This window comes from Rhinolophus sinicus, linkage group LG02, assembly GCF_036562045.2.
Source record: "Rhinolophus sinicus isolate RSC01 linkage group LG02, ASM3656204v1, whole genome shotgun sequence".
NCBI classification, from domain to species: Eukaryota; Metazoa; Chordata; class Mammalia; order Chiroptera; family Rhinolophidae; genus Rhinolophus; species Rhinolophus sinicus.
Window position 1 is genome coordinate 84,960,166 of NC_133752.1, and position 61,627 is coordinate 85,021,792.

Sequence of the window (61,627 nt, forward strand, 5' to 3'; positions counted from 1 at the left end):
ACATGCTTAAGAAAGAGAGGGGTTCACTGCCTCCCAATGCTAATAGACTCTTGAAGGTTGCAGGGCTTTATATAGGAATGGGGGCCAAGTGGAGAACACCCTGTTTTGACCTGTGTTTAGGGAAGATGGTGCTGGCAGCTTCATCAGTGAGATAAGTGATTTACTCAGTATTTCAGTCATAAAGATGCTCACTGAGGTCAGGAAAGCAAATCATGTTAGTACACTTTAAATATACTACGATTTCATTTGCTAATTACACCTCAATGAAGCTAAATAATAGTAATAATAAAGCTTTGTGAAATCCAAAGCTTGACTGCAGTCACTACATCTCAACCGCAATACCTCTCAAGCCCTGCTCTGAGAATGGGAGAATGCAGTGGCTCTAAACTTATTGCTTCTCAGCTCAAACCTAAAGCTGGATTTCCCATGAAAAGAGCTAATAAATCCGCTTTGGGTTTGCAATACAACCTCCAAGACCCACCTTAAATATCATCCTTTTAAAAACATATGTTTTATTAAGATAGAAATCATATACCATACAATTCACATGACTACCAGAAAGTATATAATTCCATGGCTTTTAGTGTATTCACAGAATTGTGCAACCCTCACCGCAATCAATTTTGGAACACTTTACTGTGTAAAGGAAATCTTGCACCCCTTAGGCATCACCCCACCCCAATCTCCTCATCTCCCCTATACTAGGCAACTAACACTCTTTCTGTCTCTAAAGAATCACACAATACTTTTATTTCTGGCTTCTTTCACTTAGCATAATGTTTTCAAGATGCATCCATAATGTAACATGTATCACAACTTTATTCTTGTTTATGGCTAAATAATAGTCCATTGTGTGGATAGACCACATTTTATAATATTTATCTATTCAACAGTTGATGGAATTTTTATTTTTTTATTTTTTTTTACTTTGGGGCTCTTATAAATAATGCTGCTATGAACATTTGAAACACCATTTCCTTTTGAGGTCTTTTTTACCCTTTCACCAATTGTAATTTTCCATTACGTAAGCTCCATGTGCTTGGCCCTTCTCCTGTGATGCTTAGCATCTCCTAACTTACACCACAGTCAGCCACGGTCTCTTCTCAAGCCACTGCTAGAGACTCAGCCCCATGAGAGACTATGTCTTCCTCCTCTTGTCTCTGAGCCACTTAGCTCGGCAGCTGGAGCCTTTGTGAGGTGTCGTAGGTGGACAGAGTAGTCTCTACAATGTCACAAACCTTTGTCCTTGAGACAAGAAAGTTGAAATGTCTGTGGGAAAAACCAAAGCAGGCCTTGTTGCAAGTTACCTATTATTTTTTTCAAGTTCTTTCCACATCAAGAAAAAGAGAGTCATTCAAATTGATATCATTGCCATCTGATGCAAAATAACAATATTAAAAGAATGGGCAATATGGTTTTATCTGGATGTCTAACAAAATGGGTCAAAATGCCATGGAATCAAAAGTAGTTGTTCTATTATTAATGGCACAGTCTATAACCCTCAGAAAAATACCATTTTCAGGCTTAGTTAGAATTTTAATGAAGACCTTTTAATGTTTGGGATCTAAAGGAAATCCTCTTTTTTATATGATGTGATTGACATGTCTGAAGTTGTGAATTATGAATTTTTAACACGGACACTTCTATCCTGGCCTCTGATGAACACTCCAGAATACCCCTAGATTCAGAAAAATATGTTTTACGGACATCAGATTTTTCTTTAGCCTTCCCTCAAACTCCCAGTGCCACTTGCCCTAAAATGACTGCTCATGCGTCTGTCTGCCCTGGCCCCTTCAAAGGGGCTGAGAAATTGAGTCACAATAAGACAAAACCGAAGCTCAAGTCAATGTGTGTCCACCTTGGGAGGTGGCCTTTTTGTGGGGTCAGGATCTCTTGTCATTAGGAAGGCCCTCCACGACAGTCTCAAGTGTCCTCTCTTGCCAGTAGCCATCTTGTTTCCCTCCTTCCTTTATATTGTGTTTTCATCTTAAAATAATCTTCTTCCTTCCCTACCCCAAAGTGTAGTGGACAGGGGACCGGGAAGTAGGTCTCAGGTGAGAGGGCTTGAATTTGGGTCTGCCATTTTCCAGCCATGTGATCCCGAGCTAGTTGTTAAACCTCCCTGGATTTTGAAAACTTAAGCTGCAAAATGGGATAACGTGCCTCATTCAATCATAGTTAAACTCATGCTGGGGACAGCGCCAGGCACAAAAGTGGCAGGCAAGCTGTGCATCCCTCTTCTCTGTATTTCTAAGAGACAGGTAATCACCCTGTCATCTGAATTTCTAGGAGACATTCAGTTTATACCCTTTTGCATTATGACAATTTTCTGTGGGCAGTAACCCCTTCTGTTCTGACTTCTCCATCTCCTCCAGCTCCCAGCAGAGAAAGGCCTGAGCACCCTGAAGATTTATAGGGACCCTGTGTAGACCAGGTAACAGAGGACTTCTCTGTCTCAGGGAGGGGGATCACCACTTCATGTTACCAAACGTGGAGAGTATTCAGACGTAATGACCAAAGCCACCACATGAATCAATTATTTTAGCAGGACTCTAGCGTATACACATTCTCTCCCACCCTCCTTTTTTAGCTAGAAGGGGGGAAATTCCCTAATCCATCTGTGTGCCATTTTCTGCTGCTTTTAGGAGAATGAAAATGATGAACACATTGCGGTTCCCATGGAATAAATAGTTCTCATAAAGGCAGAGTAAGTAAGGTGATTTGCAATATGGATTTTTTCCCTCCAAGTTATTAGAATATGTTCAGTCAGCACATTTGGTCTCTGTCTCCAGCAATATATCACTCACCTCCAGCACTGTCTCAGGTTGTGGATGGGGCCTTACCTTTGTCTTGGCAGGTTGGGCTGAGGGAAGCAGGACACGGAGAGCAGGTTCTGGATGTGTGTGGTTGGAGAGATGCTAACTGGCTTACTGCTCTCTTGAGGACACAACTGGCTGAGAGCCGGGAAGGGGAAGGCGTATCAGTGGCTGCTGTGCCTCCCTCCAGCCTGTAGGTCACGTCTGTGCTGCTGCCACAGGGCTCTATGGGGCCCTGACAGTGCTTTGCACACAGTAGGTGTGAATTGTCCAACCTCTTTCTGCTCAGCAGGCCTGCCTGAGAGGGACAACAATGGCTGTGTGAGAATGCTCACAGGACTTGGTCAGGCCTCCAGAGTCGCCTGCCCACCATAGCCAGCTGGGCATCTAATGATGGAGGCGAGGTGGACAAGGAGTCAGACACAGCTTGCAAATTCTCAAACAAGAAAACTGATATACAATAATCCTGGTTGGCTCTAAAATAAGCCCTTGTACAACTAAGTCAGGCATCTGTAAGATATAAAGAGCTCAGGCACTACGAGTGGTGAGTGAAGCCATGGGTGCTGGCTCTCTCTGGGCTGATCACCCATCCACTCCGTCTCTCCCATCTCTCTGAGTTTGGGCCCTGATCACATGTGTTCAGTCACTTAGCCCTGCCTGCCTTCTAGCATTACTATATTCTGTGATAAAATTTTGGTTCCACTGGCCAGAGTGCCATGGAGTTTCCCTCGCTTCACTGAAACGATACAATGGTACATACTCAGCATCATGCATCATGTTGGAAAAACCAACAGTGACTTGAAGCGTTCAGGTTTGAGGTATCCTGTTTAATAAATGAGTCAGGAAGCTCACCTTGTACCTCCATGGCCTGTGTAGGTCTTGCTATAACCCTGTCCTCAGGATCCCAGTACACGAGGGCACCCTATAAGCAAGAATATTTTAGTGTCTTCGGATGAGGTACCAGAAGTGCCCCACCGGGGCCGGCCTGGTGGCTCAGGTGGTTAGAGCGCCGTGCTCCTAATGCAGTGAGTTGCACCCTCTATAGCTAACTAAGACTGTGAATAACGGCTCTCCCTGGAGCTGGGCTGCCATGAGCAGCTGGAGGTCGGCGTGAGCTGCTGTGAGCAGCCAACCGACAACTGGTGACTGACTGCCTGTGTGTGTGTGTGTGTGTGTGTGTGTGTGTGTGTGTGTGTGTGTGTGTCGGGGGTGTGTGCAAAGCTCATAATACCAGCATGGGCCAGGGAGCTGTGTCCTACACAACTGGACTGAAAATCAAAATCAACAGCTTGAACAGGAGTAGGGGTCAGGGGGAAGGCGGAAGAAAGGGAGGGAAAAAAGAAGTGCCCCCTCCCCTTGTACTGCATACTCCACTGTCACAACTACTTGGTCAACATCCCTGAGCCTTCCAGTCTCTTCCTCAATATTACACAAGGGCAACTCCAACACCTTCTCCTCATTACACCCAGTTTCATGAAGGCTTCTTGCCACTGTGAGGACTGGCTCCAGGTACCCTTGCCAAGAATTGAACTCCAAATCATGAGTGATACCCCAAGTCAGTAAATTCTCTCCTTTTTAAGCCTATCCATCCAGTCTAACGCCATCAAAAGCTCCTCCCACATCTGTTTCTCTAGTGCCTCCAGATTTGGAATTCCTTTGGCAAATAAGCTATCTTCTCCAGAACAACAGACTGCACTCCCACTTGGGCTAGGCTGAGACCTAACCCTAATTATCCTCCCAAAGGACAAGAGGAGTGCCAAAGGCAGGAGAAGACAGGCAAAGAGGGTGAATTTGACCTTTTTCTGCCTTTTTGTCTATTCAGGCCCTCAGTGGATTGGAGGATGCCCACCCACGTTTGTTTTACTCAGTTCACCAATTCAAATGCTGATCTCGTCTAAAGACACCCTCCTAGACATACTCAGAAATAACATTTAACCACATAGCTGGGCATTCCAGGTCCCAGTCAAGTTGACACATAAAATTAGCCATCACATGTGGTGAAGTGAACCTTGAAAAGGAGAACAAGTGTCATTTTGCAAGCTACTTGTTTCTGGCAAGGCCCTTGCAGGGTCTCCAGGCAAGGAGAGCCTGGCTATTTTCTAGAAAATGGGAATATGGAATATTCAGGGAAATCAGGGTTCAAGACCTTTGGGCTTCTCTACCCAAATGTCCCCGTTTCAGATCTCAGGTTCCTACTCTTTTCTATCAGTCCTCTGAATTTGACATGGGAGACCTGTCAAGGCTGTGCATTCAATATTGTTTGTGGTTCCACCAAGCTTACAATTAGACCATAGGTCTAATTTTCAGCACATTCTGCCCTGTGATCATTGTTCTTCATGCAGCTATACAGGCCGTTGGCTTCCACAGTGTGCCTTGAGTTGAGCCTGTCAGGTAACAACACCTGGTCAACTGCACAGGCCTTACAATCACCATTGTCTCAATACTGATCGGATACCACAGCTACCACACATCCCAATTCTGCACCTGTACCTCCAGCTTCTCCAATCCATCGCAGGTAACAGTCTGGCTAATTATAATGCTATTGCATATCAGATGTTATCACCACCCTCTTACTACATGGCCACCACTACAGGCAAACGGTATTTCTTTCTGAGAGATCTTCTGAGGAATTTAGGAGTGGTGTCTTGGACCTTTCTGCTGGGGAGACAAGGCAGAAACCTTTATGCATCAATTCCTGTCACCGATTCGTTGAGGATGAATCCATGTGCATTACGTCCCTCACACTTCCAAGTCGCACATGTGTAAGTGCCAAGCTATTTCCTGTTGATGTAGGAGATGCCCATAATCAGGAATCAAGAGGTGAGTATACAGCAGAAACCTGAGGCAAAGTATTGTTAAGTTACACCCGTCAGAGCCAGCCGGTCTCCATGGAACTGGTCATGGCAGTGGGGCTGGAGCACAAAGTGGGGGCCAAGAGGATTTGACCTGATGCATGTGGGATGTCATATACAACCACCCATGCTAATGGAGGAATAGATAACAGAGATAAGAACACGTGATTAATTTAGGAATGTCTATAACATCTGCCTTTTTAATTAGGTTTAGCTCAGGTTAATACTGAGATTTCACACGCTAAGCACACCCAGATAGCCAGGGATGGGAGCAGGAAGGGATATCTAACCTGGTATTTGAAATGCCCTGTACAGAAAGCTCACATGTGATTCATTTATTCAACAAACAATCACTGTTCTGGGCCTTGGAATCACAGCAAAAAATAAAATAGAAAACAAATCTCTCAGAGAGCTTACAATATGGAGGAGGGGAGCCATGGATAACATAAGTAAATTAAATGGTATACTACCTTGTTTCCCCGAAAATAAGACCTAGCCAGACAATCAGCCCTAATGCGTCTTTTGAAGCAAAAGTTAATATAAGACCCGGTATTATATTATATTATATTATATTATATTATATTATATTATATTATATTATATTATATTACCCAATCATATACTATAGTAAAATAAGACTGGATCATATATTAATTTTTGCTCCAAAAGACGCATTAGAGCTGATTGTCCAGCTAGGTCTTATTTGGGGGGAAACACGGTAGAAGGTGAAAAATGATCTGGAAAAATGTTAAGGCAGGAAGAAGGTAGAGAGCGCAGCTGAGAGGGGTTGCTGTTTGAAATAAGGTGCTTAGAAAAGCCTCCTGAGCAGGTGACATCTGAGCAGACTTGAAGGAGGGGAGACATGTGGATACCTAGAGACAGAGTATTTGGTCAGGAGACAAGACCTCCAGTGGGAGTGGGCCTGACTGGTGGAGAAGCAGCAGAGTGGTGGGGGTGGAGTGGGGGAGTGAGCCAGAGGGGTGGCGGGGCACCACTGTGGGGCATGAAGAGCCCTGGAAGCACGTGGTCTGCTTTTACTCAGAGGGAGGGAGGCAGGGAGTCACTGGAGAGTTTTGAGCAGAGGAGAAGGTGATGCTCTGATTATATCTGAGTTGTGTACACACTCATACATCAATGACAACCCAGGTCTTAACAAGGTTCATTCTAATAGTCACAGGATTGTCATTCAGCAGATGTGGCAGCTAAGTATAGCTGCCAGGGAAGGCAATATTGAAGTTACTATCTGAGCAATCAGACAGTGATGGGACTTCAGTCATAGATGCGTGAGGGCTCATGGTGGAGAATTCAAGGCACAGACAAATTTCCAAATAGCAGGGATGGTCCATACTGAGGGACCCAGGCGACCAGAGGAGGCCCTGGGCGCACTCAGCGCACGACTCACACACGGGATCACTTGCTCTCTCTGTGGCTCTCCAGCACCAGGCAGGAGGCGCCTCTGCCACCCCTCCCATCCTGTACAGTGTGTCTGCTACCACTGAGTTTTCACTCGTAAACCACGCCATTGACAAGCATGGCAATAAAACTTCATTGTTCCTGAGGGCAGTAGTCTATTTTTTTAACCCTTGGCTTCTTTTATTCCTGGTACTTTTATACATCTGGTTCTGGTAAAATAAAAAGATTCACTCCGTTTACAACTTTACTTCCTGCTCAGGCCTGGGCTTCCCTCCCCACCCTTCCAGCTAAAGTGGAAGTGACAGTGCCCCTGCTGGAGAGAAGCTGCTCCAGGGAGGAGGGTGCTGACAAGGTCCCAGGCCCTTCCTGGGGTCTGGCCAGAGCACCCTCTGGAGGTCACAGCCTAGGGAGTGATTCAGCAGGCCACCCTGATGCACAAGGCCCCTCCTGGGCTTCCCTGGAGCAGCAGTGGGACTAGGTGCTGAGAGGGAATCCATGGACAGCCAAGCCTTCTGAGATGTGGATTCTTGTCCTGTGTGGCCTTTACTTACTATTTTCTATCCTCTACTGTGTTTGCTTGTGCTCAAGCAAGATGCAAAGCCTTAAATATGTGGGAAGTCTCTTACTGGCAAATGTGCCCCAACGTCTGTATATGGAAGAGAAGGAAGATGCCAAAAGAGTGAGCGGCCCCTTCAACGCCCACAGTGAAAGCCGCTCAGTGGGTCAAAGAAAGGGAGAGAGAAGTGGAACAAAGGCTTTTGTTGCTTAACGAGGGGCTTCACATCAGGCCCCTTAACTGTGAGTAGCACACCTTTCCCTCTTGACCCCGTAAAGAGGGCCGGGCAAAGCTCAGTGATCCCCAAGGCTGGGCCTCCGGCTGTCCTTCAAGTCTCATTGCGCGACAGGAAAGCTCACAGTCAGATGGACAGCAGACATGACTCAAGCCATGGAGCATGACCCCACCCTCACCATGGTGAACAGAACTCCACACATGCCTTCTCTCATTTGTCCCCCAACTCTTCCAAAAAGAAAAGGAACACCCTATTATCTCCTCTGTAAAGTGGGGATACTAGGGTATTCCTCAGAAACATAATTTGCTCAAGTTTCCACTGATCCACACGACCTCGTGGAAATACACGGGCAGTGCACATGGGTACACAAGCAGCCTGCACACATGTCCACCTACCTAACACTGTACACACTCCACTCCACACATGAGAACCTACATATTCCTCATAGGTACACACACCTCTCTCTCTCACACACATATACATACTACACACACTCTCACACATTCCACACAGGTACAGACACATGTGTATGCTCCACACAGGCATATGCACATCCTCACACGTCTTTTACACATAAATATACCACACACCACACACACACTACATACCTAAACATATGATACACACACCAAACACTCCACACACTTTACCTCATACACATAAATATGCATGTCCAGAAAACGTGACAGAAAAGAAAAAATATTAAAATATTCAGATTTACTAGTGTTCAAAGAAATACAAATTTAAAAAGATATAAAATTAGCCACATTAAACAAAACACTACTTTGTGGATTGAAAGTACAGACTGCCTGGATTACGTGTCAGTTCTACTGCTTCCTTGCAAGGTGACAGTGAGCAAGTTAGTTCACCTGTGTTTCCTTCAGCTGCTCTGAGGTATGAGTACAAAAGCACCTACTTCAGAGTGGTAGCTGTGAGAATTTAATAAGTAAAAATATGTGAAGTGCCTAGAACAGTGCCTGCCATATCGGGAGAGCTAACATGCATTCCACTGTTATTATTATCGCTGCCATTACTGCCGCGTTGTTGCGGGAGCTACGGAACGCGCCCTCTCCTGGCTATTGGGGAAGGCCTCTCCAGAAGGTGATGATCAAAATCTTTAAAAATTGTCAAACCATATGACCCAGTACTTCCTTTATCCTGAGGCACTCACAGATTTATGTGTAATGATGTTCACTGTAGTATTATTGATAGAAAAAAAGGAAAAAGAAGAGATGGAAACAACCTAAAGTCCCTAGACCAGGAGGTTGGTTGCGGGGCCGGCCATCTGCCTGACGGCTCAAGCAAGAAACCGTGAAGACATCCTTTGTTCCTCCCTCACATCCAGTGAACTGCCAAGTTCTGTTCTTTCCATCTCCTGTCTCAGGAATCTGACCACTTCCAGCAGCATCCACCCCTTAGGGCTCTGCTAGAGCATGGCTTCCTCAGAGAAGCCTCCCACACCCCCTGCCCACCATGGACCAACGCATGTTGAGTCCCTCTCTTCCACGCTGGTGTGAGGCCCTGTCTTTTTCCATCGCACTCACCACTTTTGTAATGACTGGTTCCTCTTCCCACCAGATGATGAGCCCCATGAGGGCTCCAAAGCTTGCCACACACACACACACACACACACACACACACATTGTCTCCTGGCATACACAATGTTTCCTGACTTTGAAATAGCAAGTGAAGGGAAGGAATATGATTCAGCCTTACAGCCACATTCTCAACAAATGCTTATGAATGGCAACACGCTCATAAATACAATGTTAAATGAGAAAAATGTGTCCAAATGTCTATGCAGCATGACGTTGACATTATTACACATAAATATATGTGTAAAAACCCAGATGAAAGGCACTAAATTGTTAGCAGTGGTTATTCTTGGCTATTTTTATTTTTTCTTTATATATATGCATATATTTTCCAGATATTTTCCAGAAAGCATCCCTTTCCTTTATGATCATGAGAACAGTGGATAAGATAGACAGATCGAACCAAGGATCCAGGACTTTTGGAATGAACCATAATTTAAGTCCAGGATCTGGATGGTTCAGGCGTCCTGTGAAATATCCACATCTGAACTTGCCCATGATGTATGTCTATTACAGCAGTCATTTCCAGAGTGGCTCTGCACAAGCACAGGTGATTCCTCCAATAACAGGCTCCATTCTTTCTCGTGAGGACCCACTAGGCCAAGTGCAGTGGCGATAACAGGTAGTGGTTTCAGAAAAAATAACATAATATATTTTTTTCCCTAAAAGAAAAATTTAGGATAAATGAATCTTTTTTATTTTTAGTTTTTCTAAGGCATCATACTCACACATTCAGGGTAATAGTGTAGAGGCTCTTACAGGAAGACTTGTTCCTATGTCCCCACGGCAGCATCCTTCACTGTTTGCAGTAATTGTTGAAAGGTGTCAAAGTGACAGCCCCCATGGTGGGGCCAGACCTCCCCAAGTTGGAAACCTACGAAGGCTCAAGGGACCCAGCACACAGATGGGTGGGGGCCTCAAATGGACCCAGGGAGGATGGGACCTAGTGGGAGGAGCATCTGCACAACTTGGGACAGTGGTTTCAAGTCTTGATATGACCCTGGGTTTCTGGATTCCTTCTATTGCCTGATTTCTCAGCACCTCAGTTTTCCTCTCAGTCCAACTGGAGTGTTTATGCATCTCTCTGAGACAGTTTTAAAGAGTAGTAAAATTTATATCACTACCACTGGGGATATGGCCTTCTGATCTTCTGCCCACAGGTCTCTCTTAAGCAGATCACCAAATGAGGAACAGAGCTGAAAGAAGTAGGGATGTTCAACCTGGAGAAAAGTAGAAAAAGGACAGGATGGTAGAATATAAAAATTGTCATATGCGCAAAGGACAAATTTGTTCCATGTGGCTTCCCAGGGCAGAACTGGAGCCAGGGGTAGAAGTTCTAGAAAGTCAGCTTTCTGCTTCACTGAAAAAAAGGAAAAAAACCTCCTAAGAACAAAAAGTGACTCAAAATGTTGCTGTGTAAGGTATACTGAGTCACCCATCACTGTGAATGTTTCAATGGAGCTAACTGGTCACAGGGCAGTTTGGGTAGAGGGGATTCCTGTATTAAGCTGAAGATCAGACAGATAACCTTTAACATTCCTCGCAACGCCAAGAACCTATGTTTCTGCTACTTTGCCTTTTTGCTTTTGGAACTGTTTGAAAATAATTTATAATTCCTCCTCAACACCATTTTACCTAGGCCAAGCCAGAGCTGCAATTGCCAGGAGGCCTTCTTTCCTGTTCCCCACTATTGATGGTGGAAATTTGTCTCACTTATGGTTGTCTATCTCCTTATTACAGGAAAATCTCACAATATGGGTCCTGCCTTCCCAGAATGAAAGTCGGAACTCAAATTCCCAGCCCTGCTTGTAGGAAGAATGAAGTCTTGACCTTTTAAAGCAGGGGTGTCCAAACATTTTTCAACATTTTTCACCAAGGACCATATGCGGTAAAATACACAAACAGCTGGGCCACTCACTCGAGGTGAAGTATGTATTGCCTCACCTGGTTTATTTAAGTAAACTAAATATATTTTTGGAATTTGCTGCGGGCCAATTAACAATGGATCATGGGCTGCAGTTGGCCCGCGGGCCGCAGTTTGGACACCCCTGCTTTAAAGGCTCCTATTCAAGATTTGAATTTGGAAGTGAATAACCTGAAAGGGGGAAAAAGTGGGGACAGTGATCTCCCCCTGGTGCCTCTAGACTTTTTAAAAAGTGTTTTGGGTGTGTTTGGCAGAGACATATGGCTTTCTCTGGTGGCCGCTGTTTCCCAGACATTGCAAGGACAAGCCCTGGGACTGGAAGTTTCCTTAGTTCTAGCAGAGGTGGCATGTGCAATCAAGCAGGTTTCTGGCATTTAGTGCTTCTGAGTGCAGAAGCCACCAAAGTCTACTCATGAAGTCGGTAGCTGTGCTTTGGGAGCACTCCTGGGAGGTCAGCCTCAGCTCCCACTCCCACCTGCCTGTGACTCTGTGAGCTAACATCTAAGAGAATGGCTAGATGCTCACTCAACCCATTTTCTCTTTGTCCTTGGGCACACACAGAGCTAGACTGCCTTTCCCAGCTTCCCTTGCACTTGGGTGTGGTCACATGACTAAGTTCTGTCTGGTGTGTGAGCAGAAGTGACAGACTTCCATCTCTTGTCCCTAAAACCTCTGGGGCAATCCTCCATGTCCTTATCTCCCAGCAGGGTATAGCAGATGCATGGAAGACACCAAGAACTCTTGACGATGGTGGAACCACTAGTAGAAGTATCTGGGTCTTTGAATTCCTGACTGAAGCGTGATGTGAATGGGACCTCAACCTCTAATTATTTAATGCCACGTTGCTTTGGGGGTTGTATTAGGGTTAGCCCATCCTGACTAATACACTTAATAAATCCATTTCCTGCTGAACTAGCCAAAGTAGATTTTACTTTTTACAACTAAGAGCTCTGAGTGTTTCACTGTCCTCAGGAGGCCTGATTTGTTGATTAGATAGTCACATCTGCATGTGGGCTCCAGTTCCCTTGGAATAGGAGGCACTGGCCTTGACTTAATGTGTTACCTGCCCAGTTCAGTCTGCTCCAATTCCTAGTGACTCAATGAATGAGTGAATGAATGAATGACCACTGTGTCTTGTCCTTAATAGCCCTGTTCGGTTCCTATAGACTCCTACCTTAGGCTTCTTTTATGGAGTCAATCCATCTCCTATTTTATCTCCCTCTTTTCCTACTGTCTTGACTTGGACCTCTCCTCTAATGAAGGATGGAAGGGAGCCAGCCAGTACCCCACCCCAGCCATCACCATCCTTCCTCAGGACCAGGCCACAGAAGTCTCTCCAAGAAATAGTCAGCTTCTCCTCTCTTGTCATGGCAGGGCCTGTGGCTTCACTCCCGATTCTCTTCTAGAAGCTGAGGAAAGTCAAGCATGTTCATCCAGGTGTTCCCAAACGCCATGTAGGGAATCCTGCCCCTCCTCTTTAGTATAAGGTAAAGCAAACTCTGAGTCAGGAGTCCAGAGAGACCTATTTCTGAGGAAATTACTTTGCACCTGATTAAAATCAGGCTTTGAGCTAGTGTAGTAGATACTCTTTGGCATGTCTGGCCTGCTCACCCCTTGTGTTCCCCCTACCCACAGGGGTAAGCCTATGGCAGCCATGTTTATATCATGTGACTGACTCTCCCCTCACAGTTGCTTGAACTAGGACTGGGCATGTGATCCAAGCTGGGCCAATCCGATATTTTTGTGCCTGAAATTCGGGCAGTTTCAGGCTGGGTTGCCTTGCATCCATCTATTGAATACAGCAGCTCTAAACTGATAAATGGTGTGTGGGACTGTCTTCTGTGCCACGTAGACTAAGAAACAGGCCTAGAGGAAACCAGTTGGCTAACAAAAATAAAGCAGCATAAATAAAGAAGAAAGGGTGAGTGAAGGACAAAGTAGGAACTTTCTCAGCCCAGTTGCATCCCAGGCTGTGGGTCCACCAGCAATAAATTTTCTCTAGTTTGCTGAAGCTCGTTCAAGTTAGTTTGTAAAATACAAAATGGAAGGGTCTTAACTGATACAGGAAGAAGTAGAAAATGTTACCCCACAGATTGTCACCTCGTGGAAACTAGGCACCTCCGGGGCTTGTCATGAACTGGCAAACCTAAAAATGCTCAGAATTGGGAAAAGTATGGTGGCTGGAAAAGATCTCTTGGGATTTATCTGTAAGTGGAAAGGACTTGACCTTTTCTCCAGTCCAACAGCCTCATGTGCCAGCAGAACAAACGCAGAGAGCCCAGGGAGGTGGGCTAACTTGCCTGTGCTCCCACAGGCGGCCGGGGACCGAGCTGGAACTCCGGTCCCAGCCTCCCAGCTGCAAGGCCCAGTGTAACCTCAAACCTGAAATCCCCTTTAGAATAAGCGTCCATTTCCCACATGTGGCCTCAGAACTCAGAGGCCAGGTGGGAGCTATCAGGATAAGCACGCACGTGTTGCTAGGCTGGCGACAAATGATGCGGTTAATTCCCCTCGCCCCGCTGGTCCCCGCCGCTGAGACGCCTCGCTCCCGGCGCACATGTGCGCACTCCGGCCGGCGCGGGAGCAGCTGCAGAGGCCGGGCCGCAGGGGAAGACAAGGGGGGCTCACCCACCCCAGCGCTGCGGGGAGGACCCAGCGGGCCGGGCCTTTCAGAGTTAATTAGCCCTCATGCATATGGATGCCACCGCGATTGAATTAGGTTGAGAGGTCATAACCTGACCTCGGGAGGCGTGCAGAAAGAAAAGAGTACTTTCTCAGCTCGGTTCTTAATTGAAAGCCGAGTTGTCAGGCGCAGCGCCGTGGGTGTGACCGCCGCCGCCCAATTTCTCCCGCAGAAGCAACACTGAGCTGGGCCACTCTCTCGGGTCCCCATTAGCAGTCACTCTAATGACCTGCAAGTATGTGCAGGCGGCCCAGCGTTCGTCCCGTGCAATGTCGCTGTAATGCTATCTGCACTGGGAATTTATTCTGCAGCTTTCCTTTTCCATGATGGTTTTCATTTCCTGTCTTTTAGAGCTGGAAGCATTTATGGAATATCACATGGTTTTCGTTTACACAGGAAATCAGCTGCAGTGGTGAGGAGATACTGACTGACTTTTCGTGTTTGTTTTTTCGATCCTCCCGCGGCCCGCTCCCCCCAAAATGAGAGAGAGAGAGAGAGAGAGAGAGAGAGAGAGAGAGAGAGAGAGAGACAGAGAGACAGAGAGAGAGAGAGAGAGAGAGAGAGAGAGACAGAGAGAGACAGAGACAGAGAGACAGAGACAGAGACAGAGAGACAGAGAGAGACAGAGAGAGAGACAGAGAGAGAGAGAGAGAGAGAGAGAGAGAGAGAGAGAACCAGCTTGCAGCATTTTGTTTTGAAACAGTTTCCTTTTTGACCCAAAGTCACTGTTCTCCGAAGTGGTCTGTGATTATATACAGAAACAGCAGTTTATTTCTGACACGTGGTAATCACTTTATGTGAAGAAAGCTCAGCATGAAGAGATGCTTTTGCTTTTTCCAGAGCTAAGGAGTGAGCCGAGAAGCGCCCACAGGGAGAGGCTGAGAGCCAGCCTGGACCCAGCGCGGCCCAGGCCGCCAGCGGAGCTCGGTTCACATCCTCCCGGAAATACTTACTGCCCAATAACCTGCTAGGACCACTCTGCTTAAACCTGCAAGGAGCAGTGTCCCGTCCTGTCCAGTCCCCCCGCTCCAGCTGTCCCCTACCCCAGAACACATTGTCTCTCCTTGATCCACCCCAACTCCATCACCCCAGTAATCAAAAGAATGTCAAGGCTTTGTAACAGAGATGGAAAAGGATGTAGAAGAATTTGCGATTTGTTCTGTAACCTCCGCTCTCCGGTCACTACTGAGTTAGGAACTACTGACTAGACGCACCCCACAAAGACAGCACTCTGTAGTTACCCCCTCTCCTTCTCCAGTGTGGTTCTAGCACCTTCTCACCCTCCACCCGGGTTCTTAGGGCAAATGACCGCCCTGGACAATAGCGCCACCTTGTGGCCGGCACCCCTCTCCAAGCATTTCCTCGTCTCCCTTTTCCAGGAGCCTAAACAGTCCCTATGGTTCCATGAAGACTGCCTTTAAAGAGCCAGAATGCTTAGAATGGATTCAGGCTGGCTGCAGAGGCGCCCCCACCGAACGTTGAAATGGCCCCGCCCCCCTTTCCTATTGTCTCTGAATGAGCTGAAAGCACAGGGGACAAGAGGCTGTCCTTTCCTGTCATCTACTATTCCACAAGAACAGACCGGTTCTTGTGATTTAAAGCTGAGCCCCAATTGGAAAATGCCCTTGAAGAGATAGAATTTAGGCACCTATTTTAGAGTGAACCAGTTTATTACCTTTTCCCAAGGGTAAGTGGGTTCCCAGAGAGTGGAACAAACAAAGAGGCAGGGTGCCCACCCTGAGGGGCAGGAGCTAACATTGTGGTCACCCTTCAAGGGCAAGGGGCATCCATGTGCTGGGACTAGGAGGTGATGAGGTGGTAGCTCTGGGAGGCAGGATGGGACAGAGTCCTTTGTACATTTCAGGGGTGGGCAGGGAGCCCTCAAAGAACATCGAGTCCCCATTGGGTCCCCAGACCCAGGTGTCCCTGGCAGCTGAGATCCACTTAATTGAGACTCTCTGACAGCCTCACCAGGACCATCTTCTTCCCCTCCTCTCCCCCAGCCCATAAAACTCTCAGCCATCTGTGTGAACACGAGCCCCACGTTTTTATGGGCTGTCTACTGGCTGCTACAGGACAAGTGGGGGACAAAGGCCGATTGCTGCAGCCCTTTCCGTCTCCCAATATTAAACTGTGTAACGTGACTCGTTCTCTGAAACCAAATATTCGCGAGGACACCCAGAAGCTGCCTGGCTACCAAATCTCTTGATCAGGCGGGTCATTTGTGCTGTAAAAATCCCACATGGGAATTTTCTCAGCTTCCGAGGGGTCAGCAGGCAAAGCTCCCTTCCATTATACAGGGAAGCCTGGCCTCTGGTTGACACAGGCAGGCTCGACTTGGGGTTTGCAGACTTAACTTCACTTGAGCCTGGTAGCTGAGAGAAAGAGCCCCTGATACTCTGCACAGCAGGCCGCCTGGGTCTCTGTCTGAGGCTCTGTTTTCCTCCCAGGAAACTGCATGTACCTCATGTGCTTATTACCTAATTGAGGAACTATTTGAGTCAGCATGGTGCTGCTGTTAGGTTCTTCAGCTCCGGATAAGCTCTGTGCTGAGGAGCTGGTGGAGAGCAGTACGTTCCATGCTGAACGCACTGGTTTGGTACATTCTGAGAAGCGTCTTCTGGCCCTCTTTTGCTTTCTCTCTCTCACGGAGCATTCCTCTTTTTTCTCCTGTCTCTCTGGGAGTATGGAGTTGATTGGTCTCTGTGGGGGCGGGGGATGGTCACAAACTTAGTTACTATAATCTCCAACCCCTGCCTGGCTGTGTTGGTTTTAGTGTGGTCCCCAGTGAATTACTAGGGCACACCCTTTCTCTGCTTAGGTCTCTGCCTGATCCCCTTGGCTTGACCATCTGGAAAATGAGGGATTTGCTGAGAGAAGGGGAAGTTTTCAGAAGGAAAATCAGATGCCCTAGCGCCTCTTTCTCTCCCAACCCTGCAGGCTTCTGAGAAGCCCCATATTCACGACCAAGCCTCGCTCAGACGGCCCCCTGTCTCCTAGGGAAAGCTGTCCTTAACCAAGTGAGCAGCCCAGGCACGCCTGCACCTATAGCTTTGCTGTCCCAGATGCAATTTTAAATAGACCAACATTTCAATGTGTATTTATTCCTGTTGCATTTACAAAAAAAAGACCTTCTGGTAATATGCCAGAATGAGATATATAATGATGTTGTTTAGCAGCCACTGTGTCATTCGGTGTTGTTGACAGTAAAATAAATTAACATAATACACATAATTTGCTCAAAAACAGCTAAGGAAAAGCAGATGGTTAGCACATTTCAGCAGGACCTGTTGGTCCAAGTTTGCACGGATGTTTAGACGGTGTGCTGCATGCAACAGATGCTCGCCTGGGTCCCCACGTGCCAGGCACAGGTGACTCACTGCAGCCTGGGGGAGGGCTGGGCCTGCCTGGGGGGGAGAGCATCCGGTCCAGGGCCCTTCCCTGGAAGAGGGGGAGCACAGCAGCCACACACTCAGGGCAGGAGCCACAGCTGCTGCCTTCCCCCAGCGCAGAGCCTGGCTGTCCTAGCACCCAGGGCATTAGCATGCACAGCGTGTCAGGCCCGGTGGCTGTCCTTTGTGTGCCTGGAACAAGCCCGCTTTCTTCTGGGGAGGAAGGATGGTGCTCCAGCTTCTGCCCACGAGCTCCCCAGTGGATTCGAGGGCCATGGGCCTTGGCTGGACACTCAGAGTGGGTGCCCCATAGCCCCTAAAAGAGAAGAAAAGGTTATTTTTGCAGAAGGAGGAGGCCCTGGCTCCCCAGTGTCTGGGAAGCAGGGTGAGAACAGGGGTCTCTCTTCCCCCCAGGTTAAAGAGCCTGGGGCTGCAGGTCACTGCCATCTCAGGTCCTAGTGACCGGGACCTGCTTTCTCCTCCAGCTCCTATTTGTAGCTGGGGATGCCAGGCCTTGTCACGGAACAGGGGACACTCGCCAGCATTCATATGGGCCCATGAAGCTCCTGGAAGTTCCTATACTTGGGCACCTATATGCAAAAGCTTGGTGTTGATATTGGAGACTTCAGAGATGGCTCAGAAGTTTCTGGTAGTAGAGAATTTAGAATCAGAGACCCAGCTGTATAGAAATAACCAGGAAGATAGATACCTGCTGTAGGACAGCTCGCATGCCTACTGTGCCCTAGCTTCTCTGTGGAACCCTGCACTGTGAACCTATCTGAGTCCATTTCCTCGCTTTCTAAGTGGAATTGTTTTAAAGACTGGGTAGAATGACTCTTACAGGATGCTTAGCACATGGCTGGCCTTTGCCACTAAATGGCAGCTGTTATTAATCTTGACAGCAACATCCATGACAGTTCATTTCTCCTGGGTCCAGAGAACAATTAGGATCCCCTCCAAGTGTTGACAGACCCCTCAAACAGAGCATGCCCAAGACTTATCTGTCCTCAGCTTTGCTCCTCAGCAGCTCCTGACTGATCTCCTGCACCTGCCCCACCTGTTCTGTCAGGCCAGGTTCTCTGGGAAGCAAAGGCAAGACAGAGTTAGAAGGCTCACAAGAGGAAACTGATGAAGGAGCAGGAAAAGGCAGGGAGAGCCTTCAGACCAGGATGCAGGTCTGACACCTGGGAAAGGAGAGAGGAAGGAAGATGGGGGTAGCAAGGGCCTAGGCAGCAGTACAGCTCTGCAAAGCCTGTGCCAGCCCAGCGGGGAGCTCCGCGTACCCCTGTAGTGTCAGTAATGGGGCAGAGCGTAGCCTCAGGTCGAATGCTGGGTGGATCTTTATGACATTGCAGCTGGAAGTGATCAGCTGACTAGTCTCCTCCCTGCAGGGTCTCTCCTGAAGGGATGGTGGGGTACTGCACCCCCATGGCGCCATGCTCACCAGTGGGTTCCCTTGCACTTGGAGTAGTAGACCCTGGCTCTGCAAGCTCCTGCCTACCTTGACACACTCGTCTCTCCCCACCCCCATTGTGCTCCAATCCCTGGATCAAGCTTTTCTCAATGTTATGGCTGTCAGGGCTGCCTAGAACACTGACCTCCTCATCGTCCCATGATGGATTCTTTTAACAATTCAGATCTCAGTTCACGTGCCAGCAAGCCTTCCCTGGAACTTCCACTTTAAAGCAGCCTCCAGCCCACCCCAACCATCACCGTCTTTCAGAGCATCCTCACTTTTGCATAGCTTCATCAATGTCTGCATTTTGTTTTCAGTGTCACTTGTTGAGACCAGGGATCTTTTCAGTGTCACTTGTTGAGACCAGGGATCTTCTCTGACTTACTACTATATTTCTAGAAGAGTCCTTGGCACATGGTAGGCACACGATAGGTACACAACGCAGGCATGAATGCAAGACGTGGAAGGGCTGGGAGCATTAGAATTTAGTAGCTGAGTGTTCTGGACAGGGTTATGTCCATTTTTCAGAAGAAAAACAATTATTTTCCAGAACAAAAAGAATGCTGAGTATGTGTAGGTCTCAGCTCTGCTCTCCTGGGCACCTTAGAAAAGTCTAATAGGAAAAAGTAATAGGGAAAGTGCTCAGAAAAGCCAAGGACACCACACACATTCCTTATCTAAACCTCTTAGGGCTTTTAGCATAACAGCCACGGTGGTGGTGCTAACATGCTAATGAAGGGTGGATCAGAACCTCTTCCCAACATCTCCTCTCTCTGAGTAGTTTCAAAAAATATTATATCATAAAAGGCCTGCTTTCATTGTCTAGTGCAGGAGAGTAGCTCAACTGTTGGCAATTTAGTTGGTTCTAGAACATTCCAGTGACTTGCTCTGTGGCCTTGGGTACTTTTCTAGCTAATTCTTAGGTTATTTTGTGGGAGCAGAGGGAGGGCATATCTATACAAAATTCTTGCTGCTGAGATTTATAAACAAGTTTCCAACTGATGTTTATATAGCAAAAACAAACAAAATGCCAGCCCCGCAACCACACCCAACGACAACCTTAAAAACCCTAAAATTTCCAGTTATCCCAAATCCTCTCCACTAGCAGAACACAGCCCTCTCAGTACTGTATGTACTGTGCTAGCAAATCACCCCCACAACTATTACAAAAATCTCCATGGGGGCCATGGCAGCTGTTGCACAGATGTTCTACATAGCAGCCGAGCATTGTTTAGTATCAATAAACACTATCTCTGAGACAGAAAACGTGAGCATGGAGCTAGGAACAGTGATAACAAGAGCCATGCAGATCATTTGCAAGGAAATGGAATAAGACTCAGGGCGGCCAGCGGCCCCTCCCTCGCACATGGAATGCCCCGTTTCAGAGCACCCTGTGATTTACGTGTTGAGTGTTGGCAGGCCCCAGGCTCGGATCTCTGTGCCAAATGGCCAGTTTGCTCCTACAGATGGATGCCTGGAGTTTGTGCTAAGCCTGAACACCCCAATTTGTGGCTCTCAAACCCTGGGTCCACCCTTTTGTGTTTCTCTGGTAATTGTCACCAAAGATTTAACTCTGCATGTGCAGATTTCTGAAGCCACTGTGCTCAGTTCTGGGCAGTATGGACTAGTTACAGCCAGTTTAAAAGAAATAACTCCCAACTAGATACCATCCCTCCAGGACACCCAGCTAGTATCTCCCGCTCTCATTCTGCCAGGACATCCCTCTAGAGGTGACAAATGGCTATATTGAAACTCAGAGCTCACCAGAGGCTCCTGCATGGAAGATGATGGAGCACTTCACTTGCCCACCAGCAGGAGTTGATGAAGCCAGTGCCACATGTCAGAATGCCATTGGACTTGAGCCTGGAAGGGAGGTGGGTTAGCCTAACCCTCATTTTGCGTATGTGCCAACCGGAGCCAAAGTAGTGACATGACTGTTCAAGGAACATGACCAGGTGGATGCAGCCAGAACTGGACCCCAGGCCAAGTTGATATTTGATACAATATCTACTTCCATTTAGTCCTTCTTTGGTTGTGCCTCATCTGTTAATTGTAAATCATTGTAGGGTGATTAATACATTCTCAATTAAAGGAAAATTCTTCAATCGATATCTGACATTTAAAAACTAGTCAAGAACACAAAGCAGTACGTCAGCCCTGAGGCCCTGAGTTAAAATGTGCCTGACCCTGTGATACTGGGAAGGACATGGGAAGAGGATGTGAGGTTATAGACCAGACAAACTCCAGGGACATTTGTCCGTAGAACATAGGAGTCTAGAGGCTTCCATATGGCTCTAAAAGGGGCTAAGATTCCAGAAAGTCTTACTTGGATCCATTCCAGTCCACTCTGGGGTAAGTCAAGTTGCTGTGTGAGTTAGATTGTTGTGTGCTGCTCTGAATGGGGTGGGGTGGGGCCATGGTACACACCTCCCAAGGACTGCCTGCACCAGGGGTGACCCGAGTCAGGGACGGCCTACTCAGGCCACCTGGAAAAGGCTTCCATGAGTCTATTCTGGTCCAGACCTGGGTGACAGTACATGTTCCCTGACCTGTCACACTGTCGCTTGTCTGCTTCAGCCTCTACTACCACTCAAAGAACTATTTCTAGGCCTAGGCAGATGTCATAAACCCACCCTGCTCCACTCTGGGTGGAAGCCCCCTTTCTGAGTCAACATTTCACTTGCATTGAGCCTCCTTTCAGCAACCATTCCAGGTCGACCCCAAAGAGGTCAGGCCTGATGACCTCACCTGCTAGCAGGATGAGGAGACCCCCAGCCTATGGTCACCAGGGACCCATAAATCCTGTCTCTGTCAAGGTCCCACAAACAACGGCATCTTGTTCATTTTGATGTTTGTTCAATACTCGTCGACGTGCTAACTCTTTGCCTGTCTTCTAAGGGGACCTTCCCCTCTTAGGACTCTACAGCTGAACATTTGCTGAAATGTTAATGAGGAACTTCCAGGAAAAGAAAGAATTTCGGACGTTTTTGACGAATGAGATTCTGCAAACTTCCCCAATAAATTTACTCTCCCTATTTCAAAGGAAAATTGTTTTCCAAAGTGGCCTGTAGTGACTGTGGGTGTCAGTGGCTGGTCCTGCACAGACCCTTCAAATCCTCGCCACGGTTCCCATGCTCTTGGGAGCCACCTTTAATGAACAGGGACAGAGCAATGCCCCAGCTAATCAGAGCCTGCAGAGCAGCTGGCGAGAGGGGAGACAGTGTGGACACCGGCATGAGTACAGCTTTCTGTCTTCTCTTTGATGACAACCCCAACACCACGATGGCTGAGACTAAAACTCATGGGAGGCAGGTCTGGGAACATCTGTCATCATTAGACCAACATTTGTTAAGCTCTGGCCACTTACCAGGCTCTGTGCTCGGTGCTGGGACCACAGAACTGGGAAGAAAGTTGCCACCTCCGCCCTTGGCACATGCAAGAGGGAAACTGTGCTTGGTCCATCAGAAAATGCCCTGGTACAGGGGCATGGTGTGCTTTATGAAGAGCACATTGGGCACAGAGAGCAAGTCGAGTCTCGGCGAGGGTGGCAGAGGCTTGTGGGTGAACCTCTCACAACGCTTCCTCCTCTAGGAGGACCATTCACGTAAGTGCTGGGCAGAGGTGCTGGCCTGGACTCCTGTCACGCCGATGTTTGATCAGATGACCATGTGTGTGCCTGGCTGTTTCTCTGGCACTCATTTAAATATTTGCAGGCCAGATAGGGCCCGGAGAAGGCAGAAGCAGCAGCCAGAGCCCTGCTCCCTTGTTCCGGCCAGGTGTGCTAAGGCAGGGGGTTGATTCCCTGGTTCAGCATCTGACCTTCCTCCTGAGTTTCTCCTGTTGGTTGTGCATAAGGGTACACCAGGCACACCTCTTCCACAAGGGAGGCATGCATTGAGGGTGCCAGATTTTCAGGTGTCTTGGATTAAATGGGGCTGAATTATCAGTGAGGCCTGGAGCTGAAGCTGGGCCTTAGGGGAGATCTGGGTTTGGCGCCGGGCAAGGACTAGCTCAGGCCAGAGTCTTCCTCTCCTGGCTCTTGCTTACTACTCTTGGAAGACAAGTGGGCACTGGAGCCACCCACCTGGACCCAGGCTGCGCCTCAGGCCAGGAGCTGCAGGCTCAGCCAGGACACCAGGCGGCTCCCCACGTGGGTCCCGAAAGTAGCACACACATTTCCCCAAGCCTTGTAGATTAATAAATGCCGTTTAAAAATAATTAGAAGTGATTGATAATTAATTTCAGAAATAGCCCTTGCCAAACAACTCATTAAATGTAATCTCCCCGGGTGTCAGTTCTACTCATTGTCACACTTTCTGGTCCCATGAAAAACAATGCTGAGTTTAGCTAAAGTTTCCAGTCAGAATCTTTGCCATTTTTGTCTGCTTCCCTGATTCCCAGGCCACCTGATGTCCCAGCAGAGTCCGTCCTGGTTCTCTGCAGGCTTGGACTGCAGGGGGGCAGTCTTGCAGGGCGCTGAGTGGGGACCACCTTGGGTTTTCCTTTCAGATGACCACATGCAAAGCTGAGACAGTCTCATTTCTATACTCGTGTCCCCTGCTGACCTTTGCTCCCAATTGTAGGGCCAAGTGCTAATGTGGAACAAAATCAAGCAACCAGGATGTCCTCCCTATGCCCCAGCATCAGTCTATGTATCAAGTTGCCGATGAGGTTGCCCAGGGTTTGGGACCTGGGCCCCTGTCCTCCGGGTTTACGGTGGGACAGTGAGTTCTCTGAGGTGATTACACCACCGAGTGACTAGTGAATTAGGGAAAGAGACTTAGGAAAGGTGGGCCACATGTGCAAGGCAGGTATACAGGGGCCAGAAAGGGGTGGCTTGGTGAACTGCATTTTCTTCCTCCTCTCTCCATGTTGGCCCATGGTTAACTCTGCATATGCCAGATGGGTGTCCTCCTGGGAGAAAAGCCATGACTAGCTAGACACTGGAGACCCAAAGAATGGTGAGCAGGCCCTTGCACTTTGGTGACTCAGAGTCTAGTTGAAGAATTGGGACGTGTACATGTGGGAAGAATAAAACAACAACACTCTCTATTGACAGTGGAATGTGATGTCAAACGAGAGGCTTGGACAATGATTCCTTGTAAAAGTCTAAGAGATGGAGAAACCTTTTTCTTTGTGATCGTAGGAATTCTTCTCTGAGGAAAAGAGAGTTGAACTCTGTCCTGAAAACATGAAAGAATTTGGAAGAAGGTATGTGGGTGGGGGAGGACAATAGGCGTAACCCCCCCACCCCCCGGCAGGACAACACAGGGCACCTTGGACAGTGGGCTCACCCTCCAGGTGGGATGTAAGGTACCACGTGCACATCAGGCTGGAGAGGTGGGTCAGGGCCAAACTGTGCAGGGCCTTGGATACTAGACTTTAATCTGACAGGAAATTTGTTTCGAAACAAGTGATGAGATCAGAGTATGAATGAAGGACTCTGATAATGGAAGGTATCGTAGGGGAGCTTTTACCAGCCACATATGTGGTGCTTCAGGAAACTCTGGCTATGGGGTACAGGATGGATTGTTGGGGTGCAGAAAAGTCTCCTCAATCTGTAACTCTGAGCTACCAAAGGATACACTGCACCCCAAACTACTGTTACGTATAGGCTGCAAGTGACAGAAAAGCCCAAAATAACAGTGACTTAAGAACAATTATTTTCTCTCACATTCTAGAAATTCAGGGGTAGACAGGTCAGGGATTGGATGGTTTTCCATGGTGTCAGGGATCTAGATTGCTTCTAGCTTATTGATCTGCGGTACATGCCTTTCATTCCCAATAACTTCTCCTGGTCCAAGAAAACTACTGCAACCCCAGTCTTCACATGTTATTCCTGGCAAAAGGAAGAAAGAAGAGATGAAGAAGACGCGTATGAAAGACTAAAGATGGCCATCTATTCCTTGAGAATTCTCCCACTGAGAAGTGGGGATTATGTCCTCTCCCCTTGAGTGAACTACTTTGTTCATCAGAAAATGGCAGGAATGGTGTTCTGCTAGTTTTCAACCCAAGTCATAAGAAAATGTCAGCTTTCACAGTTTCTAGGAACACTCTTCCTGGAAGCTTTGCCCTGCCATGTGATACACCTGACCATTCTGACTGCCTGCTGGAGAAGCCATGTGTAGGGACTCTGATTGATAGTCTCTCTTTAGCTCAGCCTTCTAGCCATCTCCACGAAAGTGCCAGCCCTGTGAACAAAACCACCGTGGCCCCCATGGGCCAGCCCCCCCACCAGATGAGTATCACCAACTGGTCCACTGGAGGAAAAATACATATCACCCAGTGGGCTCTACCCAAGTTTCATATCCACAAAATTGTGAAAAATGGTGGTTGTTTTAAACCACTAAGCTTGAGGTAATTTGTTAGGCAACAATAGATAATAAGAACAAAATCTGGTACCTAGAAGTGGGTTGCTGCCATAACAAAATCCAACACATGGCTTTCGCTTTGGGACAAGGCTGGGAGGACTTTGAGAAGATTAATAAAAGCTGGAAGGACCTCAAGGAGACTTGATGAGAGCTTGGAGGACAGTGAGGAAAATGTTATTGAAGCCTGGACAGAAAGTTTGGCAGTATTGTCGCCTGTGGTAACATGGAAAACAGAAAGGGTACCCAATAAAGTCTTGGGTCTGGCTGAGGAGACACCAGGCAGAAGACAGAAAGTACCACTGGCTTCTTCCAGCTGCCTGTGATGAGCTAGGAGAAAAGAAAGATGGACAAAGAAAGGAGCTATTGAGGTCCAGAGCAGAGCTCAGGGGAAATATAAAGAGGCCAGGACTTTCTGGGTATTGAAATGAAACTGCTGCTCATTTCCATTGTCTCTTAGCAAAAGTGTCTCATGATGAGACATTGTTTTTGATCTTTAGCACCAAGATCCAATCCAGGGCATTTTGTACAGCATGGCCTCAAGGTGACCATCACAAGGTTGAAGCTGTAAGACTTCTTTCAAGACCTTAGAAAGATTTAAGGATATACCTAGTAGGGCTTCTAAGGTTCTTAAAGTCATGCCTTGTAGGATTTCTCAGTTAGGTAACAGGGCTTAAAAAAATGTACGGGTGTTGCCCATAACAGCTCCTGACTAAGAGTTCCTGGAGCCCTTCTGGGATCTACTCAGGACTTGGCTCTACTCAGAGACGAGATGGAGACCTGTGCCTCGCCAGATTTCCAAACTGCTATGGACCAATCACTGATCTAGGCTTCCTTTCCTCTCCCCTTTTGAATGGAGGGTGTTCAATGGAGTTTTCCTATCCCAATATCACCATTGTCTGCTGAATGGTGAATGTGGGGGCCACAGCATTCTTTCTCTAGTTCACAGGTCTTCAGAACAAGAAGAAGCGGACTTGAGGAGCTGCTCCTGAAGAAACACCCAGACGGACCTGGCCCTGCTTTAGGAAGTGAGATGCTGGGCTTTGAGCCTGAGTCTGAGGTGTCGTGGGAAGAGACTTTTTGGGATCCTGGAATTTTGTATGTGGAATAAATATAAGAAATTAATGCCAGAGGGTGGTCAGTGGTGGATTAGATATATAGCAACAAGTTCTTTGACAACTCACCCACCATACTTTGGGTTTGGATCACAAACTAGCTGGATGTGAGGGCTTTTCATTTGAGGCAACTCTATCATCTAGTTTAAATGCAAATGAAAATGAGGTACGTTAATCCTTGGGGTCTACTACAGATAATAGGTTAGCACTTGAGTTCTGGAAAACACGAGCTGAACTCCGAGGGATGATAAGATGACAACATTGTATGGGGGCTGGGGCAGGGGAGTTGAGAGAGATTAAGAGATAGAGAGACTGAGAAATTGAGAGCAAGTTTGCGAGAGTCTGGTCACAGAGTGGCGAGACTCTCAGTCTGCATGCAAGCTCCCAGCTTTCCACCGGGGCTGTGGAGGGTGCTCCTCAGTGGGGAAGGTGACACACTCTAAAGGACTCTGCTCTGACCCTCATGGAAGGCCACATGTGGAAGGGCAGAGGCAGCAGTTTAAGAACCTCTGGTGGGCAGCCGGGAGCTGAGGAGCCTGTGGTGAAATGGCACCTGGGACAGGCAGTGGGAAACATCTTATTAGGTTGGTGCAAAAGGAATTGCGGTTTTGGCAATTGTTTTAAACCTTTTAAACCGCAATTGCTTTTGTACCAACGTAATAGAAACAGTGAGTTTTCCAGTTCTCCGTGGGAGAACCCCTGAACTCTTTCCCATGGGAGGTCACATGTCCATGGGAGGGAGAAGCACAATGTGAGCCCAGGGATGAGGGGGCCCTCCCACAAGCCCCCATGGGAATAGCTTCCTTCCCTGTGCACACTCCCCTTACATTTTCCTGTAGCTCTGTGACTACATCCAGTTTTATCCACTCAGCAGTTCTTCTGAAGGCATGTTTACCCCCATCTCCCAAGAAACAGTTTAGAAATGATGATTATGCCAAGACTTTAAGGACAGGATTCATGTGAATTCCACTGTGGAGCAGGAGGAACCGTATCCATGCAGGAGAGAGTCCCAAATGCTTCCTTTATTCCCCTCCCAGAAATCCCTTTTCTCGGCTCTAAAGCTGCCTGAAGATTTGTACTTGTTTTTTAAGGTCTTCCTTTAAGTAACTGAACCAAATGGATTTTATTGCACACAATAATAATGGCCTTGAGTTAAACAATAAAAAAAAAGTTTGACTAATCTTCTGCAGTTTAGTTATTATAAAGAAAGTAAAGTGAAGCATACCAATTTAAGAGCCTAGGACTAAGGTTCCTTTGGGAACAGAAGCGGGAGCTGTCAAACACCCAGCTGCCAGTCAGAGCTGTGCTTTCCACTGTCTGAAACATGACAGCTGAGAACAGAGGCCACAGAGCCATGCTCAGAGAGGGGTGAGGAGGCGTTGGGCTGCTCTTGGTCGTGGGAAGGTCGGGGGTACGTAAGAATTGGCTTGGGAGTCCGGTCTTTATTTCCTCGTCATCATTTTTTCCTAAATGAGCAGTGCCCTGCTATAGAAATGTCAAGCATTTTCCAAATGACGTTCCAGGTAGATTCAGTCAACTCAGATTTCTGAGAAAGCACTTAAAACCAAACTTCAGGAGCACATGTCAGCATTTTGGAGCCTCCTGACATTATTAAAGGTGCAGGTGGTAGCTGGCACTGATGAGTGGACACGGCAGAAGCTGGCATTGGCCAGGAAGCAGCATTTGGCTCATCAGCCCCTACAACTACCACCAAGGTGATGAAGGAAGCCGGGAAAGATGGGCCCTAGATGGGAAAACGTGTATTTCCACTCCATGTTAGGTATGCGCTCCCATTATAAGAGGGAATCAATGATCCCAGGCTGTTGTTCAGGACCCCCGGTGACAGGACCCCGACACCTTCCGTGGGCTGGGCCAGAGAGCTCATCTTTGAATGCAAGATCTTGCCAACCTTCTGAAAGGTGCCCAAGGATCCCAGCCTGGCCCACTCTCTCCAGACCCCTGGGTTTCTAGGAGCAAAGCCATATGGGTCAAATGGGGTTAGAGTTGTGCCAGTGCCTTGCCCACTCGGCATCTAGGTACATGGTCCCTGGGCTGCCTCAGTGACACGCCACCGCCACAGCAGCAAATGGCTCCTGCCCAGAGCTAAGGGCTAAAGTGTAGCTCTTGTTTCAGGAAGCAACGTGGCCTCTACCCTAATTGTAGGGGTGGGAGCACAAAGCAGCCACAGCCTTTGCCAAGAAAAAGGCTGCAGTTCGGTCCTCCCAGGTTGATTTCAAAGAAGTCTACAAAAACCCCTCATTTTGCCTAAGTGCTGCCTTCACAGAGTGAAAATGGAGACTTTTATTTGTCTCTGCCTGCTGCTTTCTCTACCCCACCTGCTTCTGAGGTGGTCTAATGGGTAAGTTACTCATGTCCTGCTAATCAGTTCCAGGGCTGGGGACAGGAAAATGAAGGGCGCCAGTTACCGCAAGGGCAGACAGTGCTTTATTACACTCCTCCTCCCAGAGGCCGTGAACTCGGTATTCTCTCTGCTTCCAGTTAGGCCCTGGGCTCCAGCTGAGTGCCTTCTGGGGAGCGCCGATCTCATTTCAGTTGGGGCTCATTTGGTCAAGAGCTCCAAGAATTGCTTTCCTACTCAGGCCTCTTGAATTGGCCATTGGGGTCTGACCTGGCATAGAAGGACAGTGCTACTGCCACCCCCCACCACTCCTGGTGCGCATGGCAGGGCCACCGGACCTTACGTGACTCAGCCGCACTGTATTTTTAAAGGAGTATTTGATTGATTAAAATTAGAAAATTTAAAATCCCAGTCTTCAGCTTTTGAGTTCAGCTTTCAGTAAATCTAGGATTCGTTTTTAACTTGAAATGTTTGATCACATTTTGAGCTGTCATCTTATCCAGCTGGTCCATTTAAAAGCTTGGAAGGCTCTGCGGATCTTCCATAATATTCTTAGCTTTCCCTGCAATTCAGTCCAGGCAATTTTCCTCTCCGTCTCCTTTTTCATCCAAATGCCCCATCACCTTAGGGGAAAATATGACTTGGGAAATGCTCTTCAAATGTGAAGTTTCCTCAAATGTAAATATTGAGACTTGGTTCTCAATATACTCCATTTTGCTACATATGCTTCGACTGGGAGGCATAGGAATTTTTAGAATCCAGCGAGCTGCCTCTTTCACAACAGACTGGAATATTTCAGAACGGGCCCCTCTATTTGTGCCTCTACTTCTATCTGGAGGGCAGGTTCGGAGACGCATCAAGATGGGCCGCTGGCACTGCACAATGTCCCCTCACAAGTTTGGTGGCCCACCTGGAGCACCTCCACCTCTGTCCATCCCTGAGCTGACCTAAGTACCCAGCTCCATCCCGGGCTGCTCCAGGCCTATCCCAGGCCTGGCGGTAAAGTGAGATGACTCACTTACCTGGGCCAGCCCCTCCCACCCCATCCCATCCCGTGCTTCTGAACCTCATCTCCAGCCCCTAACTCCGATCTGTTTAGTGCCTGAATGTCATGACCATGTAGCTAATCTTTTAGGATTGCTCCAATGTCATATTACATATTTTGTAAAGCTGTTTTTGTATTGATGGGTCCTTTAATGAGAAGTGAGTTTTCATGTATGACTTGGAAGAGGAATTCATTCCTGGAAAATTAGGGAACCTTCAAAGTTTCAGCACACAAGCATGGTGTGAACTTCTGCAAAAATAGATTATTCAGAAAGTCTTTGGAGAGTTTTTCATGAGTCCCTTTCCCATGTTGTTTCTGGACTGTAAGTGATGGTCACCAACAACAATCAGGGGACTTGAGTTACCAGTTAAAGGCGTCCTGAGTGGACCCCACTGCATATGGGCCTGAGCCACACTCACAAAACGGGGTCGGCCTTGAGCAGCCTTCACTCGGCTTGTTGAAAACCAGTAGTTATATCACGCTCTGAGTAGGCAATTTAAAAGTTGCCCTTTGGGATCTATATATTTTAATTTTGAAACCTTAATTCATGAGTAAGTTTATTCAATGAGGAACAGGCATGGGGAATTGCACAGAGCAAAAGAAAATGTCCACCAGGCTAATAACACCCACTCTGGACTCTTAACGGCTCTGGTGCTGGGCAACTCATGCCTGCAAATACATATCATTTCACTGCCGGATTTGCGTGTGTGTCAGGGAGTAGGGATTTCTGCTTTCACTCAGGTTGATTTATTTTTCTTTTCCTTGGTAATTATTAAAAAACAAAATAAAACCTCCTGTAAGCCTTTTGGAACTTCTGGAAAAGAAGTCTTCCCTTTGCTGAGGATTGCTGAATCTGAGAAGCGTGGTGAGCAGAGCGGGAAGCCACCTCTCCATGGCCCTGTCTTTCCTGCATTGGGGTGCGCGTGGGCTCCCCAGGATGCTGTGAGAGAGCCAGAGGCCATCCCTGGGTAGTCAGCAAAATAACCCAAACCAGACTGGGTTTATGTTGGCAGGAGGTACAAGAAAACCTTGCTGATGGCATGAAAGGATGGCTACATCATAAAGGGAATGAAATTCTCCTCCTCACCTCTAATTACAAAGAAGAAAAAAAATCACCAAAAAAAGGTCTTAATTTAAGAGTCTATATAACCAAAAGCCACCATCTTAAGCTTTGAAGGCCAAGTACTTTGAGGCCGTTTCCAACTGTATGTCGACTTCAGGGGCATTGAAAACGGTTATGGTGAGGATTCTGTTCCAGACAAGTGTCCTTTGGTCCTGAGGGGGCTCATGCTAAACAGGGTTCCTCTTAAAAACAAAGGACAAACTTGATTTGATCAGGGTAGAAACTGTGTCTTTGGCCTCCCTCTCCAGCTAACTGCCAGTGTGTCCTTGGCTCTGGGTCCATCCCCTCACCAGTGGTCACTGAGGACACCTGGCCACTCTTTGGGGCTCGGTTCCCAATGCCTGCCTGACACTGACAGGCCCAGATGCAGACTCCTCCTCCCCCCCCCCCCCCAGCTCTCTGGGTCTGCTTGGGTCAGGAAAGGGATGAGAAGCCCTTGTAATGTGAGGACAATTGTGGCTTCAAAAGCCTCCACACTCTGGGCTGTTCATGACCTCCTACGGTGTGAAAACGCTCCTTTCAGAATCCCTGTCTCTTGTTTTTCTTTGTTAAGTCAGCTGCACTGTCCTCAGCTGGACCTTGAGGAGGTTAGGTGACAGAGGGAAGGACTTCCATGTGAGCTGAATGTAATGACAGGAGGAGGATTTGGGGGTCACTAAGGGTCCTCCAGCATTGGTACAGGTCTCTTAGGCAAGTAAGAGATCTTTGAATGAATGGTCCCTTAGACATCTCATTTCGATGTCTATGCCATCATCTTGACCGGCGCACCAGTCTTATCTCGTGAAGTCCTGCCTTACTTGTTATCATCGCTACCCATGGTTCCTTTTTCCATGGGATCTTGCATTGTTGGGGGCCTATGTCATATCTTCCTGTGAGACTGTGTCCTGCCCATCTTTACCTCCTCCCCACCCTAACTCCCCAACCTCATAAAGCCTAGCAGTACTCTGCACTCTGAAAGTGAACAAATATGTGTAGAATCATTACTCTTTTTTAATTATTTTACTTATGTATACCTACCTTCTTCTAGGAAGCATTTGAGGTGACTCATAAGATATATAAAATACAGCTGGAAGGAATAAATTATTTTCTGATTCAATGATTTCCGTTCTTTCCAGATCTGAGAACCTGAGTTGACACATACAAGATGCCTTCTACATAAAAATATACACATGGACAGTCCTGAAATATACACATGAAGATGCTGTCTTGAGTACCACACTCCTGAGTCTAAAAAGAAGACCCACCACTTGGTGCTTTACACCTAACTTAGGGGCTGTGGGGGGAAGATCAGGGTCTCCTTCTGGCTTATAGCCCCCAGTGTATTCAGGTGGAAACTCTTAGACCTTCATGCTAAGCTATGGTCTCTGAGTGACCTACTGAAACCCCCGAGAGATTCAGGTTGGTGAGGGTTTGAAATAGTGATTATTGGCAAAGCATTCCTTAGAAATTGTCCCAACAAAATTCCCTTTGTTCTCGGTACTAACATTATAAATAATGTTCACAGGCGTATTTTTATTGGTGTCCACCTCCCTCACGTCTGGGGTCACGAGTGAGCCCAGTACCAGCCAAGGGACACTTACGATGTGTTAGTGCATCTCTGTAGATAGCTGCTTATTAGTCAAATGGATCATAGCCAAATCTGGAGAGTCTTAGAGAAACCTGAAAGGAACCTTCACCGATCATCCAACATCTTAAATCTAAACAAAAAACAAAACAACTGAGGCCCAGAGAGAGTGCTTACAGGCCACTGCTGCACTGCTCTCCTTAAAGAACTTGACCTCTGTTAGTGCTGGTTCTGGCCAAGGGGACCGAGAAGTTAATGGCATGAACAAACTCCTAAAGTCTATACGATTCTCAGCACTTTCTAATGCTCATTGTTTCTCCTCCTTTGACTTGATGTTTGTTTCCCCAATTGCTTTCTTCCAAATGCGCTGATGCTACCTAGTTTTGAGAAACCGCACAGGCTCTCTGGACTTGGCCGGGCCCTCTTGGTGCACAGTCTGCATCTGGCTGTGACCCACCTGTTCTCCCGCCTGTTTCCCGGATGCCCCAGTAAAGGAGGGGCGGAGTCCTTCCCTCAGAGTGGGCGGGAGGCAGGAGCCTGCCAGAAGCTGCACAGCTGGGATCATTCAGTGCAAGCCTGGGGCAGGCAGGCCCAGTCCCAAGTGGAAATCGTTCTCCTTCAAATGCAGGCCAGCTCCATTGGCCCCACCTTCTTCACACAAAATATTCTCCTGGTTTCTTTGGAAAGCAACTTTACACGAGCTCGTCCAAGCTGAAGCAAGGAATTGAAATTTTAGCATAGGCGCATTGGGAAGCAGGAACAAAGATGAAACCGTGCAAGATATTATCCTTTTTGCCCATTCCGACACTGATTATGTGGCCTCCAGCTGGAATGTGGAAAACGCAGCACGCAGCACACACTGAAACAGCTGGAATGTATCAACGGACCCCATATTAACCCATTGGTTCCAGGAGTTGGGATTTCCTGAACCCAAAGCACTAATTTTTGTGCTTTTTTTTTTTTACCTTTCCTTTCTGACTTTTAAGGACGCAAGAGCATGTGTGGGCAAAGAGGCCACATGGGGTAGCAGCAGATTCCTTCTGCATCTGCTTCCTGCAGTAAACTTAAGGAGCTCAGAGAGAAAGGCAAATACAATTCAAATGGCTTGTTTCTTCATTGTTCCTTGTGGGTGTGCTGAGACCTCCCTGTTCCTGTCAAACACTGTACCTTTTCCTCTAGCCTTTGGAAAATAAAACCCTACCTGTCATCAATCCTCATCACCACTCCCTGGACTGATTAGCTAAATGTGGGGATCTTGGGCTGGAGTCATGGAATTTGCACTCTCTCAGTAGGGGCACTATCAGGTCCCAAGAGAGTGAAGTTCCTTCCTTCCAATGGACGCAGCCCAGAAGAGTAACAAGAGTCATGGGTGCATGGGTCAGAGGAGGCCAGAAGATAGCAGGCAAACTTCTTACGTTCTTTCACGATTGGCTTAATGTCGCTCTTGTCCCTTCTTCAGAGAGCTGCACAGAGCTTACCCACAGGAGCCTGCTATCAGAGACACTATAAAAGAAAACTCAATTATAGCAAGATGGAAGAAGGCAAATTCCCACCCTGACCAGTTAATTAGTTTCCACCTCTGCTCATCAGCTGCAGCAACCCTAGTTCATGGGCCACAGTGAGCGTAAGAGAGAGTTCATACTTGAGAGATCCTGGCAGTGCTGAACACAGGTTAGGATCCAGTCAGTGGTAGTTCCTGTTGCCCACTTAGATCTTCTGCATCTTATACTCATGCAGACATTTCCCAACAAAGATCACCACCAGGTACATACATGTCCATGGTCCGTGGTCAAGTGGCTCATCGGTAAATAGCACTGGTATTTTCCAATGAGTTCAGAACTCAGTGGTCGAGTCTTCACATAGCCAGCACACATTGTGCCCTCCTGTACCTGCTGCCCCTTTCCTAGACACCGCACCTCTCGCTGGTGGACCCCTGCCTCAGCCTTCATTTTCAGGAGGCACATCAACTGGATGGAACTGCCCATAAGACCCTCCCTACAGCCCACCACAGCCCGGGGGGAGTAGGGTGAAACACTCAGGATTTGAGAGAAAACAGCAGAAGCCATGGCACTGGCCTCATAGAGTGGAGCGGTGTGTTTCTGTCACAATGCATGGGGCCTTTTCTAAACTGTTACTGGGTCTCGGGGTTTCAGTGGCCATATACGTGAAAGAAGGCAGCCGTCTGGAGACCAGGACTGAGGTGAAAAAGCAGCCCCCCAATCTTTTGGCTGTAAGGGAGTGTCACAAAAGGGGAAGGCTGTTGTGGATCCAGCCTCCATCTACTGCTAGCGTAGCCACGGCAGTTATATTAGTGGTTACAGCTGACAGCCAACTAACCACAGCTGATGGCCACCCAATCACAGTTGATGGCCATTTACTACCCAAGCCAGAACCTTTTCACATGAGGCCGAGAACCTGGAAACTGCACTCCTGACTGTCCCCACAGCTGTAGTGTCTGTACCACCAGCTGGGAGAGGCTGAAGGAAGGACTAGGAGAGAAGGAGGGAGGTACACACTGCTGATGGGCCCAGGCCTCCAGGACGTTCCAAATGCTGTGATGGAAGGGACCCAGGAGACAGCTCCTTGCTGCCCTCCCTTCCAGAAATGCTACCATTTGTGGGAGCTGGGCAGTCTCTTATCCTGTGAAGTACAAATTCCCCCAGGACCATTGCACTCAGAGTTTACAGACCAGTTTGCTCTAGGACAGGAGCCCCTGGGGTGCTGACAAGCAGGAGGGAAGACAGCGAAAGAGGAGACTGCTGCCATATTTCACCTCCTTTAAATCACACCCTGGGCAGCCCAGAGAGCAAATAGTAAAGCAGTCTTTAGAAAACAAAAAGGAAATAAGAAAAGGATGCGAGGCTAGCTACTACTCTTTCCCTTAGACCTGACTTTCATTTGCTTATGAGCACCCTGAAAGACAGCCCAGATTTACTTAAAAGGCCAGGATGATTTATAAAGTGGTACAGAAGCAGGTGGGAAAGCAGCAGCTCAGGCAGGCTTGGAAATGAGATGGAGGCAGCCCTACCACGCAGCTGCGGGAGGCTCTGCTTCCCACCTGCAGGGCTGGGACCCATTTCCATGGGGAGGGGGGCTGGAGATGACGGAGGGGACGCCCAGAAAGGCAGAGGGCCGGTTGCCCTGACATCACCCAAATGGTAATGAAAGAAACAGCACCCCCACACCCCTATTACTGGGCTCAGTGCGCTGCAAGGAAAGCCTGCGGTGCTGCTCCCGGAGTGTTGCGATCCTTAATAGGAAGGAAGGGTAGAGAATATTGAATTTCTGATTAGGCCTGCTGCTCACCAGCCCAACTCTGATTCCTCACGGGCCACGGATCATTTTTTATGACTGGTGAATAAATTATTATTACCTATATAATATCACTTCTGCAAAAGGACCCGGCCTGTGGTGACCCCAGTGCCACTCCTGTCGGGTGGGGGAGGGCTGAGCACAGCAGCCATTCCAGTTCCATGGTGGTTCCAGGGTGGCTTGGCAAAGCCAGACCTGGGCACAGTGTGAGTGCAGACAGCCAGGGCCTCATGTGCCTTCAGGCCTAACCAGTGGGCGGGGCATGGGGAAGGGAGGGGTGAGGGTGAAGTGCTTTCCTGTGTGGTCTGTAATTGGCACTAGGCCCCCTCCAAGCCATCAGGGCTCTATGCATACTCCCCATACCCACTAAGGAGGGTGCAGGCCCCAGCCTCTTCTGGGAGGAGGAAACAGAATTCCTCGTCTGAGTCACTGGTTTCTCCAGCAGAAGCTAGGCGCCCTCCCAGCAGGGGTACAATCAGACTGTAACACTACCTGCAGGTGCAGAGGCAGGACCTCCTCTGAGTTGAACCGGAGTGATAAGGGGCTGCTTTACTGTTTGATAAGCAAATAGGCCGGCACCTTCCTAAATGGGGTTCTATCACAGCATTTTCTTGTCCTGCCGTCCCTCCAGGCACCCTTTCTAGACCCAAGGGCAGCAGAAGCTGCAGGCTGCCTGCTGGGCTGGGTAATGCAGGCTCCATGCTGCAGTCACATTTAATTTTCTTCAGCTGTCACATCTCACAGACCCTCAGCCTTTGGAAGACTCTGCTCCCTGAAGAAGGAGACCTCAACCTTGCTTTCATGGTTCCCCTTCTGTGTGCCAAATAGCTCTAACTCCTGATGTCTTCCATGGGTTGTCAATTAGCCTGTGAAATCAGAGGTTAGACTGCCAGCCCGCAGGGTGACCATTTTCGGGGGTCTTCACTCTCCATTCCTCATTATACAATTTCAGCCTCAGGATTCCTAGTGGGCAACAAAGAAAAGACCCAGGTGGGGGCTTCCAAGACCAACACCAACTCTAGGCGTTGGCACTGTCCTGGATGGGTGCTGGCCCTAAGGAAAAGCAGGACTTCCGGGTCCCTGATGCCCCCCCTTCCAGACAGCAGCTTCCTTCCCCTGGTTTTGTAATCTCTGTTGATTGCCAGGCATTTTCCATTGTATGTGACTTCATCGTGGACAGAAGGCTCTGTCAGTTCAGTGAGCGGGGACTGAGCCAAATAGTTTTCTGATCAACTTCATCCTCCCGTTCTCTCTGGGCTGGCTAGGCACAAACCCGCCTTTCTTCCCTGGTCGCAGGCCTGGCTCCCCGATGAGCCTAAGGCGCCCTCTGCTGGCGGCCGACCTCCATGGCACCCAGCGCCAGGCCTCAGGCGCTGGTGAAGTGAACTCAGCAAGTTAACAGCGAGCAATTTCCTTGGCACCTCAAAATAACTGATAACGGGAAATAGAGATAGAATTTGTCCAGCTGGTCAATCTGAACTTGGTAACTCCTGCTTTCCTAAGATGAACTACCAACATCCTGGTTGCCTTTGTTGTGTGTACACAGTTAAGATGCATTCTTAGCAAGGAGGAGCCATCCAGCCCTGCATAACCCATGGTACAACGTCCCACGATGCTCCAATGAGCTTTATCCTGTTAGGTCAATTTTCTGTTTGCTTCGTCACCAGAGATCCAATGTTGAGCCTGGAGCCTGACCCTCAGTAGCCATATATGTTTCTGAATTAATGTGCGAATGATTCTATGAATGACTCAGTGAGTGGTTTATGTCTGTAGGGGAGAAAGTTCTGGTTACTGAAATATTGGAAAATTAAAAAGGTGCTGGACTGGTCACCAATTTCTCTCAAAAGTTGTTCAACGTGGTACCTTCGATGCACACTACCAGTGACCACTGTCTGACCTCAGGTAACAAACAGCCCACCAGAATCTGCAAGCTGGAAATTCTAAGAACATCATCCTGAACACACACCATGTTGAAATTCTCAGAGGTAGACAGTGGTACAGACACATAGACACCAAGTCAGGCCACAAAGAGTAAAAATAGACCAATGACCCACACAGGGCTTTTCTTTTCTTTTCTTTCTTTTTTCTTTTTTTTTTTTTTTGGTTGTCTCTCTGCCGGATTTCCTGAGGCGTATGAGTGCAAAAACCCTGAGTCTTTGCTGCTCACCTCAGGAAATCTTGATTCCCCAGATGGTGGTTGGCGTGAACACCTCTGTAGCCTCCCTCTCAGAACAGGAAAGGGGTCTAATCAAAGGCCCTTCTGCTTGTTGTCTTGGGGGAAAAGGACAATGGTTTCTGTGCTAATTGGCCAGTCCTAAGCGGCGGTCATCAGCCACCGCTTCTGAGCAGAGTGAGGCTCAGAGCTGCTGACTGGCCCAGGTCAGTGCTGGGCATGCAGAGGCCCCACTGCCCACCTAATCCTCACCGAGGTTTGTATGCGCAGCACATTTCTCTCGTGACCCAGCTGTAACAGGCCAGTTGTCAGAACTACTGGTGGAAGCCAGGAGAGGCCCACTTTTATGTCATGGGAGCCCTATTGACACAGATGGATTTTCTCACTCCAGCCTGCCTGCATACGCCTTCCACCCATGGGGACCAGCCCTGCCCAGCCCTCGGAGCCTGACTTCTTCCAGCATCAGGTCCAACTTCTCTGACAGCTCCTGAGGCCTGTGTCCTCTCACCCACACCCCGTCCGGCTTCCTTTGACCCCTCTGTCCTCTGGGTGCCCCATGCAGTCCCCTCTAGCCTTTGCCCCTAGTTCCCTCTGCAGTCACACCTACCATGGTTCTCCCTCTGTCCCGTCTTCCTTTCATCCTGCAGCATTCAGTCCATATCCGTTCATTCATCTGACCTCGTGTAATAGGAACCTCATCTCACATGCCCTTTTCTGGACTCAGAAAGCACTTAAAAATCAGGCAGAACTTGCTGGTGTTTTCCTCTCTGTAACTGTAATAAGTCCTTTTCAGGGAGATGCCTTAGTGATGGAGGATGAGAGCCACTTGCAACTTGCAGGAGCGGGGCTCCTGGGTCTGGCCCAGCGCCATGCTGCTCATTAGCCCTCTGACAAATTACCCCACCTCAGTGTATCCCAACTTGGGGGCGATTTGCCCCCTCCCCCCTTGCAGGAGTAGGCAGCCCGCATAGCCGTGTATGTCCACAGCATAACTCTGTGCCCAGCAGTGATGCCATGTTCATCTCCAGGGAGAGTTTGCCAAGTTTCCAGTGGAGACACATGTCCGTGAGGGTGGAAGGCCCAGCCTCAGCCACACACCATCTACCGAATCACAGTTAATCATGACTTTCCCATATTTAAAAGACAGGTGACATTATTGGGACTTGCCTATCACAACCTGGCCAGCTTTGAGCAACAAAGTTACTCATCATCATTCGTCATTTCCTCTTCGTTTTTTCATTTGGGAAGTGAGAGATTAAATTTGTATCTGAAAATATCTTTTCAGAGTTCTCTGAAAATAATTCTGAGATTAGGAGTGGTTATTCCTATACTGTGGGTATCAAAGCCTTTAAGACTAATGACTTGAGGAAATTCTCTCAATGACATGTAGTAGGAAACATCAGTCCAATAAGTAGAAAACATATTGCCCATGCACATAAATAAAATGGGCCCCATCAATTTCTCTTCTGCTTATGAATGATGACCAATTTATCAGGTATACACTGAATAATGATTTTCCATGGGGGCAGCAGCTCTTATGATAAAGTGTTCCAGCTCTGGCTGCATTGTTATAAACAACATCCAATTTATGGAGTTAGGAAACAGATGCATTTCTCAGTTATGTGTCACCATTATCTAGAATGAACCATAAAATCTATACTGTCATGTATTTTCTGGCTACGAACTTCAAGCAATTAATATTCCTATAAAACAATCTTCATCATAAGCCCGATTTAGAAATTAGTTGTTCAATATGATGATTAAATTCCAGAGTTGGAACTTGCTCTGGCCAAATGTGAGTAGCCAAATGTGACAAATCTTATACAACTTTTCAGACAGAAGGAACTGTTTGAGACATTGGGGATTTTTGGTGAATTTCAAATGAGGCACCTTCACCTTAGGAGAGTGCCACAGTCTTCTTGCCTAGCCTTCCAGAGGAAGATGAGTCATTGGTATTTTCCTGCATTCAAATACCATGGCTGGCCCCTACGCCTGAGTCAGTGTTACTAGATGGACCCTTGGCCTTGATGGATGGCAGAATCTCAACACTACTCTCCCTAGCAGGTATTAGATGGGTACTCCCTTGTTCTTCCCCATCTCAGGGAAGCCACACAAAGATACAGTCCTGATGGACCCTCTATGAGAACTAGGAGACATGAGACTGTGGAAGAATAAAGCTTGGAGTGATATCTGGAAACAGACCCTCTAGAGTATAGAATCTGGTATCACTCTTGCCTCCAGAAACTAAGTGGTAAGAGTGACAAGTGATGCAGACATTGTCACTGACTAATAAGTTATTTTCAATATATGGGCAAGGCATATGCTCAAAAATGTTATCCATAATATGCAAAATAGTGTTGTTCTATCATTTAGTTTACAAAACCTATTTCAGCATTCAGTTTACATTTAAATACGTCATTAGTTTCCTTGATCATTTCAGAAGTGATATCTTTGGTGTATCTGTAGGGCCAGGGAAGGTGATAAATTCTGAAGATGAATTTCATTGAACATGGCCCATTGCATTTAAAATTAAAGAGCCAAGAAGAAACCACCAATCATTGATGGTAAGTGTCTGAGGAAATGGACGCTGATACACACTGCTCGTGAAGGTAGACACTGTTCTGAAACTTGGGAAAGACAAGTTAGCAGTAAGTATCAAAACTTATATCCTTTGACCTGGCCGTTTCTCTTAAGGAATTTCTCTTAAGGAAAAGAGTTAGTGAGAGTTGAGCTCAGCATCACCTGAGTTTACAAATGTGCAGCATAAGGAGAGTGGTTGAGTAAGTTTTGGGGCTTTCGTGCAATGTAATGATACACAACCATAAACATTGTGTTATGGAATATGTGATGGATAGATTGCTCAAGGAATAGATCCATCTAAAAAACAAAATACAACATGTGATCTCAATTTTATGTAAAAAAAAGGATATATTACATACACTTGGAGGAGAAGAATTACCAAAACATTAACAATGGTTATCTCTGTATGGTGAGACAGTGATGTTCGATTTTTCTTCTCTATGCTTTTCTGAATATTCTGTAATAAACATGCATTGTGTTTGTCATCAGAAGAAAAGAAGCAATGTTTTTATTGAAGAACATTAGCCAGTGAAGTTAGCAGAATCCTTATAAAGATTATAAGAATATATATGATATACTATATTTATCAGACTGTGTTATACTAGAAGTTTCTATTAATCATGAGGATATGGATTGGGAGATTTCTTAGTAGTTCTGTTCATGATCAGGTGACCTCGTGGAGAAGCAGGTAAGGGAAAGCCAGGGTCGGCTGGGCAGAGGGACTTTTCTAAACGATATCATTCGTGATTATCTCACCTTGGAGATGAAAGAAGTGTACTACATCTGTTTTGGTTTGGAATTCACCATAAATTAAAGAGAAGTAGGTCAACTTAGACAGCCCATAACAAAGCTTCGGATCCTGGTCCACTAGTTAAATTGACTGTCTCTGCGAGATAAAGCAGTGAAGCCTAGACTAATTATGCCCCCACTGCTCAGGGGGGTCCTTATGCCCGAAGAACCAGGAAAGAGGGGAACCCGAACTGCACAGCTGGAGTTGGTGACCGCATCCACCCTCTTCATGGCTCCACGATACCCAGCCCTGAGCCTCCAGGTTTCCCCATGGTATTTGAAGCCATGATAAGGAGGGTGACTATTGATCATCCTCATCTAGGACCACCCATTCACACCCCCTCCTTTGCAGCCCCAGTCCATCCACCTGTGTGTATATGTGCATGTGTGTATCTGTGTATCCTAGCTATAGTCCATCCATATGTGTGTGTGCGTGCATGCATACGTGTGTGTGCGCATGCATGCGTGTGTGTGCGTGTATGTGTGTGTGTGTGTGTGTGTGTTCCAGCAATCCATCCATGTGTATGTATGCTGGCCATATCCAACTACATGTGAGTATGTGCTTTTCACTCAGAGTGCATTCGCGCGGTGTGTGTGTGTGTGTGTGTGCACGTGCCCATACACAGCTGCAAGTGTGCCAGTGATGGAACAGACTGTGAAAGTCCTGCTTTGTTTTGGCACCAGGATGGGTAAACCCAGGAAAAGGCAGCTGTTAGCACCACTACTTTGTTCTCTGTATCTTAATAAACAGCGATTTCCTCTTTTCATGGTATGGAGGTCTCAGTTCCATAGAATTGTGGGCCTTGTTTAGGGGAATATATAATTTTATTATGCTCTCCCCTCCCAAATTTCCTTCAGTATTTCTCAACAGAGGTACTATTGGCATTAAAGCACGGAAAAATTTTGGGGATTGGCCCAATACTGAAGCACTTTCAGTTTCCCTGGCACTCCAAATAGGACACTATCTTTTTTTTTTTTTTTTTTAATTCATTGGGGTGACAATTGTTAGTAAAATTACACAGATTTCAGGTGTACAATTCTGTATTACATCATCTATAAGTCCTATTGTGTGTTCACCACCCAGAGTCAGTTCTCCTTCCATCATCATATATTTGATCCCCTTACCCTCATCTCCCACCCCCCACCCCCTTACCCTCTGGTAACCACTAAACTATTGTCTGTGTTTATGAGGTTTTGTTTCTCATTTGTGTGTCTTGTTCTTTTGTTGTTTTTGGTTTATATACCACATGTCAGTGAAATCATATGGTTCTCTGCTTTTTCTGTCTGCTTACATTATACTCTCAAGATTCATCCATGTTGTCACAAATGTTCCTATATCATCTTTTCTTATTGACGAATAGTATTCCATTGTGTATATATATATATATATATATATATATATATATATATATATATATATATATATCACAACTTCTTTATCCATTCATCTATCGAAGGATATTTTTGTTGTTTCCATGCAAATAGGACACTTTCTGACCCTGTGATAACAAAAATGTCCCGACCACTCTTCCAAAGCCTCTGCAGTAGTCATTTTGAAATTGGAGGTATACTCTCCAAATGGAATTGGACTAATTCTCAAGGACTTTGGACCCGACTCCTCTCTCAGTCTATGACCTCTCTTCTAGGAGAGTGACTTTGAATAACCACACATTCGTATAATGTTTTTCCTATTTGTTATTCCTAGCTTTACAATACCCCATCCTTCTGGTAGCAAACTATCTCTTACCAGATAGGTGGAGAGGTAGAACTTGTGGCCTTGACCTATTTTGCAATATCATACATCTTAGAATATCAAAAAATGAGTCAAGTCCCCAATATTTTAACTCACTTATTTGTTCATTCATTCATTCATTCATTCAATCAATCAATCGATATTTGTGAAGAACCTACTATGAGTTAGTCACTGGTTAAGATGCTAGGATACAATAGTGAGTAAAGAAATCAATCAAGCCACCACATTAATAATACACAATTACATGTTCTGAGGAAGAGAAAGAATAAGGTTAAAGGGGAATTTGTTACAAAGGAGTCATCTAGATGGAGCAGTGAGAGAAGATTTTTAGTGAAATGATGCTTGAGCAAAGGTGCGAAGGCCACGCCAGGGCCAGCTAGATGCAGGGGTGGTTGTGGTGGCATTTGATCATTCTAGATGGAAGGAACAGCATGTTCAAAGGCCTGCTTGGGAGGGCTGCTGGAGCCTGGGAGGAATTAAAGAAGCCAGTGTGGCCAGAACACAGAGAGCAAGGCGTGTTTGAACAGGGGCCTTGTTAGAGAATTTGGTTTTGATTTTAAGAACAATGGGAAGCTATTGGAGGTTTTGAGGCAGGGAGCACGACGATCAGCCGTACATTTTGGAAAGATCATTATAAATGCGAGTGGGGATCAGATTAGAAGAGAATCTGACCGGACCCAAACAGGCAGCTATCACAATCGTCCAAGTAAGAGACAAAGGCAGCCTGGATTAAGCTGGTGGCAGTGAGGTGGTGAGCAGTGGGTGGGTTTAGAGATATTTAGGAAGTGACATGGTAGGTTTGGGTGGTGAGAATAAAGGCAATGATAGAGATGGCTTAGTTTTCTGGCTTGTGTCACTTCCAGGATAGAAGCTGATGCCATTCACAGATGTGGGACCTCAGGAGGGGTCAGGTGGAGCTGGCAGCCAGGGCTGGGGAGAAACCAGGTTGTTTACTTTGGGACAATGTTGATTTGTGGTGTCTGAGACAATGTGAGGAGAAGTCCAACAGGGAAATGCCTTGGTAAGGGGAGGTGTGGGAACAGAAAGGAGACCAGAGAAGATACTGTAATCTAGGGCTTCGAGATCTTTGTGAACATTATTTTTCCATCATATTTTCCTTTTCTTGATGATTCTATCAGATGCCAGCCTACCTGTCCAGTACAAGGAGTGAACGATGCTTGAGAGTCTTGCTGGCATCTCTTGAGGAAAACAAGAAGGAACTGGAACTCCTTTTTAAAGCTTGTGTTCCAAATAGGATTGAGAGTATTATTTTGTCCTTTGAAAACCTGAAATAGTAGCATAACATGTATACAACCTAGGATCTTTTAATGAACCAGCGTTATTGATGAATTAGGGATGAAAATTTTAGAAAATAATGTGTAGAAGCTTTCTGACTTCTTAGGACTCCCTAACGGGCTCCAGTGATTCTGGCTCCAAGGCAAAGATGGGCCTGGGCTCTTCTAATAAGAGAGGCAGGCCCATGTGTGTCTTCAGTAAGGTTCTCAGAGGCCCATGCCTGAGGCCATTCATTAATGAGAGTGTGCTTGTGATGGATCCCTCCCACCCTAGGGGCCCCTAGACACCAAGTTAACATGGTGGGGTGTTTTCCAGTGCCAACAATCAATTCTCTGATCTCCTGACACAACTGGGTATTCAACAATTCCATTCAGTTCTGACACTAACTACCCAGAGTTAGGGCAGACCTGTAGGTTAAGGGCTCATCGTCACAAGACTGTCCCCACTTCAGATGTCAGGCACAAGTCTGGGGCTTCCTGTACTTGTGACTGACCAGCCATAAATCAGGGATTCCATGATAACTTGCTAGAAACCTCACAGAACTCAAGAACATACTTTATTTACATTTACCAGTTTATTCTAAAGGATACGATAAAGGATACAAACGAACAGCCAGAGGAAGTGATACATAGGATGAGGTCTGGAAGGGTCACAAGCCCAGGAGCTTCTGTCTCCATGGAGTACACGTGTTCACCAACCTAGAAGCTCGCCGAACCCCATGCTATTGCAATTTTTTATGGGGCTTCATAACACGAACATGACCCATGATTAACTCATTGTCTATCCTCTCCTCCCTCCCCAGAAGTTGGGGGGTGGGGCTGACATTTTCAGGCTTCTAATTAAAGTTTGGTCTCTGACAACCTGCCCCATCCTGAAGCTAATGTGGGCCCATCCAGAGTCGCCTCATTACGACAAGATGCTTCCATCACCCAGGAAATACCAAGAGATGTAGGAGCTCTGTGTCAGGTACCAGGGACAAAGACCGAATAGAACAAAAGACACCCCTATGACCACCATCACTCAGGAAATTCCAAGGATTTTAGGAGCTCTGTGTCCAGAACCAAATATATATTTCTTATTATGCTCTAGGTGGCTAGTCCTCTCCAGAGGTGCTCCCTGGGTAGGGGCACTCCTGTGGGAATTTAGGCCATTTGCAGTGAGTGTTCAGCAACTGCCTCCTGTCTCCCTTAGCTGCCCTGAGCACCACCCTTACCTGCTGGCAGAGGGATCCTGTCTCTGATGCACAAATGGCCTCTGACCCAGGGTGGGTCCGGAAGTCCAAATCTGGGCTGTGGAGGACTTGCTGGCAGGGGAGAGAGTGTGAGATGGTGAGAAAGCCACGTTCAGGCTGCAGGTTCTTGTCTCGGGTGTATGGTTATCTCGCAAGAGTGAGAACGTTCCCATCACAGGCACATTTTCAGCAGGAAGAATAGGGCAGTGCTCACCACTTGCTGAGGCTCTAATCTGTGCAAACATTTACACACATTATTACTAATGCTCAGACTCTGGAGGGAGGCATAACTGTCCCTCATTTTATAGATGAGAAATCGGAGGCTCGTAGAGGTTAGAAACCTTGCTCAAGGTCACAGTTAAATGGCAGAGGCAGGATTCAAACCCACATCTGTCAGGTGCCAACGTCTGTTCTGTGCCCTTCCATGATGCCTTCAGGTTCATGTTAGGGGGATAGAAGCCAGACCCAACAGCTGATCGCTGGAGGCTGGCCAGATCCTAACAACAGCTGGGAGACTTATCCTGCAAACTAAATCGGGGAGACGAGAGCCCCGAAATGCCCTGGAGATTAGGTTCATGGTTTGCAGCAGGATGTGGTGCAGTCAATAACCTTCACTGGTCTGGAAAGATGGAGGTGAATTTCCTCAACTATCTCCAAGCTCTCATTCTGGTGTCTCTGGGACCCTTTTGCAGGATCATATGTGTTTTTATGAATGCAAACTGCCTAGTCAAGAACGAGCCCTGGCACGAGCTCCTCTTCCCCCTAAGACATAGCCAGGATCCCGGCCCACACCAGGTGCCCAGCCCCCATCACATATAAGTATCTGGGCAAGACTTAGCTGAGAACCTGGAAGAATGTCCACCAACCGGCACAGACAAGCCCTGATGCTCAGTATTCCCACAGCTTTTCTTCACTGTCCTGGTCTCTCTGGAGAAGGGTGGGACACTCCATGCTCTAGCGTACCCACTTCTCTTACTTCCCTTAATAGCACTTAACTAACTTTTGCTGGCCAAAGAGACCCATGGGGGAAGGGAACACAAGTTTTCCCTTTGGGGCAACTCTGCTCCTTTATTCAAATCCACAGAGGCGTCCACATTTGCTAACACCATCCTCTCCGTGAAGCCTCCCTCAGCCCTCGACCCCACATCTTACTCCCTTCTCTGAATGCCTCCAACACTTCCTAGTTGCACCATTCTCATTTGTAAACACCAGGTACTTAAGCAACTTGTGGAGAGTGGGGGGAATAACTGATAAACTTTACACGTTAAACCACTTCCATCCCCCCAAGTTCCTTTCTGAGCACTGTGGGGGACTTTACCTCTATTTATTCCTCTTTGCAACCAGTGTGCACATGCCATTGAGCGATTTCCCTCTGGAAATGTTTATTTCGGAGGCACATTTCCATGTATGGACATCAGCAGCATGCCTGCCATTTCCAACGACTCTGCAGTGGGCCTTCGCGTCACCAAGTTTCAGGTTTGCTTAGTCATTACAGGATGGCTGGGTATTTGGGCTGCTTCCAGCAAGTTGCTATTAAAAATAGCATTGCGCCTCCCAGTTGCTTTTGCATTTAATCACCGGCCGCAGCTTCGCTGTTTAACTGTTTCCTGTGGTAGTCCTACCTACCTCACCAGAGGGACAGATGTGGTTTAAACTTTTGTATTCTCCTCACTGCCCACAGTGGTGCGGAGCCCAAAGGAGAGCTGCACAACACAAGAGCTAGCCACGTCTGGAGTCCTTGCTACCTGCCAGACCCTGGGTAAGCATGGTCCATTATTGTCTCGTTTAATCCTCGCTGGACCGTGTGTGGTAGGAGCCACTGTGATTCTCATTTTATAAGTGGGAAAACTGGAACTTCAAGTGATTAGGTAATTTTCCCAGTTGCATTGCCGGGAAGAGGTGCGGTGTAGATCCACCCTGGTCATGGGATTCCACACACACCTGCTTGGCCCATCTCATTGAATTTACGTGGCACTGCAGGGGGACTCCTGGGCCCTCACAGCTGACACACAGCTTAGTAAGAATAGTCTTCAAGATGAGTCCCACACAGGATCATGTGAGTGAAAGTTACTCATGTGTCTGCACTGCTGATTCCAGGTAGACGGCCATGACTGGGTATCTGCCCTGTGACAGCCTGTCTGTCCCACCAGGCTCAAAGTGGATACTATATTCCCATTCTGTCTCCTGGGTCCACAGATTGACTTTTCAGAGCAGAGGATGTGGTCTTCCTTTGATTCCTACCTGTGAGGGGAGAAGAGAGGCAGGAGTTGTTCCCCTACAGTCCTCTGCACCTCAAATATTTTAGAGGAGAGAACTGCAGAGGTGCCATCTGCCTCAGAAGCCCTGAGGCCAGCACCAAATGGCCCTGTGGTGAAGGGCCACAGCCGGAGAACAAGGAAGGACAGAACCTGGTTCCTTCTCTGAAACTCCTGTTTAGGCTGTGGGTTCCAACAGACCTGGTCAGGCTTCGGGGCCACTGTGGTCCTTGAATTCGTCCTCTGCTGTCACCTGTTCAGTGCCGTGAAGTGGAGAAGCACACTGCCTCCACCCTCCTTGTTTATGTAGTCACCCTCGTCCTAATCATATATGTCCTCTGACAATATGTCACATACTCTGAAAAAAGTGGAGCTTTTCTCACCAAGAAGCTCCTGGAGATACTCAGAGACCGGAAGCCATCAGGGCTGGAAAAGCTTTTTCAATAGCACCTGATTTGGCCACCTGCCTCCAACAAGGGAAGGTTAGTATCCCGTTTCATATGTGAGACTGCTGAGTTCCAGAGGGATGGATCGACGAGCTCCCTGATATGCTCAAATAGCACATCTCAGAAGACGCCGATGGGGTGTCACAAACATGTGACATATGCTCTGGAATAGCAACCCAGCATTATCAAACATTTTTAAATAGTATGATTTTTCTTTCTGATTGCAAAAGTAATACGTTCTCATTTTAGAAACTGTCGAAAAGGAAAACCAAAGCTGTCATTTATCTTATCACTTAGAGATAATCCAACATTAATACATTAATACTATATTTACACTCTTCTTCATGCACATGCTTTTTTACATAATTATGTTCATTTACATAAAATGTTTGTAGCCTACTTTTCTCACTTCATAGTATAAACATTTCCCCTAGTTATGAAGAGATCTTTGTAAACATGCTTTTCATAGCTACATACATTGTGTTTGATATCAAGCCAACCTTTTCTTAAATATTTTCTCATATCATAGTTGCTCAATTTCAATTTTCTGCTATTATGAACAATTCTGGGATCAGCATTGTCAGCATAAGCGTTTTCTTCATTTTTGTGAATTTCCATAATATAGGTTCCCCAGACATGGAGTTACCTGGTCAAATGATGTGAGCACTTTGAAGGCTCTTGGTAAGCGGCTCTGCTTACCAAGAGATGTATTCTTTTGCACTCTTGCCAGCAATGCGGGCTCCACCCCACCCTATCCAGGTTGAGTGTTATCATTAAAAATTTTAAAATACTTAATAAAATTATCAAAGCCCATCAGTGCCTTCAGTTATGATTTTCTCTGTGGCTTCCAGCTCCATTTGTCACTTGACTGATAATGACTCCATTAATGGAGAGTGTTCTATACACCAGACTCTGTGCTAAGATCTCACATGATCTTCCCAGCATCCCTGGTCAGGTTTTATTATTGCCTTTGCTTTGCAGATAAGAAGCCGGAGACACAGAGAGGTTAAGTGAGTTGCCGAAAGCACACAGCTAGACAGTGTGGGACTTCAGTTAAAGAGTCTGTATCCTGTACCTGTGCTCCCACCATCCGTCCTGAATGCCGGAGCAAACCTGGGACCAGGCCTGGGTCACTCTGCCCTGTATGGATCTCATTCCTTGTTCTGAGTGAGGAAGACATGAGGAATTTCTACATGGTTGCCTCATGGGGAAGTCAGGGAGTTAATCTGCCAGGGTGAAACCAACAAAACCAGTAGCAGCCTTCCACTCTGCTATCATATTCAGCTCCACAAAGCACTGAGCTGTTGGTGCTGTGCCAAGCTCTCTGCAGGACTGAAGATCAGGAAAAACATCACTCTTTTTCCTCAAAAGTTTATAAACTGGTGAGGGGTGACATTGTATAAGATGGACTACGGAAGGCATTGAAAGAGGTACATTTTGAGGGTATTGTGTGTTCAGAGAAAGGAATGACTGCTGATTGGAGGACACCTGGAGGACGTGCCATATAAGTTCCCTCAAGGGCGAGGAGAATTTCAGTTGGCAGAGACGGCAGGAGGGGACCCCGGACAGAAGGCTTCCAGTGACCCAGAGGATGGAAGGGTGTTGAAGGAATGACAGAACGTTCCATGCGGGAAAGGAGGGAAGTTGATTTGATGGGTGGTGGTGGCCAAGCTTGATGTCTGTCCTTGAGGTAGGCTGCAAGACTGGGGGTTACAGCCACTGTCCAGAGGGACAGCGCCAAATGTGAACGGGACCAGAGGAGAGATCTTGAATTCAGGCAAGAGATGAAGAGACTTGACCAAAGTAGATCGGTGAGGGAATAGAAGAGAAACAACAGATTCAAGAGAGTTTATAACGTGGAATTTATAAGACTGGATGATGGGGCTGAGAGAGTCATTTATGATTGCTTGAATCCCTGGCTCCTCTTTTTCCCCTGCCCCCACATCAATCCAGTAGCGTCCCACTGGCTCCCCTCCGTCACACATCCCAAGGGCATTAGACCCTCCAGCTGCTCAAGCCACCACCCCGTCTAGGACCCCTTCATGGCTTGTCTGCTTCATTGCATTCACGTCTAACTGACCTCTCAGCTTCTATGATGGCTGTCCCCACAACTTCGTACTGTGGTCAGAGTCAGGAGGATCGTGTGATTTGTTGTCTGCACTAGGACACTTTTGAAAGTGAAAGGAGGGAGTATAAATAATTGCACCAGGCAAAAAGCATTAACCGGGAGAGTCCTGGGCAAACCCAGACGTGTGGACTCCTAGACAGAGGGATCCTTTGCAAACGTAAGCTCTGTCCTATCACTCCTCTGCTGAACGGCTTCCCTCTGCAATTAGAATAAAGCCCTGCGTCCTCACCCCTGACGTCTGCCCGATTTCACCTCCTCTCTCTGCCCTCGCTTTCCCTGTGCTCTGACCACACAGGCCTTCTTTCAGTACCAAGAACTCACACCTGCCAATCCCAATGCCTGAATGCCTGAATGCCCTCCCTCGATCTTCCTGAGCTGGCGCCTCCCCACCATTCACACCCACATGCCGCTCTTCCCAGACAGGCTTCTCCTGACCTTGCAATCATTCTCCCCCTCCACCCAGTCGATTCTCTAGCCCTTATCCCTACCTGAAAGTAAGTTCTTTACCAACTTCCAGTTTCAGCCCCAACATGAAAAGAACGTGGGAGTTGTCACGCCCATCCTAACAATAAGAAAAAGCTGGACACGCTGAACATCAATGTCTTTCTTTGGACTCATTAGGGAGCTGAGGCTGCTGGGCAAACTACTGTCCTGAAATCTGTAGAGAAATGTGAATCTAGAAAGTCCCAGCCAAGAGCTGATTTTGAAGCAGAAGTCGCTGGGCCCATAAACTGGTAGGAACACTTAACTGGTCCTTTGTATGAATTCTTGGAGGCTGAGTGTGACTAGTTTGTGAGCAACAAATTCCTTGCGACTGCAGTCTTAGGGGAACCCCACACTCTCTTGGGCTTTACCTCTAAGAACTTTACCAGGTTCTCATGTTGCAGATCTGAGAAAGATCCGTGGCTCCGGCTGAGGTAAAGGACGAGTAATCTTTGTGAAATATAGCAAAGCATTCTCTGGAACAAAGACCTAACCTCAGGCAAAGGCTTTACTTCAGGAGCTCTGTACAAGACCAGTGGGAAGGGCAGCCCTTCCAGCCCAGAGTCTTCTGGCCTTCCTGTCTCACTTAAGGGGGATGGTACTACACAAGAAAAAAGCACTTACAGAGGTCACTTACAGGCACATGCCCAGTAAAGGACTGACATTTAATTGGAAGATTGTAGCACTCTCCCCTCATGTACACCAATAGGATTGCACATAATAAAGGTGGGTTGCAGATGAAATAGCTTCAAGATAGACTCCCTGAGGAGGAAGAAGAGGGAGACAAAAAGCAAACACAGGGACACTAGAGAAAACATCAAACAAAGCCAACTCTTAGCCAGATTATCATAAATCCTTACGGAAGAGTCCGACGTACCTCAGCTCCTGTTACCCAAAATAGCTTGTCCAGCTTTCAACAAAAGACCACAGTCCCACCAAAAACCAAGGAAAACACAGTCTGAAGAGACAAAGCATCAAAATTAGGCTGAGATATAACACAAATGTTAAAAATGATTAATCAGGGAATTTAAAGTAACTACGATTAATTTGTTAAAGGCTCTAATGGGAAAAGTAGACAACATGCAAGAACAGATGAGTAATATAAGCAGAGAGACAAGAAGCCTCAGAAAGGAAATGTTAGGAAAAAAAAAAAAGCACTAAAAGAAAATGAAGAATGCCTCAGATGGGTTCATCAGTAGATTCAACAGAGTTGAGGAAAGAATCAATGAGCTTGAAATATAAAAATCCAGAACATCCAAGAACTCTGAGACACACAGAAGATGGAACACACACGTGATTGGAATGCCAGAAGGAGGAGAGAGGAAAACTGAGCAGGACAAATATTTGAAGTCATAATGACAGAGAACTTTCCAGAATGAATGACACACAGTAAACCATAGATCCAGGAAGCTCAGTGAAATCAAACTAGCTCCTTTTGTGTTTGTCGGTTATTGCCTGTCCCCCACTCACGCGTACATTCCTGGAGAGCATCCGTCTTGTTCATCACTCTATCTCTGGCATCCAAACAGAGCCTGGCACATAGCAGTGGCTCATAAATGTTCACTGGATGAATGAAGGAGACAAAGTGGTTTTGAGCCTGGGTGTGGCAGACTGGTTCCATAGCTGCAGATGTACGGAGGCCCCACAGCTCACAGGACTTTGATGCCCTAGGTGCCTCTTTCTTGGACCTGGAATCCTTCATTCAGCAGACCATGAAGACTCCTGACAACCAAAAGGGCACCTGCCTAGATGGACAGCCAGGTCAGCCCGGCTCACCAAGTGTCCCTACACTTGGGCATGTGACCTGTGATCTGCTAGGTTCCCCTGTGGTCATTATGCCAGTTTGGGCCACCATCGCCTCCTCCTTAAATGACAACTGCAGCCTCATGACCCACCTGCCTGATTCTAGCTCTAGTCCCCCTCTGATCCATTTTCCACACTTTAGCTACAGTGGTCTTTATCAGCAAAACTGTCAATCCTTTTATTTTCTCATTTCAAACACTTTAATAGCCGCGTATTACATTTGGGATAAAAGTTCCAATTTCTGAGCATGACACCCCAAATTGTTTATTATTTTACCTGCTGTCCCTGCCAGTGTCACCGATGGTTGCAGCCCCAGGACCATCCCCACACCCGCACCCCCACTTCAGTCCTTCTGGAATTATTTGCTGTTCTCAGAGGTGCCCCCTTAAAGCTTTTGTGCTGATTTTTCTGCTTACTTCCTTCACCTTCCTGGCTCCCCACCCCTGTACCTGATTAATAGGACCATCCTTTTGCCTGAGGTTGAGGGCCATTTCCTGAGGAAACCTTTGTGCCCCACACCCCAGTCTGAGGCGTACCCCCCTTATGGGCTGACCTCTGTTGTAGCATTTCTCACACTGTATTTTTACTTCCTGTTTCCTTACATCACTGCCCCCCTCGAATGTAAGCTCCCGAGGAAGTACTATCTAAAACTTGGAACTGAGGCACAAAGATGACTTTTTATCTAAAATGCCAGTCAGGACACCACCTATAAGCCTGCGGTGTCTGGCTTTCTAGGGAAACCTGTCTTGTCTGACAGCTTGCTGTTGATCAGCGCCCAGATACTAAGTTACACATAAACTTGTAGGAAATGGATCCATTGCAAATGATTTTTGTCCGGTAGAGGGGCAGATGATTTCTGACTGGCAGAAGAGTTACTGCAAATGTTAATGTTTTTGCTAACATTTGAACCTAAACCAGTTTTGAATATAATTTTGAAATCTGATTCCCTCATTCCTTTTCCCACTGTCTCCCCCTCTCTAGACACATACATATGTCTGTGTGTATGTGTATTTTTTCTTCTAGCCTCTTCTGAACTAACATTATCATCCTGTTGCTTCTGTCATTAACCATCTAATGAATTGCATAAGCCTTTGGCATGTGCTGTGAGGAGTGTGGTCAGCTGGCAGCGTCTAGATATGGTGCCTTCTGATCCAGTGCCACTTTCATGCCACAGTGAGGCCAAGCCAGTGACCCAGCACAGCGGGGTCCTGGAGCCTGGTCATTCCTGCCATGTCCTCGAAAGGGCAACGTCTGCTCTGGGGGCTCCCCATGAGTTGGCCACAACTTTCTCAGAGCTGCCCCTCAGTCTAAAGCTCTTTCTTCCACACCTTCCTCCCTCCCTCCTCCCTTCCAGGTATCAGACCTCCATCATCATCTGAAGGCTCTCCCTGCCTCCTCCTGCTTCTTCTGTCTTTTTCCTTATCCCCAATAAATGTTGTGCACGTCCTGGTACCTGTTTCCTGGAGGCCCCCAATGTCACCTGTGCTCACCATAGGGTTTTTTTTAGCTTTTTGAAAATTATGCTTTGGCAGAAAGTCAGACACAGTCGTTTGCACCATTTTAGCATGCATATCTAGCATAGCTTTATACCAATGGCAGATGCTCAGTAAATATTTGAAGAATGAACGAACAAGAAAAAAATATTTTTGCTTTCAGAGGCTTGTGTGTGCCAGGAGCACACCATGGTCTTGGTTGGAGTGCAGCCATGATATTTAGGGAAGCTGGGCCGTGTTGCTTCAAAGCAACTAGAAATGCCTCTGAATCACCTTCAACTCTGACCTGCTTTAGCGTCTTTCATTTGAAAGTGCCCATGTCTCGCACATGACCTAATTTCTCCTCACGGAGTCCCTGCCAGGGCAGAAAGGGGGCAGGCATGTGACAGGACGTGAGGAAACCGACCTGAGTAGAAGAGATAGTGTGACCTGCCAGGACTGAGAGGAGCTCAGGGCACAGCAGCAAGGCCTCCTGACACCAGGCCCTCCTGTGACTCTGCCCCCCATGTGGCCACTGAGCTGTGGCCCCAGTGATCACTCAGGCCAGGCTGAGGGCACCAGTGGGTGGTGGCGGTCCCAGCCACTGGGCTGAGTGGGACGCAAGCACATTTCTTCAGAGCCTTGGGGGACAGGGAGGAATTGGAATGTTAATTTGAAAATTCTCCCTCATAGTTCTGACAGGTACCAAATCTATGAAAACCTGTATTTAAAATGATATTTCTGATCCTGCCATTTTCTCTGGTTATTCAGCAAGTTGAATAGATGATTATGAATCATCTCCAAGTATGGCTAATTAAATATTTGATAAATAGAAGTTAGTGCTTTTCATCTGTAGAGAGCTTTCCTGACATTAGCTAATTGATTCTAAGAAAGGTAGCACCTTCATTCTATAGATGGCAAAATTGGCAAAGGGAAAGCATTGAAAGAAGCCAAAAAAAAAAGTGTGTGTATGGGGGAAGGGATACTTATACAGAACCCCGACCTTGGGGGCCGTTTCATTTGTGTAATTTCTCGGTGCTTGAGTCATTGCAATGCTGGCTCTGTGGATTTGCTTCTGGGAACATTCTCTGAGCCCTGGGGAGGGGCAGATGGACAGGAGGCCGCAGGATGGCAATTCCACTCCCAGGGTCACTGGATTCAAGTTCTTTGTGCTGGAAATAATTTAACGAGTGGAGCTGGGGTCACTCGGGGTCAGCTAGGGTCTTGAGGGTATGGTCCTATCCCACTCCAGGGCCTAAGAACTGGCGCTTGCTGTAGTAATCATGACTCAGGTCAACGGCTGGGAGGGGCTCTCTTGCCCGACTCCTCGGTTTCTGCTGATGAGCAACAGCGCCACCTGCTGGCCCTACAGATCTTTTCTCAGCACTGTGGACCTTGGGCCAAGTGCCATTTTATTTCTCTAATTTCCGTATTTCCTTCCCAGTTGCAGCTGGAAGTCCTGGCTTCTCCAGCTGCAGGAATGTAGCTGACAGGTTTCAAAATATCAAAATTATTATTTTGAAAATTAATATAAATTATTTCAAATTATATAAATTTGTCAGAGGACCATTTTGATAAAATCAACAAACACATCGCCCTAACTCTAGCACTCCTGGATTAAAATCAGTGTTAATGAAGAAATTAAAGGCTTGACTGACTAGCCAGTGAGAATGAGGTCTTATCTATACCAGCAGGAGCTGAAGATTTTCTGGAGGGACTGAGGAAAGCTCTTGGGCTGTTAGTGGGTTGCAGGGGACTTGTCTCGAAGCTGTGTTTGCATAGCAAGCACTGTTTTCTTCTTTAGGCTGTGCAATTGTTGAGGAAAGGCTGGGGAACGGAGGAGCTGATGGAGCAAGACCATAGGACTTGCACAGTCACTGAGCATGGCTTTGTGAAGACCCCACCTGAGGCATTTGGTCGTCCTGCCACTACTCCCACCCAGGGTCTCAAGGGCAGTGTGGGGGTCTCCATCTGAATATTTTACTCCCTCCAAGTGAACAGAGATGGAGAAATCTCCATTTGTGCTGCTAAACAGTGTAACAAGTTGTGAGTCACTCCCTAGGCCTACATGTCCTTTCTTATATAAAGCAAGGTGACTCAGCTTCTGGTTTCTGCCCTGCTACCCAGCAGGAAGTCAAGCAGAAGTTGCTGACCGTGAACACCCTAAAAACCCTGTCCACACAGATGCCCAAGTGGGGACTGGGGCCGTTGGGTTCTAAAGTGAGTGAGGCAAAACCCTTCTGCAGCTGGAGTCAGGAGAGAGGGTGGCCATCTGTCTCCCACCCCTTAGAATCAGCAGAGTCAATCTATGGAATGAGGGAGCTAGAGCCTTTCTTGTTCCATCCAGCTTCTAGAGACGATTCTCCCGACTGCTCTCTGAGGTTCTGGAGCCCTGCACAGAGGGTCCCACTGGGAACGAGAGGACCTGCCTTGAGGACAGCTGGCCCATTTCCCTCCACCTTCCACATACTGGAGTCATACTGAAGATGACGTGGAAAGTCTCAGTGATGCAGCTTTGGATTTCTAAGATGTGGGCTGAGTCCTGCAAATGAGGCCAGAGTTGGATATTGCCTGAGAAAGAAGCATAATGCCATGTCACCTGCTAAGTTCCTATGTAGACAATGGTCCCACAGTTCCTGCTGGTGGAGTCTTGAGGCCCCAGGAAGCCTGAATGTCTGAGGCTGCTCAAGCGTCAGTGGGGTCCCCATCTTACTTCTCTGGTAAATTGTACCATTGAGTGGTCTGGCTGACACGGGCAAAGATTTTTCAAGATCACAACCTTCCTACATTATTGAACAATTGCTATGTGGCAATACAGTGCTTGGCACACATTGTCCTATTTCACACATCCTCGTTTGGGGTAGTGTGGGGACAGAGTCCCAGAGAGCAGTTTCCAGGTTCTCGGCCTCATGTGGAAAGATCCTGGCTCAGGTAATAGATGGCCATCAGCTGTGACTAGTTGGCCATCAGCTGTAACCAGTTAGCCAGTAGCCACTAATATAATTGCTGTGGATAAGCTAGCAAGCATGGATTGCAGCTAGCAAGGTTGGTTGGTTGTTTGGTTGGTTGGTTGGCAGAGAAGTGGGCGGTGCGTTGCTCATCCCATGGCTCCTGCTTCCTGTGTCTCCAACCCAGCCGCCAGCAAGACTATAGTGGTATGACTCCCCTATCTATGGCTCCGTGGGTGTTCCTTTTTGGCCTCACCATGTCCTGCGTTCTTATGAGGGGAGCGGGACCAGAGACCCTGCATGACAGGTAGGTACTGGCATTCTCAGCCCTATTTTATAGTCGTGAATGAAGCCGGGGCACAGAGAGGTTAAGGAACTTTCTCAAGCTCAACAGCTATAAGTGGCAGGGCAGGGTTGGCAGTCTGTGCTCCTCTCCCTGTTCGTTTGTCCTCCCTGTGTTACTGTGTTTACAGTGCAGCAGCCTCTCCAACATCAATGGCAGTGGGTAGTAGGGGACACGTGAGCTAATTGGGGTCCTTTTTAATACTTGAGAGTCAAACTTTGGGTCAGAGATCATGAGAATTAGTATCTGCTTTCTTTTAGCCATGTGGAGGTGGCAGGATAGAGTAGAATCAGAGGCAAAGTCAAATTCAACCTCTACCATGTACTAGCAGTGGGAGGATGGGTCAGGAACTTGACCTTCGAGGAACTTGACCTGCACCGTGGTGACCATGAGCAACTCGCAGGGCTGCCTCCCAGATATAATGGGATTGCTCAGAGAAAGCTGGCACAGGACTGGGAGTGTGATTACTTACCCCTCTTCCCCAAGTACCTCCTGAAGGAGACACGATAATGGGCTTTCATGGGCTTTGTTACTCAATAATCATCACATACAGATGGAGCACAGATGACAGAGTCTGGGTATAGTCTCACACCTCCTCTGCCACAACTAGGTCTGCTCGCTCAGCCAAGTCCCTGGAGTTTGTATCTACAATGTGCCCAGTCTGTCTCACAGGGCTATGCAAGTATATAGATGTTTTGAAAAGGATCCAAATTTAAAAAGCATTTAAATTTAACACTTAAAGTAGCAATGTAAGTACAGGATTCAGAAACTTGAGTTTCAATGCAACAGAATAATATCTAGTCGTCTTGAGAATCTTCTATGATTAAAGCAACATTTGGCAGAGCCACCTCGTGGTCACTGGATTTCTGCAAAAACAGCACTATTGGGTAGAAAACCCTAGGCCAGCATTTCCTGTGGACTATGTTGTCTGATGAAAATTTGGGAAATATCTTTCTATGAAGACTAGACTAGAAGGGGATTGAATGAAGCCAACACCTTTAATTATTTGAATATACAAGACACAAGTGCTAGCTCACAGTGTGAGGTAAGCAGGTAAGATGAAACCGGAGGGTTCTGGAAACAAACACACTGGGTCACAGTGCGGATGGGGAGCTGGCCACTTGACCTAATGCATCCTGGAGCCCAGAGGAGTCAGTCCTGGATGTTGTTGCCAGCTCATCCTCTCATCTGAAAATGTTCTTTGCCCTGGACCAATTGGCCTGTCCATTTCCAACTTTGTTCTCCCTTGTTGCACCTTCCCTTCAGCCCATGGGCTCTAATTGCTATTCCCCTATCCTGCCTGTGTCACAGTTCGGAGACTGGCATACACTACCTCTCCATTTCCCCTTTCAAAATCTTCCCCTTTGGAGCTATTGCCTGATGTTACCCAGCTGCAGTGAGAAATCCTAACAGTCAGTCCAGGCCTACCCAGGTGGCACTTCCTCCAGGAAGCTGCCCTGATTGCTCCACTCCCTCTTCCTTCCAACTAGAAGTCTCGCTTTGCACTCTGTATTAGTTGCCCAGAGCTGCTGTAACAAAGTACCACAGACTGGGTGGTTTAAACAACAAAAATTCAATGCCTCATAGTTCTGGAGGCCAGAAGTCTGAAATCAAGCTGTTGGCAGGGTGGGTTTCTTCCGAGGTCTCTCACCTTTGCTTGTAGATGGCTGTCTTCTCCCTGTCTTTTCACGTCGCCTGCCCTGTATGCATGCCTGCCTCTGTGTCCAAATCCCCCCTTCACATAAGGATGCTGGTCGTGTTGGAATTAGGACCCACCGTAACAACCTCATTTGATTCGATTACCTGTAGACTGTCTCCAAATAACGTCACATTCTGAGCTGCTGGGAGTTAGGACTCTAGCATATCTTTTCCCCCCTTTCTTTTGAGGTGGGGGGGGCACAGTTCAACCCGTAATAGATTCCCATGGCATCTTATCCTTTTTGGTGAATGCTCATCATTCTCTCCTCCCTGGAATGCATGCTCATTGTGGTGTCAGAGCCTGGAGATAACTCACGTGTGTATTCTCTGGTGAGCCTTCCACTTTGCACACATTCAAAAATACAGGAGTGAACAGATGGAAACACAATAAATACAAATGCTCATGGATGAATATGGACCACTGCCATCATGACAGGTCTAGGGTGTAGAGCGCATGATGCTAGAAACACATGTCAGTAGATGATGTGGCCACCAGTGTGGGGGCATCTGATCTGTGGAAGGACACTGCCCACAGGGACCTGAAATGTCATCATTGACAAATGACGTGCCATGCCAGGTCTTCGTGATTCCTGATTTAAAAGAACAGAACGGCCTCCTTCAGGAAGAACAGGTGTTTAGAGTGAAAGGAACCACTAAAGGTGAGGATGGAGGAAGACGGGGGAGGAGAGATAGGGTGCCTAGTTTATAATCGCCTCCTAGGATGAACCCTAAACTAATACTTATGACTTACAGTTCCCAAATGCGTTGTTTAGTTGCTTGCTTTCTTCGTATGTGGAAACCACCAATCAAAAAGTCCCAGCTATACTGTGTCCTCCCTGTCCCATTTTATTTTTCTTTGCTTCCATATAGGCATAAGTCTCCTTATTCAGTTGTTGTTCAGTAGTTCTTTATCTTTATGGCGCTAACACATCCTGTTATGACCATTTCAGGATGGATGCTAAAATGGTATTCAGATGGTAAAGTTAGACTTAATAATTCAGTGAGATTTAATAACAGGCAATTTATGTCAGTTTCCAGATCATACATGTCAGTTCCAATAGCTCCCTTAAGAGATTTCCCGAGCTCCATGGCATTAGGTGTCAAGGACATTTCCTACCGCTCTGATGAGCCTGTGAAGGAAGGTTAAGCTGGGGGATTTTGAATACCGCTTGCCAGTACTTCAGCTTGCATTCATTTCTGCTCCTGTAGCTTTCTTTTCAATGTCAGCAGCATGATATGAAAGCTTCACAGAGGACTAGTTCATTATTAGGAATGAGGGGTGCTGGTCTGTTAATCTTTCTTTCCCATTAATCTTCAAGGATCAACATTATATATCATGCATTCAAATGGAGAAAACTGTGGGGTATTTCATACAAACTCAACACCCGCAGCAAATCCATGGTCCTGATTATAGGAACACAAAATCTCTGGTGTTTTCCCCCTGCAACTCCATCTTTCTAATCTAACTCTTGGGGTCCATCTCCTGTAGGTGATCTAAAGCAGCCCTAACATCCTTTCTCTGAGGCAGAAAGAGCTGGTGCATGCAATGTCATGCATTTACTTTCACAAAGTAAAGTAGGAAGATTTCTTTGGGTCGAAGGTCACACCAGTATAGTCAATTTTCCAGTGTTTGCATTTGAATCATTACCTTGGTCTTTTGCGTGTTGCTGTCTGCCTGACACTTACCAGTCACTCACTACACTGCTGTCCAGGAAGGCTTTGTACAAGAGGCCCGTTTTAAGGCTTCTCGCCCTTACTGTGGATCTGAGATCATGAAAGACCTGTGACATTTACCAGATAGAGATAATAACACAAATGGGTATAATATTTGGTCTCATGTGATCTGTGTAACTAGGTATAAAGTGAGAATAAAAATATTATTAAAATAATAATATTTAACAGTTTAAAAAAAAAAGCAAGGCCCGTGAACACGAGTCCCCAGGTCCTCTCTCTGGGCCCAGGTGTGATGCTGCCCACCCTTACTGAGGAAGGTGGCGGTTGGGGGAGCAGTGATTTGGGCTGTCACACTGTGCCCCACGTGACCTCAGAACCTCAGATACACGCAGATAAACATCCAAGGACCAGCATCCGGACCGGGTTGTTAATAGGAAAATGAAGATGCTGAAACACAGTTGCAATTTTTCTCTTCGAGAAAACAAGAGCATACAGTAGATACAAAGACAAATCTAGACTACAAATTATTGAAGTACTTCTATTTGGGAAGTGGGGACTGAGATGCTCTCCTTGGCCCAACTTTAGTCAGGCTCCTCTGAGCCTGAGTAGGCCCTGTCCTTGGGCCTGTCCTCCACAAGCCCACTTTCAGCAAAAATCCTGTCGTGTAGATTTAGCCAGATCCCCCACCCTTGACATCTGATGTCATCTGGCCAGGTCCCTTGTCCGCTACCATCCCCCAGGGGATCT

The 61,627-nt window shown here is 47.1% G+C and overlaps 1 long non-coding RNA gene across 3 annotated transcripts; it reads right to left on the bottom strand.

Annotated features, from left to right (window-relative positions):
* Positions 1 to 9,754: 9,754 nt before the first annotated feature.
* LOC109447291 (uncharacterized) lies at positions 9,755 to 47,180 on the bottom strand. Of its 3 annotated transcripts, none has more exons than XR_002137344.2 (3): positions 46,949 to 47,180; positions 45,613 to 45,863; positions 9,755 to 10,687 (listed from the first exon to the last, which is right to left on the bottom strand). It is a non-coding gene; the product is annotated as an uncharacterized LOC109447291 (long non-coding RNA). The 3 variants fall into 3 exon arrangements; XR_012491530.1 differs by lacking the exon at positions 9,755 to 10,687 and adding an exon at positions 17,248 to 17,782 and having other exon boundaries at positions 46,949 to 47,179; XR_012491521.1 differs by lacking the exon at positions 9,755 to 10,687 and adding an exon at positions 17,248 to 18,545 and having other exon boundaries at positions 46,949 to 47,179.
* Positions 47,181 to 61,627: the final 14,447 nt, after the last annotated feature.